This window comes from Corylus avellana, chromosome 2, assembly GCF_965113065.1.
Source record: "Corylus avellana chromosome 2, dhCorAvel1.hap1.2, whole genome shotgun sequence".
NCBI classification, from domain to species: Eukaryota; Viridiplantae; Streptophyta; class Magnoliopsida; order Fagales; family Betulaceae; genus Corylus; species Corylus avellana.
Window position 1 is genome coordinate 33,839,478 of NC_142491.1, and position 72,089 is coordinate 33,911,566.

The 72,089-nt window shown below is 36.9% G+C and overlaps 4 protein-coding genes across 6 annotated transcripts in view; 1 reads left to right on the forward strand and 3 right to left on the reverse strand.

Moving 5' to 3' along the window:
• Window positions 1–969, reverse strand: part of LOC132168161 (selenoprotein family protein) — a 5,002-nt gene extending 4,033 nt beyond the window's left edge. Inside the window, exon 1 of the mRNA XM_059579259.2 lies at window positions 734–969. Coding sequence (XP_059435242.1) covers window positions 734–899 — 166 coding nt within the window. The 5' untranslated portion in view covers window positions 900–969. The remainder of the gene's footprint in view (window positions 1–733) is intronic.
• Window positions 970–4,129: 3,160 nt separating this feature from the next.
• Window positions 4,130–7,150, reverse strand: LOC132182805 (protein NRT1/ PTR FAMILY 3.1). Its single transcript, XM_059596155.2, has 4 exons — window positions 6,975–7,150; window positions 6,571–6,788; window positions 5,608–6,167; window positions 4,130–5,099 (listed from the first exon to the last, which is right to left on the reverse strand). The coding sequence occupies exons 1-4, from the start codon at window positions 7,093–7,095 to the stop codon at window positions 4,199–4,201; spliced, it is 1,800 nt and encodes a 599-aa protein (XP_059452138.2). The 5' UTR covers window positions 7,096–7,150; the 3' UTR covers window positions 4,130–4,198.
• Window positions 7,151–12,674: 5,524 nt separating this feature from the next.
• LOC132178146 (C2 domain-containing protein / GRAM domain-containing protein) lies at window positions 12,675–50,076 on the reverse strand. Of its 3 annotated transcripts, XM_059590603.2 has the most exons (19): window positions 49,915–50,076; window positions 49,516–49,699; window positions 47,910–47,960; window positions 47,659–47,756; window positions 41,125–41,200; window positions 38,515–38,643; window positions 38,374–38,420; window positions 37,333–37,456; window positions 37,070–37,186; window positions 36,405–36,434; window positions 36,194–36,293; window positions 27,678–27,784; window positions 26,523–26,666; window positions 26,334–26,438; window positions 21,063–21,209; window positions 20,784–20,837; window positions 18,531–18,594; window positions 13,228–13,289; window positions 12,675–13,065 (listed from the first exon to the last, which is right to left on the reverse strand). In XM_059590603.2, exons 2-19 carry the CDS (start codon window positions 49,690–49,692, stop codon window positions 12,946–12,948), a joined length of 1,752 nt encoding a protein of 583 aa, XP_059446586.2. In that variant the 5' UTR covers window positions 49,693–49,699; window positions 49,915–50,076; the 3' UTR covers window positions 12,675–12,945. The 3 variants fall into 3 exon arrangements, with proteins under 3 accessions (XP_059446586.2, XP_059446592.2, XP_088369297.1); XM_059590609.2 differs by lacking the exon at window positions 49,915–50,076 and having other exon boundaries at window positions 47,910–47,979; window positions 49,516–49,605; XM_088513171.1 differs by lacking the exons at window positions 12,675–13,065; window positions 13,228–13,289; window positions 18,531–18,594; window positions 49,915–50,076 and adding an exon at window positions 18,604–20,690 and having other exon boundaries at window positions 49,516–49,897.
• Window positions 50,077–70,432: 20,356 nt separating this feature from the next.
• Window positions 70,433–71,933, forward strand: LOC132192169 (uncharacterized). Its single transcript, XM_059607460.2, has 3 exons — window positions 70,433–70,742; window positions 70,828–71,822; window positions 71,910–71,933. The coding sequence occupies exons 1-3, from the start codon at window positions 70,433–70,435 to the stop codon at window positions 71,931–71,933; spliced, it is 1,329 nt and encodes a 442-aa protein (XP_059463443.2).
• Window positions 71,934–72,089: the final 156 nt, after the last annotated feature.

Consider the following 72,089-nt stretch of genomic DNA (forward strand, 5'->3'; position numbering starts at 1 on the left):
CGAGCTAATCGATATATCAATAAAAGTCAGTAGTCCCTAATGCAAGGCATTCACATCCCATCATCATTTATCCAGTCAACTTATATGTTCAATTCCAACCACCCTGCGCATAGACAGTAGAATTGCTAGTTCTAATTGTAATAAATTTTATTACAATGCTTTCAGTACATGTCTCTAGACTTTGATCAAATTCAAAATTTTCACTTGAAATATATATCTTATTGTTGAGCATACACGTGGTGAACAACAATTGCAAACATGTCATAAGTGATGGTGGTTAATATAACCATTTGACTTAAACCCATTAGCTTAAGCTTTTGGGTGTTTCGCTGAAAAACTCCCCTCAAGGGAGCCAATCTCCCCAAGAGAAAGAATTACCCGTTCAAAGAAACAGAGCCTTGAGATCTTTGTATTATATCTATATGACTCCATACGCATTTCTTACTATGAAATCCTTCCACATCTTCAACTTAAATCCAACAAACCCAACACACAGGTGATGATTATTAGCCAACACTCACACCGTAATGCCTGGAAAACGAATGACACAAACACCTAATACATAAATCCATCAATCAAATGAAATAATTTGTAACTGAAAATTTTAATTCTAAAGATCAGACAAAACACTTAAAACACCAGAGAATTCAAGACCCACCAAAAATCTGGGAACAAAATTCAATTTTTTTTATTGAATTGTGCGTTACCCAAAGGATTTATATACAATAAATACCTGGGTCCTTGACATACTCAGCGAAGGTGTTGCAATCAGAGCAAAGAGCAAGGCCCGTAAAACCCAGATCCTCGCACTCCCTCGAGCTCAATTGCTCTTTTGCGGTTCCCAAAGGTACTGCAGCCAATAGGAGAGCTACAGAACAAATATAGATCAACAAGCCCATCTCTCTCTCTCTCTCTCTCTCAAACTCTCTTTTTCAGTCTTCTCTTCCAGCACCAAGTATCCAGCGGCCGAGAACCTATTAATCGCTGAAAGAGTCAACGACGGTGCCGTTTCCGAAGCGGAGAACCTGCGAAACGAGCCTGCGTTTTATGATTCACGTGCGGTGTCGTTGAGTGTGATACGGTGTACGGTGTTTTTTAATGACGTGGCTACCGTGGCCCACGGTATACGGCTGTAATTACTTGATTGGATTAGGTGACTCTTTGTCTTTGATTTCATTAATTGGCAGCAATTTGCTATGCCGTAGATAGCTTCATTTATATTTGCTATGATGTTTTATTATTTTTGCAATCGTTTTTAAAAATTTTAAAAAGTTTTAATATCATGTCTTCATATTTTAAAGGTGTGCAATTATACCATTAAGATATACGATTAAATCAAACAGTGAATATGTGAAATGTCTCTTATATTCCTATAAAATTTATACTGTTACAAAATTATCTTAATTAAATAATTAAAAATTAAAATAATAGCACGACCCACAGCTAGCTTGGTTATGTGTCATCCAAGGAAAATTTTTAATTTTTTAAAATATGGGTATTTTTGGTATTTTGGCAGCGTTAGAATTTAACAAAAAGTACTCTTAACGGTGAATGGGTGATATTGCAAAATTTTAAAACATATTATCTTTCTTAACGTATTGTTTTGTAGTTTGAGGTCCTTCCTGAAAGTCAACCAAGGTCACTGTTGGTTTTGAGCACTAGGGGTGTCAATACGGTTACGGTTAGCGGTTATTAGCAATAACTGCTAACCGTAACCGCCTTAGCGGTTAGTAGATTTCACTAACCGCAACCACAGCGGTTAGCTACTAACCACCGGTTAGCGGTTAGTAAAATAGGTAACCGCCCGTTAACCCATTTTTCAAAATTACGCTTTTTTTTTTTTGCTTTTAGTTTTTTTGCCTTTTTTATTACTGTAGCATTTTTTACCCTCATTTGTTTTTTGTATTTTTAGTGTCTTCTTAGGCCCAATTGCTATAAAAAGAGCCCATATAGAAAAATCAAAAATATTTGACCCCAAATTTACATTTACTTGTACTTAAAAAAAAAAAAAAAAAACTCTTAAATATTAAATCATAACCGGTTAACTTTAAAAAATAATAATAAAAAAAATAATAAAAAATTCAACACTACATATAAAAAAAAGTTCAACACAAGTTATAAAACAAGTTCAAATAAAACATATGATATATATGATTATATGTCATATTATGTATGATTATATGTATTATTTGTTATTATATAATCATATCAATTATAATGATAATATTACTAAAATTAGAATGATAAAGCATTAATACTTCAATTGTGTTTATAAGTAACACATTGTTTAATCCAATGTCAATTACTTAATTTGATATTATACGAATCACATTATCATTGTATATTAATAATATGATTCATTTGAATAAAATATTTGAATTATTATTGAATCATATGATTAAGTATTGATATTATACATTTATATTATTCATATGCATATATGTATAATTATAATTTATAACATATATAGACTTATAAGTTTATAACATACATTGGAACTAAGTCTCTAGGTACTTACTTATTGTATTAGTATGAATTGGTATACTAATGATTTATATCATATTATATATGTATAATTTGTTATTATATAATCATATAAATTAGAATGATAATGCATTAATACTTCAATTGTGGTTATAAGTAACACATTATTGAATCTAATGTCAATTACTTAATTTGATATTATACGAATCACATTATCATTGTACATTAATAATATGATTAACTTGAATAAAGTATTTGAATTGTCATTGAATCATATGATTAAGTATTGATCTTATACATTTATATTATTCATATGCATATATGTATAATTATAATTTATAACATATATAAACTTATAAATTTATAACATACATTGAAACTAAGTCTTTAGATACTTAATTGTTGTATTAGTATGAATTGGTATACTTATGAATTATGTCATATTATATATGTATAATTTGTTATTATATAATCAAATGATTTAATTGATCATTTGATATAATCATATATATTATAGTGATAATATATTAATACTCAAATTGTGATTTAATTATCTAAAAAAAAAAATGGTGATTTAATTATCATGTTATATGTATAAATATTATTATAATTATAATTATAAAAATATATTATATAAAAATATGGTTAACGGTTACAGTTAGTAAACCCAATAACCTCTAATGCTAACCGCTAGGCGGTTATAGCGGTTAGACAGTTAGCGATTAATATGGTTAAGCGGTTAAGTAGTTATAGCAGTTAGCGGTTAGCGGGCGGTTTAGCACCAATTGAGTACCAACATATCACTTCTAATGCAATTTCTATCCTCTTGTTGTACTTGTGTGTAATCGTGATGTATCATATAAAATCAAGGGCGGAATCAGAATTTTGAGTGAGGGGGATGAGAAAAATAAAATAAAAAATAAAAAACTTGAGGTAGAGAAAATTAATTTTTGAAGGTCATAAAAAATATATTTTTTGATGAAAGTTTTAAATTTTTGGAGACTCAAGCCCTTATGCTAGCTAGGTCCACCCCTTAGAGAAACTTCTTTCATACAGAGTAACACAGAGAAAAAAGAGGCTTGATTCATATAAAGTAACAAATGATAAAAGAACTCACAGTGATCGATCGACTAATGCCTGAGTGAGTCAATGGGCTAAAAATGTGTTCATTGTTCGTCGGCGCAAGAGGCACACCATTCTTTCGTTGTTTTGTATCCGCTTTGTTGGTTTTCTTGGAAATTGATTTTTTTTTTTTTTTTTTTTCAATAAAACTTGTGGAGTGTGAAAGAGAAGTGTTTATCTCTTAATTAGCCATTTTTATTCATAAGTCATTTTACTAATACGCAGTAACGCATAGACAAAAAAAAAAAAAAAACCCCTTGTTAAGAGCACTTCTAGTTAGTGAGTTCCTCAAACTTTAGTAAAAATTTTCCTATTTTGGGTAGCCACTGTTTGAACACAGCTCTGTAAATATTTTTTTACTTAAAAAGAAATAATTCTTTATTAGTTTGGAAAATTTAGTTGGTTGATTACCGTTGGTGATGAATTACAAGATCGAGTGATTAATGATTAGGAATCATTTTTCAAGATAAATGGGCTGTGGGTTAATTTATTCCTGATTTATTCTGCTCTATCAGAATACACAAATAACAATGAGACATTTTTATATAGTAATATTTGACAACAATCCTAACTTGTCTCATTTTTAGCAGTCTTAATTTGCCTCTTCACCCCTTTTCTTATCCACAATCACAGATGGGATTTTATCATTGTTGCATATCTGGCTTTCCTCTTCCAATGGCTTATATGTGTAAAACCAAGCACACACCACATAATAGAAGAGATTAATGACTTGGACTCCACTAACAAGCAAATAATAGTACTCCAATCTACCCCTGTTTAGATTCCTATCAGGCAGCCAGTTGCTTTTCATGCCAGAATACTTATGAACAAGTGACACCATCAGCGTGCCTGCATAATTCCCCATTGATATTGCTATCCAGTAAAGTGCCACGGCCGTGCTTCTCATGCTTTCAGGTGATTGATCGTAGAGAAACTCCATGTGCCCAACAGACATGAAAACTTCGGCTACCCCATGAAGGCAAAACTGAGGCACCAACCAGAAAACACTTATTGGGATAATTGCTTTTGGATCATCCAACAAGTTGTGATTGCCGGCAACTGCTTTTCTCTTGATCTCAACAAATGATGCAACAATTGTGGCAACGATGTTTACCACAAAGCCTACACCCATTCTTTGCAGGCATGTGATGCCGGACGGATTTCCAGTGAACCGGCGAGCAAAGGGTACGAAAAGACGTTCGTATAGAACAAGGCCACTGAGCATGGTTAGGACGCCAAAGATGGATAAAGTGGCCGGAGGGATTTGGAAGGATTTGGACAAGTGGCGATCCATGCTACGAGCTTGTTGGATGGTGAAGCTATGCTGGTGAGAAGATGAGGCAACAAGTAAAATTCCGGCAGCCCATATGGGAAGCATTCGGATAATGGATTTTAACTCCTCCACGCGATGGACAGTGGCAAGCCTCCATAGATTTGGTGTCTTTGAATCTGTTGTGTCGCCTTCTGTTACTATTGCAGCTTTATCTAACCACCTGCAGGCAGTTAAGTGAAAGCAGTTTAACCATTCAATTTATATGATACTACTAGGGGTGGTAATTTGTCGATGTTTGCGTGTTGGGTTTGGGTCGTGGCAATAGACCCTTGAACTATTGCGCGTTTTGAGAATGTCCCCCTAAATTAAAAAAACTCTTAATTTAACTCTCTAAACTTTTAATTTGATTCAATTGACCTCTTCCGTCAGATTTTAAACGTTAAAAATGAGAAAATGACATTTATACCCATGAACGTTTTTATAAAATTTTAAATTTACCCATAATTTTAAATTTAAAAAAAAATAAAAAATTGAAGGATAATTTGGTCGTTTTAGGCATTTTCGTTAGAAGTTAACGGATAAAACTAACGAAGGGGGTAAATTGATTGAAATTGAAAGTTTATGGGTGTAAATTGAGAATTTTTGAATTTTGAAAAGTTTTTTCAAAACGCGCAGTAATTCAAGAATTTAAAGTGAAGTTTTTCCAAGGCATTGTTAAAATTGCTTACTTGAATTGATTGGAGTGTAGAAGCCTTCCATGCACAGAAATATCAGCATCGAGTTCTCTATTTTCATACAAGAGCCCTGCATCTTCTGGTACAACTTGTTTCTTCTTTTTCAGGGCTGCAACAACCACCTGAGTCAATCTAACCAAGGGGCTACCCCCTGGTTTTAATCTATTGTAAAGAGGGAAACCAAACAAAAAGGCTAAGATTGACAAGGACATGGCTATGGTTGGGACTCCAAGACCCCAGCCCCAACCCACATTATCTTGGATGTAAACCACTACAGTTAGGGCAGTTAATGTTGCCATTCCCATGCTAAAGTAATACCAATTAAACAAATTCCAGCTTCGGCCAGCTACACTTGATTTGGTCATGTCAAATTGGTCTGCAGCAAAGGTAACTACACAAGGCTTGATGCCACCTGAGCCAATAGATGTAAGGAGGAGAGAGATGTAGAGGACCCAAAGCTGCATTGCTGAAGCTTCCTTGCAGTTCTCTTGAGTTGCACATGGTGGAGGGTGAAGCTTTGGCAATACTGCTGATATGGTGATGCTAACCAATCCCTGCAAGAAGAAGATAAAATTCTCTTATTGGTTATATAAATAATGTTAGATTCTTTTCACTTATCTTGTTCCGTTTCGACACTTTTGCAATCATACCCTTTAAGTTTAAGAAGTTATAATGTCGAATTCCCATATATGATTTATAGTTAAATCAAATGGTAAATAGGTGAAATATCTCTTACACTCTTGTAAAATATCTCTTAATTAAATAAGTAATAAATTTTTTAAATAAAGGTATTTTGGCCTCCTTTATTAAAATTTAATAAAAAATCCTAACGGAAGGTTAATATTATAAAATTTTTAAACATGAAAATCTGACATTAAGTATTTTTTAAACCTTAAAAAAATAATTGCAAAAGTATCGAAACATAAAAATAAGTGAATTTTTATGACATATATATACCAGTTCATAGATAATAGAACCAGCCATGATGGTCCAAAAGCGGCCTGCAAAGGAGTCAGCAATCAAAGCACCAATCAATGGCGTGAAACTGGCAGTCCCACTGAAGTTGGTGAGGGTGTTGGAGGCCGCCACCAGCGGCATGTTAAGCTCTTGTGTCAGGTACGTTATCATGTTTGCATGGAACCCAGTTGTCGCAAATCTGTCGCATATTTCATTTCCTGTCAAACAAAAGACTAATTATTATTGGGCAACTCCATGACTGCATGTTTTTTGTTTTTTTTTTTTCTTTTCTTAAGCACAAAGGTGTTGAGATTTATTCAACTCCAAAAGTGAAAAAAAAATTGAAAAGCAAACACACACACACACACACATATATATATATATATATATATATATATATATACCAAGGATGAATGGCATTGTTCTGAACCCTCCAAGCTTCTTCTTCTTCCTTTGAAAATCCTCCATATTCTCCTGCTTCTCATCTTTAGCCATGTTGTTGTTGTTTGCTCTCTCCAACTCCATTTGTGGTTGGTTCCTCTAATTTACAGCCAAAGGGAAGTTCCAAGAGGACTACATATATAATTGTGGATCAGGATTTTGGACAAAAAAATTAGAAGAGTGGTGCGTGGGACCCAAACATTGGCACCCTTGGCCTGTGATATGGTGGTGTCTTATCACTTGTGTCGTACCATTTGGTCCATCAATTGAGCTTTGTATTCATTCATATCATTTTCCCAAGTGGGCATACTCTTCATCATCAGCTTCATATGCATTATACACAAAAATATCAAACAGGAATCTTCATATAAATATTGCAAGAGTAACAAGACAAAAGCATTGCTGTCAATCTCACCCACAATTTCACTTTTGGCCTTTCGGGTTAATTGGTAATCCTCCTGATCTTTCAGTGCTTGAGAAGCAATAGGGGGTTAATTTGATATTGCCCTTCCAATTTCTTTAAAAGTCTCTCATTGTCATCCATACATCCTCTATTTTCAATATTAATATCATGTGTCATGAACAATTAAGTGTATGGTTCTAAGACACATGAATCTTAAAGGCCTTTTCAATTTTTAACTCAACATTACCCTAATAACTGAAATGCCTTGGTTTTCTTTTTCTTTTCTTTCATTATTAAAAAACTGTCATTAAAAGCACAGGAACCGACCCACCTATATATAAGGGCCATGACCCCTCGACTTAAATCACCCGTTATTACAAAAGTTTAAGCCAATAAAAAAAAAATTTAAAAAAAAAAGATAAATTTTTCATAGACTATTTTGATTGAAATGAAGGAGAAATAACGGAAAAAATCTCAATTCTATCAGTGAGTACTAAGCAATGTGAGGATAATTGTCATCCCTAGCTAGCTACCTTCAATGAGGTGTAGGTTTCGATCTCTTTCAGGATCGATTATACAAATTACTCCATGCAAGTTACAACTTACACAAGAGATTATGTAATTGTCCTAAAAAAATAAGTGAAATTCATATAAAGTCATTGGGGTCAATTTCTTTTTTAGTTTGGTGATTAGGATATATGACAAAAGGTGATGTAGTACGAGATTAATTCAAAGAGGTCATTGTTAGAAAATAACCACAACTTTGGATTATTAACAGTGATTTGGATTAAGTGTTTATCATTTCTCGACACGAAATTTGGATCGAGTGTAATGATCAAGAACGAGTATCCATTATCAAGAATTGATTATTACCACAATCTTCACGCCTGAAATACGTCAAAATTGCCCCGTCAAGAGGATTTACTGACGTGTCAGACCACCTGACACGTCAGAAAATCTATGTCAATAAAAAATCCTTTTTTTTTTATTTTTGTAGTGTTTGTCTGATTATTATAAAAAAATAAATTATAAGTTACATTTATATGTTTTAAATGATAATTAAATTTTATTGAATTTCTTATTTATTTCGTTTGTTTTTTTTTTTTTTTAATATTTTTAATTAATTGTTGTTCGACTCTGCCTTTTTAATCTTGTCACTCGTCCTGTTCAGTGATAATTAGATGGGTGAGCAATGATAGCTTACAATGGAGGGTCAAATGATAATTTTTGAGCAAAACCATCATGAATGTTTGAGAAAAATCACAAGTGTGTGAATAGATTTATCTATATATATATATATATATATATATATATATATAAGTAGATTTATATACTTTTAGTTTCTCACGTTCATAACAGTACAACACAAGTGAAAATCTCAAACAACTATAATTAAATATCATGGGAAACTTCACTTAACGTTTATGAACTTTCATTATTTTTACAATTAATTTCTCAGAGTTCCGACCACCTACTCAAAAAAAAAAAAGGTTTTATATAAACTCTTTTACATAATTTAATTCAAATATTAGTATTTCAGACAAATTAATTACGGTGGATCCTTACCCACCAAAAAAAAAACACATGCATTCGATTCGATGATCACCAAAGGTATAACTTTTATAATTGTCATGGTACGTAAATGACAAATTAATAAGCAAGTTTAATAGGAATCCATGGTTTTTGGTAGATATGGCTTTTAGGGTTGATGATGATAGTTGGTAAAAAGAAAAAGAAATGCATAGGATGACGTCCCCTCTTACGTAAACTAAATCAGAATGCAAACAAAATTTGACTTGTTAGGCAGCTACGATACAAAAATAAAGAAAAGCAGAGACCAAAAAAGCTGAAAAATGCCAACTTCTTCCCTATAATTATCAAGGTCCGTGATATTCAAAACCTTCTAGTCTTTTTCTTTCACATGTTCATGTTTCAATTGATGTGATAATTTGCACTCAAATTCCTTCTATCAATGAATCTTGTGATTTTTCCTACGTGATAATGATCAGTTGTTCACTAGAATGGCAATGATTGAAAAAAAAAAATTATTTTCTGTGTAAAGCTCAATTTGTTTTGAAGTTATTTATTATTATTTTTTTAAAAATATTTTTCAGTGTTTGTATCATACCGAAAATGAGTAATGGTGGAAAATGGCCGGTGACTCCCGGCAACCACTGGCGAAGGTTTGGCGATTTGAAAACGAAGATGTTTTCATTTTGACTATTATTTCCCATCATACTAAACACAAAATATATATATATATATATATATATATATATATATATATAATATTTTTAAAAATCATTTTACTCTGAAACAAACGGATCCTAACATATCACTTCTAATATTACAGTTTCTATCCCCTTGTTGTGCTTGTGTGTGCTCGTGCTATATCATATAAAAGGGAAAATGCTGGAAACTTGTTTGTTTAATTCACTTAAAACAAGGATCGAAATACTAAAAAAGCTTCACTGTGGTACATTTTTATATAGTAATTAATATTCCTTGGCGTAGCTAGATATTCGTTATTGTAGGGGTCATTCTAAAAACATAATAAATACAATTTAAAATTGAAATTAAGTAATTTTTTGCACGATATGTATATCTCAAAAATTATATCTACCAAAATTCATAAATATGGGCCAAAATTGATTTAAAAAAGTGATATGAATGGCAGAAGGTGCAAAAGCAACCTTTAAAAAAAAAAAAAAAAAAATCATAGAGAAAGAGTGACCAAAAAAAGCTAAAGTTCATGCCTTTAGGGAAAGAGATTGGTAAAATAAGTTCAAAGCACAATGCTTATAATTATTATTATATTATTATTATTGTCAAATATATGAGGGAAGCGTCAAGATGTTTGTATTGAGATGCAAGTCAGAAGATATGATAGAAGAAATCACATGTAAAATTTAATTGAGTATAACTAGACAATCGTTAGCAATGCACAAATGTTTTTAATAAGGTCGTTTGTTATTGACGGTTATTGTTTATGCTTCGGAGAATGTGGGGCCTTACAAGGACAATGTTGAAGAAGAGTGAGTATAGCACTCACTAATTTCCAAACATAAAGATTATTTTTTTTCAAAACACTCATAGTTTGACAATCTTCTATTTATCATCAGAATTGAAGCCGCTAGCCTACCGATTACAATATTACGGCATGGTAGTACCACCACCAAGCCCTCAAAATGTAAGTTTGTATAAATTATGATTGTAATGTATTATGTCTTTCTATACCTTTCATACTAACTCATATTTATATTAATTAGGGTGTATCAGTAGACATGCTGACAAAATATAACAAGCCTGTTTTGCCGGAGCAAGAGATTGAAGTTCTTAAGGGTTTAACTACAATGGAACCTCATTATCTAGAGGTAATTATTGTTTTGCCATTATGATCCGTTAATCATAATGAAATATGACTTTGCAAAAAACAAGTCTCTTGAACACAAGACATTCTGGGATGTCCAGCAAAAAGAGGATGTTGACATGGTTAACTTGCTACAAAAATCCATGATATTGGAAAATAGTATTCAAAGGGTTTTGAAAAAATTGCTCCTACAAGATCTACTTCTCAAAGTCGACTTTTATGTCTGGTTATTACCAGCTCAAAGTGCGAGAAGAAGATGTGTCGAAAACAACTATCCGCACTCGGTATAGCTATTATGAATTGTAAGTTATGCCATTTGGATAAATCAACGCACCATCGGCACATGAACTTGTCAAACAATTACAACCGTCAATTTGAAAAGGTAAGCATGATTTTCGAGCCCCTAAACAAACTTGTCAAGGTAATTATACAAGAACCATGTCCATGCATGCCTTCTTAGTGCTTAACAATCAAAATACGGAACTAGATCCTCTCAATTTCAAGTTAGTGGAAATTTGAGGGGGCAAAAGTGTCATTTTATTCATAGAAAACAAATCAAACATATACAATATTTATATGTGAGAGAGTTTATATGGAATTGATTCGTCCAAATAAATGTTGGATTGTCCGATAACGTATTTGAACAAGTGTTCCATATGAACTCTTTCACATAATCAAGCCAAATTATTAGTACTTCAGACAACTAATTGCCGTGGATCCTTATTCATAGAAAACGCATGCATTTGATTTGATCATCACCAAAATGTAAAACTTCTATAATTGTCATGGTATGAAAATGACAAATTAGTAAGCAAATTTAAGAGGAATCCATGGTTTGTGGTGGATATGGCTTTGGGGTGATGATAATTGGAAAAAAGAAATGCATAGGATGAGTTGTTAGACCAAATCAAGTAGAGATATCGTTGAAGATGAAGACAAGGAAGATAAACATCAAGTGTCAATAAAAAAACACTCATGATAGAAATCTAGTGTCAAGTGTAAAGAGAAGAACACTTATGATAGGACTTTAGTATTCATCTAGGGTTTAACTTGTATTGTTATTAGAGAGTTTAAGTTAGAGTTGATATGCAACTCAAGTTTGTCATTGCCATTCGAAACCCTAGTTTTTTCTTTCACATGTTCATGTTTCATTTGCCACAGTATCTAAGGGAAAAAGGTTTGCCAAACGAACCCTAAATACAGTCCTTCACATAAATTGCTTTGAAGGGTTAAATCAATCTTTTCGTCCTCGTGGATCCTACAAAACTTTGTGTAGCATTCTCTCTCCCGGCTTATGCTCTTCTTTCACGTATTTTTATTTTATTATAAAATTATAAATGCGATTTCCCTATTCTAAAATCCATACATCCCAAACAGATTTTGAACTTTTTCATTCAGGTAAATCCCAAACGCATGTTAAATGTTTGGGATGAGCATTTGCAGTGGAGGATTGAGGCCCCGGCTGTTCAAATTTTCATATATAAGCTCGTAATTGAAGACACTCCAATGGGAAAAAAGTTACTAACCATTTGATTTGGCACGTCACTACAAATGCCTTTTCCAGCTAAAAATCTGCTTAGTCTGCTCCCTGTGAATTGCAGAAGAGTTGAGTTGAGGAAGTCATCAGCAGCACTAGACATCAACTTCACCAGTGAAAAATGGATTTTTAGGTAAGAGAAATGACTGGCAATGATATCTATGTACAAAAATAAGTAAAACCAATTTGACCAACTCAATGGATTGAGTTCAGTTAGCAAATTCTAATCCAAGGCAGGATACGACGGATGGGTCAGGCTCTGTCCTCATCTCAAACTACCTGGCTATTTCAGCAATTGTTGCTCAGCAATTTACTAACAAATTCAAGACCAAACGATTTATTTAAAACACAAATTACAGCCCCAACACAGAAATTTACCATTATGTTTCAGAAAACTGAGATCTGTCATTACACGAAGAAGGACAAAACAAATACACACACTGCCAGTTCTCTCTTACGTAGCCAGGGTGAGATTAATTTAAAAATACAGAAGATAAACACCTATTGCCATCACAAGGAACCTCGGTGGCCCCACAGTTACAATTGAGATTTATAGCCAAGAAAGCCCTACAAAAACATTGGACAAATATATAGGCAAAACCCAATCGGAGGTCGCTGAAAATATTAGTTGCTGTCTTGAGCTACAGGGGGAGAGGAAGGGGCCTTGTCAGTCTCCCCAGAAGAAGTATATGACTTTATATATGAACGGGCCATCTTCAACATCAATTCCACCTCTTTCTTGCACTACATTAAGTGAATGTAAAAGTTTAGGTAAGTTAACTTGTCATCAGGTGAAGCTAGAGTCAAAATCCATTCACTTCTTCAAGGACAGTATTGCTGCTATTGCACAATTATGAACAATGAGGACAAATCATGCGGGCACATTTCAATCAGATATATACTAACCTCATCGATAGCCCCTGACCTAATTTTGGATTGCATCAAACACCATTTCTTAAAATGTGCACCTGTAAAAGTTATCACCAAGTCAGTTAAAAACTAACTTCCTGGATAGGGGAAAGAACTTAATGTTAAACTATGCCATATTAGACTAGAAAGAAGAAATCTTGCTGCAGAGCACTAATAGATTGACAAATTCAGGTAAAACCCATACGTGGAACTATATATTGATCTATACGTACATCTTACAAAGAAGACCTACGAAGAAAAATATTCGATAGGTTAATAGACTGTGCATTGAGTGAGCTGGTTGACAAAACAAAAGGAAGGAAAAAAAAAAAAAAAAAACAGCAGAGATGCCTAAAAATCTGATGATGATGATGCAGCATGTGTTAGTTATCAATAAAAATATATGTGCTCAACTTTTGAGAAAAATCAAGGACAGAGAGTGAACTAGCTTGCAAACCAAGAGATACAGGACAGATCTTTGGCACATTTGAATGGACATACAGACCGACACTAAAAAGGAGGTAATCTCCCAAATACAGAACTTAGCAATTTGTCCAGTGTTATTAAAACAGATTGCTCCAATGCAAAGCCAGTTGAGAGAAGTCTGCCTAGAAAAAAAAAAAAAAAAAATACAACCATTTTCTCTACATAAGTGACAATCAAGTAAAATTAAACAGAGATATTGCTTAAAGCTGCTTTCTCTTAGCATACAAGGTCCAATCACCAAGGACATCATATTAAGGCTCAGTGTTATTAAAAAAGAGGCCTACAGAAAAAGGCGCAGAATGCACTTTTTTTTTGGGTTGTGGGGGGAGGAGAAAAGAAAAGAAAGAACTTCTTACCCCTAAAGTGAAGCTCTTGGATTAAGTGCACCTAAAGCACAAAAACGCATTTTTTTTTTTATAAGTAATAATGATATAAAAAGCGCAGAGGGGCGCAACCCACAAAAACGCTTTGAGTTTTTCCTTTTTTTAAAAAAATCTAATAATAGATTGGATCTTAAACCAAGTTAATTTTACTAATGATTAGTAAAACTACATTTATTCTTATGCTATGTTTTCCTTCATATGTCAAAATTGAGGGAGAACAAATTAGAAGAAGACACTATGGCCAGGTTTGGTACGCAAAAATGGACCTAAGAATGGAATAGCTATACCGGTATTTGGTTGTGCCCACATTACTTAAGAATAGATATTCCTCTAAAATGAGCAATAGCTATTCTTCTTAAAAAATGTGGGAATAGGTATTCCCCCGGGAGAGAAATAGCTCTAAAAATAATATCCTTCAAAACTATTTTTTAATACATCTTTTTTACTTATCAAAAAAAATATATATATCCTTCAAAACTATTTCATCATTTTCATTTTGACCTCCCCTATGGGTGGCCGACCACCCCAAATGAAACTCTGGGAGCGATCGTGCTCACAACCAGCCACCACTTGACCTCACCGATCCAGCCCACCGGTTGCCACAGTCAGCCCTAGCGGTAGGCTGGAAACCATATCCAGCGGTTCTCCACTGTCTTCAGCCACCTTCTGCCGCAATCCCCAGCGGCCCTATGACGTCTTCCTCCACCACCGCGGGCAACCATCCGCCTTAGCCCACTGCAGACCAGCGCTTGGCCCAAACCACCAGCAACCACCGATTGGTCCGGCTCATTGCTTGCCACCCTGGTGGTGGGCTGGTGGGGCAGTGGGTTGGAGCGGACACAGGCCGGATACGGTAGAGGACTACATGATATGGTTGCAGGCGGTGGGCTGGGCTGGGGGCTAGCCGGTGGTGAGCTGGGTTGGGTGGTGACTGACAGTGGGAGAGGTCAGGCAGTGCCGACAATGAGCTCTGATTTAATGGCCGTGAAACACCAAATCGGGTGGTCTTGACCAAGCCGAAAAGGATGCTATTCATGTGTTATTTTTATAAGGGTATGTTATGAAATTTGGTTGAAATTTGATTCAGTTCCAAGTAGGAAATTTGGCCATTCATATGTTGTCACCAATTGAATTAATATGAATGGAATTCCATTTCTGTGTACTCATTCTTATTCACAAGTAATAATCATTCCAGTGTATCAAAGGTATCCTAGAAGTTCAAGGGACCACATCACCTGCCCTCCCTTTTTTTTTTTCTTTTTTTTTTTTTTTAAATTTTTTTTAGGAAATGTTTCTTTAAGATAAAAACAAAACACAAAGTACGTAGCACTTCAAATAAAAGCTATATGAAAATAGAAAAGACGTTCAAAACAAAGCATTGACTTTGTTTGGTCTATGTTTCACTGAAAGCAAAACATTGATTTAGTTTTTGATTTTATTCTCTCTTTATTATTTTTTTTTAGGGGGGGGGGGGGGGGGGGAGGGGGGGGGGGGGGGGGGGGTGGTGTGGTGTGGTGTTAAATTGCTAAAGTTGCCCTTGGAAACGATCATTTCTAAGTCACAAAATGCATTCATCTGAGGTAGGCAAATTTTAGATCCTATTCTTATTGCTAATGAATGCCTTGATAGTAGATTGAGATTTGGTGATCTGGGGGTTATTTGTAAAATGGACTTAGAAACAACTTATGATCATGTTAATTGGGAGTTTCATGTACGGGAGAAGATGTGGGTTTGGGAGGAAGTAGTGCTCTTGGAGAGCTCATCGTATTTCCTCAGTGCGGTTTTCGGTTTTGGTAAATGGCTCTTCTACAGGCTTCTTTAACAGCTCTTGAGGCTTGAGGCAAGGGAATCCTCTGTCTTCTTTGTTGCTTGTCCTAGTGATAGAGGTGTTAGGTAGGATGATTTCAGCTGCTGTGAGTGGAGGTTTGTTGGCTGGTTTCTTTGTGGGGACATGGGTTGATATCTCTCATTTTTTGTTTGCTGGTGAAACTTTGATATTTTGTGGGGCTTATCAAAATCAACTTTGCATTATATGGAGCTTGTTCTTATTATTTGAAGTTGTTTCGAGCTTGAAGACAAACTTAGCTAGTCAAAATTGGTTCCAATGGAAAATGTTGATAATGTGGTGGGGTTGGCTCAGATTTTGGGTTGTGGGGTGTCGTCCTTGTTGATGAAGTATCTCGGTTTTCCTTTAAAGCCAAACAAATTTGGACAGTGTTATCAAGAAGATAGAACGCTGGCTGGCTAGTTGGAAATGATTGTATTTGTCTAAGAGTGGGAGGATTACCCTTATCAAGAGCACCCTATCCAATTTACCAATGTATTTTATGTCCCTCTTTCCTCTCTCTTTGAGTATTGCTATTCATATTGAGAAGCTCCAACATGATATATTATGGGGTGGGAGAAGCAAAGAGATCAAATATCACTTGGGGAGTTGGTCAAAGGTGTGTATGTTGATCTCTAAGGGAGGATTGGGAATTAGGAACCTTTTGAGGTTCAATCAGGCTCTCTTGGGTAAATGGTTGTGGAGGTATGGGCTAGAGAGAGACGCTTGGTGGAGAGTGATGGTGGACTCTAAATATGAAAGTTCATGGGGAGAGTGGTGTTCTAGAGAACCTGTTAGGGCTTATGGAGTAGGTTTATGGAAGAGTATTAGGTTTATGGAGCAAGTAAATGCCAGTTCAGGAGATGGAAGCCTTTGCCTCATTCTACATGTTGTTGTATTTACTTAGATTGAGAAGGTAAGGGTAAGACAGGTTGTAGTGGATCCCTTCCAAAAAATGGTTGTTCAATGTCAAAACCTTTTACAGTATCATGGATTGTCATGATGATTTATGGTTACCTTGGAAAAGTGTTTGGAGGACTAAGGCTCCATTGATGGTGGCTTTTTTTGTGTGGTCAGTGACACTAGGGAAGATCCTTACCTTAGACAATCTCCGGAACCAGCATGTCATTGTGGTTGATTGGTGTGTTATGTGCAAAAAGAATGAAAAGTCATTGGACCACCTTCTTCTTCATTATGAGGTTGCTTATGCCACCTAGAATGAATTCTTTAATAGGTTCAGGTTGTTTTGGGTTATGCCTAGATGGGTAGTCGATTTATTTACTTCTTGGTGGATTATCGGCAACACACAGAGTGCTGCTATATGGAAGATAGTGCCTTTGTGCCTTTTGTGGTGTTTTTAGAAGGAAAGAAATGATAGATATTTTAAGGACCGCGAGAGGCCGTTGGAGGAGTTGAAATCTTCTTTCTTCAACACTTTGTATCTCTAAACAGCTGCTTATGTTTTTCCTTTAGTGATTAGTTATCTTGAATTTCTTGTTCTTTTCGCCACTAATTCCTAGGTGGCTTGTCTTGTATACTCCATGTGTACGTGGAAACGCCTCACACTTCCAATGATATTTAGATAATTTATCAACAAAAAAAAAAACAGCACTACCAGGCCCGCACCGCGAGAGTAGTAACTGCAAGAATTACCTATGGAACCAACTCAAACAATATAAATTACGATATAACCTAAAAAATATATATGGTTGCTAAAAGAACATGAGACTACATGAGAACCAAAAGAAAAACAAAGCAGCAAAGTTTACAACCAAGTGGTTGCCTAGATGGTATCTGCAGTGACTCCCAAGGAGATCTCACCTTGACATGTTAAATTTCAAGCTCAGCAAGGTAATGTAGGATCCAGATGTTCTATTTCGAAACAAATAATGATGCTATGCATACCCCAAAAAAGAAAGCCAAGAAAAAATGAGGAGAGGAGTGAAAATCTTGAATAGAAAATTCATGTCCCTAGAAGTCCTACTTGCATGGACCAAGCAATTTCCACCTCAGTCTAACAATTGTACAACATATAAAGTTGCACTCCATGCCCAGTAGAGGCTAAGTGATATTCTCACTAGTCAATAATTGAAGTGGAACTACTTTGAACCATGATAAATTCTAAATATTCCCACTTCATCTGCACTTACAAATATGCGACCCAGAATATAGATCATGGTCTGCTACATGAAATGGGAATGAGTGCGTGGTACATCTCTTATTTTTATCAGCAAGTCCACGTCCACATACATCAAAATGGGGAACTATGTAGGTCAGGCTTGCATATGATAAAAGATTGTCCAATAAGAAATTAGAATGTGATAAGGTAGCTTCAGTTAAAATATTTGTAAATGAGCCAGTAAAGCCCAAGAATTTTGAAAGCTATGCAAGATTTTAATATTATCTTTCCATATTACTGAATTGAAAGTATACCAAGTTTTGGTACTGGATTTTGGATCCCGGGTCGCAGTTGAGTAGGGTAGCAATCAATTATGATAACACTGATCCCATGATACAAAATTTTAGCAGCAATATAATTACAAGCATGAAGTGCATGCAGATAAATGGCAGTGAAAGAACAAAATGGGGTACAAGCCAATACTTACCCACTTTTATGTCTATGGTAATTGAGTTTTCAGCATTTGTCTCTAAACGCCATCTACAGTGGACCTGTATGCAACATCAACAACTTCATGTCACCTATAAAGTAGACAAATCATGATAGAACACATAAATCAATCAATTGTTTCTTTTGCAAGTCATATCTCTATTAAGCAAACAAATAAATGATATTCACTTGTTCTTAAAAATTCTTATACCGTCTACTGTGGAATAATTACCACAGAACAAATCTAAACAATCAATGGATACCAAGTCTCCTATCTAGCTCTGTGTCAAATTTCGAGTTTGTCAGGAACAAGTTATAAATGGCCGACATATTAATTTCAACCTACACAACTGAACCTGCTGTTGAAACAAATATTTTCCATTGCTACAGCACACTCAAACATGCCCTTCCATAGTCGATATTCCCATTCTCCATCCCTCTACCCTAATTTCACAAGCAAAGAATGCTAGGCCACCAACCAGAGTAGCAGCAAATGAATAATCAGCATGAATTTGGTGCAAGTATGAATTTATAGTAGTACCTCATGGGAAAAAAAAGACTTATTTTGCAGAATTAACTATTCCCTCTCGTATATTTTATAAAGAAATGAAATCATGTTCAAATATGCAGTCGACATAAACAAATGAAATGTAAAATTCTCGAGTACTCTACTTCCCATTATATGATAATACCCTAAATTGGCTTAATTTTTAACTAAAGATGATATCGGATGAACCATTTAAAATGGAATAAATGCAAACTATTTGTCAATTTGACCGTTATCAAAGAGCTCCCTCAGCAGCCTGGCAGAGCAACAGACTGGGAGGACAGATATCAGTTGCAGTTGCCATGACTTCCGGTCAGCAATTCCAATAAACTTTTACAGCAAATACCGAGATATGACAATATGGGGAAACAATAATCTGAAAAAGATTTGCGTAGATGCCACCCAGCAAATTCAATACAAATTAGCATGTGGAAACTGAAAAGAGGATAGCCAACTAAAGAACAAAAAATCATTTATTTCAAAAGCACAAGGCGGTAAAAAATTATATAAAAAATTGAAAGGAAAAAGAAAAGAAAAGAAAAGAAAAGAAAAATCAACAACTGAATAATGACAACATCTCAGAAAAATTGTGATCTCTCACACAGTACAGAGAATTTGACTTGAACTCTTATAAGGCAGTGGGAGAGGCATGAAGCAAAGCGCTAAAGTTCAAGGCAATCAGACCAGTTGATTGGAAGAAAATGGGTAAAAAAATTACAACTGCAGTTACAAATATTCATCCTCAAAAGAAAAAAGAACATATCTCTCCATATATTCAACAGTAGCAAGAGTGTTATGCCAAGGTTAGAAGTTAGAACAGCCAAGACCAATTTGAGTATCAAATTTAACAGAAAATGGACGCCTAATGATGTAGCGTGACGTAAGGGGTAGCAAAGACAAACAACAAATAATTCACAACTATTCTCAAAAACCAAGATTCACGTAACAAAGGAGATAAAAAGTTAGTCTGAGCACTACTACGACCACTGGAAAATTTTGAGTATGGTCAATACTCATGGGCTCAGACAGACTTCATGGATAAACTCTTCATGAAAAGCCCAATAAATCTTGTGAGTTAGAAAACTTCACAAGCTGCAGCAACACTCCCATGAGATTCCAATGAGAAACTAGTAAGGTTATTGACTAAACGATTAAAACTAGACTGTCGTAGAAATGCAGAAATTTTCAATTATGGCAATAAAGAACGTATTCAAGCACATCAATAACACAAATCCAAAGCAATAATAATGAACAGGGAAGGATCTAATGGTTTATCAAATAACTAATTATCAGATGCTGACAACCAGCTTCTAGTTTTAGCATGCCTTATGAGGAGATTCCAACAAGAAACTAGTAAGATTATTGACTAAACGATTAAAATTAGACTGTCGTAGAAATGCAGTAATTTTCAACTATGGAAACAAGAACGTATTTAAGCACATGAATACCACAAATCCAAAGCAACTGTAATGAACAGGGAAGGATCTAATGGTTTATCAAAATAACTACTTATCAGATGCTGACAACTAGCTTCTAGATTTAGCATGCCTTGGCTTCAAAAATATTGTTCTCCATCAATTGTTTATCAGGTTGAGTTGGGAACTGTTCCTCCTATATATATATATCAGATTGAGACATACAGCACACAACCCAATCATATGCAAATGTTACAGTATAAAACAAGATATGCAAAATATTGAATACCTCAAAGTAGGACCCAAATGGAACATCATGTGCCTGTTGCACCGTCTCAAACACCTAAAAGAATCGAAAACTCATTATATTGATTTATTAAATAAAAATAAGAAGCCCAAGAAGATGTGAAAAAAGAAAAGAAAGACGCCAGCACCTTTACAAGCAACGAAAGATATGTGCTTCATAAAAGAGCGAGGAAGTCACATATCCTTTTTTGATAAGCAAACACAGCTCACACACTTACACATAATTGACGCCACAATACAAGGAAGATATATGCATTCATACCAGCATTTTCTTGTCTGGCGATAGAACAGCATGCTGGTACTCTGTCATGGCTGTGTCTGGAGGGCACATTGGACTGTTACAAAGGGATCTGAATGTTATCTCTCTGACTTGACCATCATATTCGTTTGCAGCATGCCACTGTCCTATCTGGAGAAGGCATAAGAAGAAGCATGAAATCTCAAGTTGATACAGCCACCAAACAAACAATTGAAGATATAATTCTCCTAGGGTCGAAAAATTCCACATCAAGACTTAAAAATTACTTAGACTAGCTTAACCTTTAGTATCCTAGAGGATGGGGAAATATTGTCAGAGCAACATGGTTTCCTGAGGCCTCCATGCCTCTGGCCACCAAAGCTCCTTGTCAACCCTTCAGCTCAAAAATGCAACGGAGCTTGCAATCCAGGCCATAGATGTAAAGAGAGCATGGAATTTCTCCTCATTCACTAATATGCATATATGAATATCGGAGACAAGTGTAATAGCCCAAGGAAAAGTGCTAGCCACATCTACACTATCACTCCAAAAGGACTAGCCAATTTGGGGTAATAGCGCAGATGTGGTTAGTGGTTTTCCTAGTTTGTTACAAATAGTATCAAAGCCAAGTTGTCATGTCATGTGGTATTGTTAGCATTGCATGACGTGACCCTAATGAGGACGTCAGGGGTTTAAGGGAGGAATGTTTGTAACACCCTGGTCCCATATTAGGAAGAAGAGTTGCCCACATAGAGAGGGCAGTTTATTGAAAGACACTCGTGATGCTAAGTCCTACATTGCTTACTAGTTGAAACTATGCTTTATAAGTGATTCTAGGGAAGCTCCAAATTGACTAGTCTTTTGAGGGTAATAACTCAAGTGTGGCTAGCGGTTTCCCTGGGTCGTTACAACAAGCAATAACATTAACTATTATCAATTGCATGGAACTATAAAAGAAAATGGGCCACCTGGCATCCATTCAAGGGACTAAAGTCTTAGTCTTTTAGGTTAAGATGCACAAAGCATTCTAGTTGTGACAAAACCAACATGAAGAATAGCGTATGGTGCAAAATAAATCTACATCAGCAACTCTAGCAGTATGGTGCAGAATAATGAAAAATAGTGTCACCAAGCAAGTCAGCTTTTTAAGACAAATATATGGCTGCCTCCACCTTTGGAGAAGAATATTAGGCAATTAAGTTTCATTGAATTACTGTAAAAGAAGAGAGAATTAAGACTGATAAGTGCAATATAAGAAAGGCTAAAATAAGAAATGAAGACCTTCTAAAGAGAACATCGGTGTGGGCAATGAGAAAACTGCATGATTACCAAAGAGTCAGGAAAAATTATGGATTTTCATAAAGTCGAATAGCATAAAAGAATTTACATGCTCAACCTCAAGTGTTTAACAGTAAGTCTGTCAAATTCAGTTAATTATCTTTTTTTTGATAAGTAATAATGCATTAAAGAGCGCAGAGGGGCGCAGCCCAAGTACACAGGGAGTATACAAGAGAGCGGCTAAGTGAGGGAGAAAGAAGAAGATAACATAAAGAGAAAATCAAGAAAATTAATCACTAAAGGAGCAAGCCAGCCTGCAGTCCATGTGAAAAGCGTGTACAAAAAGAAATGAACAAGGTCCTCAAGGTTCCTCGACAAATCCTCGAAGCATCTCGCATTCATTTCCTTCCAAAGGCACCATAAAAGACACAGGGGAACCATCTTCCAAACCACGGCACTACGGGTTCGACCGCCCGACCACCAACTAGCAAACATCTCCTTAACACTTCTAGGCATAACCCAACACAAATTGAAGTGGGAGAAAATAATATCCCACAACTTGCGCGCAACCCCACAATGAAGAAAGAGATGATCCACAGACTCCCCATCCGATTCACACATATAGCAACGATTAATCACTACAATACCTCTTTTCCGAACATTATCCAGGATGAGTGACTTCCCAAGGGCGGCCGACCACACAAAAAACGACACTCTCGAAGGAGCCTTGGTGCGCCAAATACTTTTCCAAGGGAAGTGGTTGGATTCTTTGGAGGCAAGCTTCCTATAAAAAGAGCGAACCTCAAACTTCCCTTTTCTCGAAGGGATTCCACCACATCCGGTCCTCCCCAACCCCACGAATCGATAACGAATACAAGAAAGAGAAGAAAGAGGCTAAAACCATCTCCTCCCAATCATGAATTCTGCAAGTAAAAGTAACATTCCAGTGAACCATCCCATTTATGCACTCCTGAATATCCGCAATGGAAGCATCCTTATTGCTAGCAATATTAAAAAAGCCTGGAAAAGCATCCTTGAGAGGCATCTCGCCACACCATAAGTCCTCCCAAAATTTGACTTTCCCCCCCGAGCCAGGATCCAATCTGAAATGGAACTGAAACGACCTCCAACCCCTACAAATGTGTTTCCATAACCCCACCCCATGCGATCTACGAAAAGAAATGTAAAGCAATAACTTTGTTAAATAACTCAGTTGATTATCTTGTCCTATGCTTACAATAACTTTGTTCGCACCTAGACAGAATGCATCAACATGCCCCCAAAAATCAATTGTGCTTTACAGTATAAAGAAAAGCTTTTGTGTCTCACATAAGACATGCACCTAAGGTAAAAGAAAATATTTGTACTTGTTTACTCACCTAACACGGAAAAATTTGGAAACAGATGTAGAGATAGAAAAAAGGCAGCATATTGTGCGTGCGCGTGTGTGTATTGTTAAAAGAGCTATTAGGGTTTCTGAGTCATTAGCGTGTGGGGGTATTTTGATCATTGTGATATTTCTCTAACTCGACATAATAAGATGTGTGGTAGCTACGAAACAAGAAAGTAACATGCCTCCACCTTTTTGTGTCGAAATGGTTCATACAAACTACAACATGGTATCAGAGCCTTAGGGTTTAGATTGATTTTGGTCCCTTTGTTTGTAATAGTTTTCTTCTCTTTTCCTTTTGGTTACCTCACGCTTGCTGTTGGTGAGTCTCCTTCTGATGGCAGCAAGGCTCATGTGGGCATAGTGCCCACACAAGCAGTGCCTTGATTAAGCTTTAGAGTTGTTCTTGGAGACCTAGAGAGAAAAAAAAAAAAAAAAAAAAAAAAAATCTCCCAAAAAAAAAGTGAAGATATTTGTTTTTGGTGTTTTGTGATGATTTCGGTGCTTGGGTGGTGTTCTTCTAAGTAGTTCTCGTGTTAGTCGAAGGTTCTGTGGTGCTTGCTGGTGATGTTTGGCCATTAATGGTGGTTTTCGTGGTTCCCAGCCTCTGTTGTGGTGTTTTCCGGCGAGTTCCTGGCGCATTTGAGGCATTTAATGGTTTTTTTTTTTTTTTTTTTAAATTTTATTTATCCAATGACTTATGTGGTGTTTTGAGGTGTTTCCGGCAAGTTTTGGTGGTCTCTGGCAATTTTCTGATGAGTTCTAGTTGTCGAGGCAGGTTTCCGGCGAGTTGGTTGGAGGTCAAGATGATCTTCGTTTGGCTGCTGGTGTTTGCTATTCCTATCATTGGATAAGGATAGCTGGAGTTGTATTTGGATCTTCCCTATCCTGGATAAGTATAACTGGGTTTGCTGTTTCATAGCGGTTCAGTGTGTTTTTATTCGGGTTCAGTGGCTTCCAGGTCTGGTTCATTGGTTTTCTTACCCGTTTAGTGTGTTTTTAGACGGGTTCAACGTGGTTTCGGACGGGTTCATTGGTTTTCTGTCCGGTTCAAGTTGTTTTAGAACCGGTTCAGTAGTTTTCTTTCCAGTTCAGATGGTTTGGATACAGGTTCAGTCTCTTTTACAGCTGGTTCAGTTGGTTTTTGACTGGTTCAATGGGTTTCATGACCTCTTTAGTGGTGTGTTAGCCTGGTTCATGTTGGTTTGGGCTTCATGAAGCTTCCATCCGGTCTGTTGCTTAGGGGAAGAAGTTCCCGTTCAAGTTTGCCTTGGTGTTTTACGGTGATATCCAACCTGTTAGTTGTTTTCCGGTGAAATTCTACCAGCCTTGTTGTTTTCCGGCAAGATCCTATAGGCCTTGGTGTTTTTCAGCGAGATCCAACCACTCGTTGCAGTTTCGGGCGAGTTTTCGACCGATATTGAAGTTTTTAGTGAATTTTCTTGTTATTTTATTCAGTCTTTGTATTGTGTGCTTTCCAGCTTGAGGTGAAGTGTTAGAATATGTTTTTCTAGGTGTTTTTCTTTTGCTTGTTTCTTCCAAGCTAGATTTGTATGATATATATACTCAAGCTTGAGGGGGAGTGTTAGAAGAGCTATTAGAATTTGTGAGTCATTAGGGTTTGGGGGTATTTGGTCATTGTGATATTTCTCTAACTTTATATAATAAGATATGTGGTAAGTTACGAAACAAGTAGAGAGTAACGTGCCTCCACCTTTTTGTGTCAAAACAGTTCATACAAATGACAACATGTATATATATATATATATATCATAAAATTTGTAGAAGAAAAATCAGAGAACAACTGATTTACATTGCAATAGCCAATAAGGTATCAACTCTAAAACCATTTAGACTTAACATTCTGTACAATTCCGAAGAGGTTCTGCCCAAGTATGTTACACAGATAACAGGTGCACACAACTGATATTTATATCCTGTTTTACTGTATAGAATAAGTTCATTTGATTCTTTATTTCATATTAAAAGCAAGAAATAAAATAAAGCATCAAAATTTTTGTCACAATAGATTTCGTTTGCCTCACACTTTCACCTCTAAAAGCACAGTTTATGTGTTGACTCTTACCTAAAGGCAAGGCCAACTTCATTCCCTAGAGGTTCATGTCCAAGTATATCAGGTAAAAGCTAAAAACTCTAGCCACACAAGTTGACCTCTTCAATCATTGTTAATGCCCTGAGCCACACCCCATGACAAAGCATGTTTAATTACCCCGAGGGATCATGCCCAGGTAAATCATGCAGATGAAAGTTGCACATTGCAGGCCTTAGCACTCACATACACTCATAATTCAGATAAGTTAACTTCTCTGAAATATTTCTGGATGGGAAATTAAATGAATAAATATTTGACAAACTTAATTCAGTGATTCCTAAAGATTCAAGCACATGATGACAAAAGGAAACTTCATTGCTGCACCTTACCTGTCTAAATGGCAGAAAGGTAGCAATGTAATAAGAACTGAGTGTCCTCTAAAGCAACAGATTGATTCTTAAGATTTTTACAAGCATAAATGCATAGTTATGTGAATAGCAAATGTAATTAGCCAATATATGTACTTCCGGAAAAATGAAAAAGGATGATGACCTTAAGCTAGCTTATTACTTACAACAAGATTAGTATCTTTCCGTGCTGATCGATACTCATTTGTGAAATTTGAACCATCATTCAACAATATATTAAAGAACTGCTCAGCTGTGCAAGCGAAAACATCCTGCACAGAAGATAAATTATAGCATGCTTATAATATGAAGATGAAAACTAAATCTAAGATGTAAAAGAAAAGAACAATGCATACATTGTTTATGCCAACTAGAACGTCTTCCTTGATAAAAGCTGGAAGCTTCCCAGTTTTTGGCACACTATCTTCAGGAATCTTAGGCTCAGTTTTACTTCCTTTAACAGAGCTGCTATGAGCACGCAGAGCTGACTCTGCCCTCTCCTGAATACCAGTAACAACAGATCACATGTAAATTCAAGCAGTAGAAAGTTAATAGATTGGAAAATTTGGAGCAAACAAAACGAAAGCCAGCCCCAGGAAAATAAAAAATAAAAGCATAGGCAATTAAAAAAAAAAAAAAAATAGAACTGTAATACTAGCAGCATATGTTTTCCGAATAATCAATTAATTTTTTGTCAATAAACAAAAAGAAATGTAGCCCCAGAAAAATCAAGAATAAAAGCAAAGGAAATTCACCTAAAATAAATAAATTTGAACTGCAGTATTGGTAGCGAATGCAACAAAACATATAATTAGTCTTAACATTACTAAATAATTAATAGGGTTAATTATCTTTTTAGTACCTAGATTTTCACGTTTTTATTTTTTCTCACCAAGGTTTCAATTTGTATCACCAATGGTACCTGACTTATAAATAAATACCAATTTAGTACCTCTATCACCTTTATGTCAGCTAAACTAACGAACAGCCCTGAGAGTGGTTTCAACCACCCCCTTCGGCCCGTCTGGGGGTGGCCTAACCACTCCTAAGGCCCTTGGGGGTGGTTCGGCCACCCCCAATGGCAAAAAAGCAGGTGACTGAAACCACCCTCAAAGGCTTTGGGGGTGGTGGCCGAGCCAACCCCTAGAGGCCATGGAGGTGGTCAAACCACCCCCAGACCGACTGGATGGAGTGGCCTAAACCACCCCCATTGCAATCTATTAGTTTGGCTAACGAAATGGTGACTGAAATACTAAACTGGTATTTAACCATAAGCCAAGTACCATCTATGATACGAATTGGAACTTAGGTGGAAAAAAATAAAAACGTAAAAACCTAGGTACTAAAAAGGTAATTAACCCTAATTAATATTCAGTCTCTTCTTCAAAGTTCCAAATCAGGCTCCGTCTATTTTGCAGTTGATAAGCATGACTAAGCTATATATGCAAATTTTTTTAACAAAAGATTTAAAAAAAAAAGAAAAAAAGAATTGTTGAGCACAAGAGATGAACCTTTTTCTCAGCTTCCAACATTGCATGCAAGTTCTTTGTTGCACGCTGCAAAGCTCGTAATGCGTGATTCCTGTTCCAAAACGATGCAAATTTATATCTGACTCTACCTGAAAATGGCAAAGCAAATAAAGGCCATATAAACACATCTTGACAAATCAACTGATCGCAAGAAGAATAGAAACCCTTCAACGTTGGGTGTTTCCTAACAAAATCAATTTAGGTGCAGAATGAAAGTACAAGTCTTGAATTGAGCATCTCTCACCTCTCCATGGGACAGAGTTTTCCTCCAACCCAATCTATTAAATTGTCATGTCTCCTTTAAGCATGTAAGAAACACATACTTTTTTATTAGCATTAAAAAGAGTGGGGAGCTATTTTATCATAAAAGCATAAACTTTTCACATGCTATTTAAAAAACATATGTTTCTCACATGCTAAGGGACACATGTAAATTTTATAAATGAAAACTCCCCCCCCCCCCCCCCCCCCCCCCAACCGACAAAAAACCCAAACAAAAGAACATATAAGTTAAATTGTTTTCTTCATAATAATAATAGAGAAATGCTACATGTACTTCTTCTTACCTGATGTGGCAGTGAAAATCACCATTGAATTTTGAAGTTTATAATATATATATATATATACACACACACACACACAAAAACTTCAAGGACCCATAATATCTATTTCATGATAGTAGTAAGTTTGAAAAAAGTCATAATGCCACTTTGATTGCTCTCATTCCAAACAAATCTAGGGCCATTGATCTCAAGGACTTTTGTCCAATTAGTCTTGTGAGTGGAGTTTACAAGATTATTGCCAAAGGTTGTGGAGAAGATCATTTGAAGCCCCATAATGCTTTTGTTAGAGATAGGCAAATCCTTAACTCTGTGCTCATAGCAAATGAATGTCTAGATAGTAAGATCAGATCTAGTGAGCCAGGTGTAGCGCCCCACCCCAATGATACAATATTGTCCGCTTTTGGCTCCCCCGAACCAAACTTCGTAGGAGGTTACCCATCCTGGTATTACTCTCGCATAAGCATATTTAACTTGGAAATTCTGATAGGTTCATAGCCATCACGACTTTAAAATGCGTTATTATCAAGAAGGGTGCGAGTATACATATAAGCACATTTTCATCCCCAGACGATGTGGGACGCCACAATCACACCCTCTTAGGATCCAACATCCTCGCTGACGACTTTTATGGGCTTGTGCAAACTTCCCCCATCTTAGATTGGGCAACGACTCTGATACCATTTGTTGCGCCCCACCCCAATGACACAATATTATCCGCTTTTGACTACCCCGTACCAGACTTCCCAGGAGGTCACCCATCATGATACTACTCTCGCATTGGCATGCTTAACTGCGGAGTTTTGATACATAGTCATCACAGCTTTAAAACGCGTTATTATTAAGAAGGATGCAAGTATACATATAAGTGCATTTACATCCCCAGACGATGTGGAACACCACAATGGGTGCTTTCCAAACTAAATATTAAGGTGCCATATGATCATGTCAATTGGGAATCCTTACTTTATTTGTTGAGGAGGTGCAATTTTAGGGATAAATGGCACTCTTGGATAGCTTATTGTATTTCTTTGGTGCATTTTTCCATTTTGGTGAATGGCAATCCATCTGGTTTCTTTAGTAGCTCTCATGGATTGAGAAAAGGAGATCTTTGTCACCTTTTCTTTTTATTATCACTATAGAGGGTTTAAGTGAAATGTTTTCTGCATATGTTAATTGAGGTTTTCTCTGAGGCTTTTTTGTGGAATCTAAGCACTCTGGTGTGGTTAACATATCACACATGTTTGCAGATGATACTTTGGTTTTTTGTGGGGTCAATTTTGACCACCTACACTATCTACGGGCCTTATTTTTATGTTTCAAAGTTGCTTCCAGTTTGAAGATTAATATGAATAAGTCAAAAATGGGTCTTGTGGGTAATGTCAATAATGTGGATGGGTTGGCTGGCATTCTGAGCTACGCGGTTTCTTCTTTGGAATCTGCTCATAGGGAAAGAGACTTTTTTTATCTTTCAATGCCTCTGTCTATCCTGTTAGGTTGAAAATCATAAACTGCTGCATAGGGCTTTCCATTTCTGTAGAGATAGGCAAAAATGCTGAAATCTTTAGACTCTCCATATCCTACATTCTCTTAATGACCTTCCTGTCACATATATTGGCTTTTCCAAACCCAAATGGAATTCATTGCCCTATCATATTCTGGTGTTTGGAGTACCTTGGTTTTGCATTGGGAACCTCTTATAAGACCAAGTCTATTTGGGACGGTATTATTAAGAAGAAAGTGTGTCAATTGACTAGTTGGAAAATAATGTACTTGTCTAAGGACAGTAGAGTTACCCTTATCAAGGGTATCCTTTCCAATTTGCCTAAGTATTTCATGTCTCTTTTCTCTCTCCCTATTGGTGTTGCAAACCACATAGATAAGCTTCATCGAGATTTCTTATGGGGTGAGCTAGGTGAAAGGTTCAAATTTCACCTGATAAGTTGGTCCAAGTTTTGTTCTCTGATCTCTAAGGGAGGGTTGGGTTCGGAACTTGTTAATGTTCAATTGTGCCCTTTTAGAAAAATGGCTATGTCATGCATGAAAGAGAAGCTTGGCAGAGAGTTGTGGTGGATTCTTAATTTGACAGTTCATGGTGTTCTAATGCGCCTCTTGGTCTTATAGCGTGGGTTTATGGAAGAATATTAATAAGGGTTGGGAAATGGTTTCTAATCATACCAAATTTGAGGTGAGCAATAGCTCCAAGACTAGATTTTTGGCATGACCTATGGTGTAAGCATAAGGCTATTAAGGAAGCTTTTCTGGATTTATCTAGTAATGCTTGCATGAAAGATGCTTCCATAGCAGTTCAATTGGAGCTTCCTAGTAACTCCCATCAGTGGATCATAAGCTTTATTAGAGCGGCTCATGATTAATAGGTCAATGTCTTTGCTTCGTTTTTCAATTAGCTGTACTCCCTTAGAGTAAGACAAGGAGGTGAAGATAAGCTTTGTTGGGCCCCCTCCAAAAGAGGGTTGCTCGATGTTAGATCCTTCTTCTTTTTTCGATGTTAGATCCTTCCACAATGTCCTTATTCGTAATGATGGCGCTCCCTTCCCTTGGAAGAGTATTTAGTGAATTAAAGTTCCTTTGAGGGCGGCTTTCTTTGCTTGGTCGGCCGCCTTAAGGAAGATCCTTACCATAAATAACCTTTTTTTTTTGATAAGTAATCATGATAAAAAAAGCGCAGAGGGGCGCAACCCATATACACGGGAAGTGTAAAACAGAGAGCGCCTAGGAGGGGGGAATAACCTTAGAAAGTGATATGTCATTGTGGTCAATTGCTATTGTATGTGAAAGAGAAAATGAGAGTATGTGGATCTTCTTCTCCATTATGAGGTTGCTTGTGCCTTATGGAATGCTATATTCAATCATGTTGGTCTGTCTTGAGTTATGCATAGACAAGTAGTAGACTTATTTGCTTGTTGAATGGGGTTATTTTGTAGCACTCAGACTATGTGAAAGATGATGCCTTCATGCCTTTTATGATGTCTTTGAAGGAAAAGAAATAATACAAGTTTTGATGACCATGAGAGGACAGTGGCGGAGCTTAAATCTTTTTTCTTCAATACTCTTACCTTTGGACAACTACGTTTGTCTTTCCTAATTTGCTTAGTTTCTCATGATTTTCTTCTTCTATTTCTCCTTCTAACTAGATATTTCTCTTGTCCATTTCTTATGTACTTAAGTTGCACTTTTCACTTATTAATAGGGTTGTAAATGCAAGTGGATATTAACTGTCACTATCTGCTATCTGCAACTATCCGTTATCCACATATGCAGATGCGAAAAGCGGTTTCAAGGTATGCGGATACTCGTCCATTTCTTATGTACTTAAGTTGCACTTTTCACTTATTAATAGGGTTGAAAATGCAAGTGGATATTAACTGTCACTATCTGCTATCTGCAACTATCCGTTATCCACATATGCAGATGCGAAAAGCGGTTTCAAGGTATGCGGATGCAGTTAATAACCACATCCACGTTCCCTTTATATATATTATATATATTATTTTTTCTTTTTCTTTTTTTTTTTTTTTTCGATAAACCCATAATGGGGTGTTTGTATTTTGTTCGTTATTTTTAACTTGGCATGTGAAATAGATATGGATTTCATCTAAAACACTAGGGCTTAAAAAAATATTAAAACATGCCCAAAACATTAAAAATAGGTTCAAACTGTTGACATGGGCGACTTTCACCCATCAACACTTGTGGGCCCCACAACCTCTATTATGTTGGCTTTTGTTGTGTGGTAGCCGACTACCTTCTTTTACCTATCGGGTTTTGGATTTTATTTCTCCAAGTTCTCCTTGTATTAGGAGAGTCAACCAACTTTGGTCCTTTATAAAAGGACATGTGGTGGTTCCCTTGAGCATAGTGAATTAGAAGACATCAGTGGAGTGTTGCACGTCTTTTTTGAGCAAAGGAGTGCTGGGTAGAGTTACAGTCAGAGCAAAAGCATCGAATATGTTTTCTTCTTGGTTTTGGATGAGCTAAAACAAGAGAGAAAAAGAAAAAGGTGCAACTTTCAGTGAGAGAAAAATAAAGAGACTAGTCGTCATCTGTTCCAACAGAAGATAAGTTTTTTTTTTAATCTTGTCTTTTGTATTCTCCTTTAAGGAATAATCTCTATTGTGTAATGGTGAGATTTGGGTGTATTGAGGCTTTAGGTTCTAAGTGTTTTTTCTCTACTCATACTCCATCTTTTGATAGTGAATTTTCTACTAGTCATCTACACTTATTGTCATGTGTGATTGACTTTTTTGCTTTCTTCTTATTTTTCGCGTCTCACGAGTCTTAGAAAATAGGATAAATTTCCTAACACAAACTATTTTCAAAATCGTTTAAAATAGGCCTTAATAGAGACCTAAAGAATGCCCAAAATGTACATTACCTCATGCAGGTAGTGGATAATAACCACGCGAATGCGAATTGTAATCGCATAATGCATATACGGATACCTAAAAGTGATAACCGCATTATGTGAATGCGTATATTGCCAATAACAGCATCTGCTTCCACATTTACAGCCCTATTTATTAATGATATTTCGATTACATACTAAAAAAATATAATTGATTTTAATAAACCTGATCATAGTAAATTAAACACACTTTAGCCAGCAGCAAAAACAGCTTACTTACACGTCACAAAACATAATTCAACCACAACCATGTTAAAATCCAATGCCCACAACTACCATGTAACACATTTTTGCATATTAAATCAACTACTGTAACAAGCAAAAAAAAGCATTAGCCACATCTGCGCTATCACTCTAAAAGGACTAGTTAATTTACAATTTTCCTAAAATCCCTTATAAAACTCAGTGTCACATAGAAAGTAAGCAATATGGGACTTAGTACCTATGAATGTTTTTATAAACCCCCTACTCTACATGGGTTACTCATCTCATCTTCCCAATATGAGACCGGGTGTCATTTATAAAACTCTGTGTCACATAGAAAGTAAGCAATGTGGGACTTAGTACCTATGAATGTTTTTATAAGCCCCCTACTCTACATGGGTTACTCATCTCATCTTCCCAATATGAGACCGGGTGTTACAATCTCACCACCCCCCCCCCCCCTCCCCCCTCCCCTTAAACCCTTGAAGTTACGTCATGTAGTGCTCCAATACCACATAGCGTTACTAGGCGGCTCTGATACCATTTGTAACAACCTAAGGAAAAGCACTAGCCACATTTACACTATCACTCCAATATAACTAGTCAATTTTGGAATTTCCCTAAAATTACTTATACAGCCCAATTTCACCTAGGAAGTAAGCAATATGGGACTTAACACCGATATGTCTTTAACCTACTCATCTTCTCAATATAGGATTGGGATGTTACAACTATCATATCTGTTATAGTTTGTATGAATGGTTTACACACAAAAGGTGGAGGCTATTGTATTATTCAACTTATTAAACTTATGTTAACCTTATACAAGCATCCTATTATATAGGATTAGGAAAATACCATAAAGACTAAACTACCCCCAAAACCCTAATGACTCAAACCCTAACTCTTCTAACACTCCTCCTCAAGCTGGAATAGCTTGGAGCATACAATACAAAAACTCATACAAATAACAAGATAATTTAATAAAACTTTAACGCGGGTCGAAAACTTGTCGGAAATTGCAACAACCAAGATTTGATCGGATCTCGCCACAAAACACCAAGGCCGGTCGGATACAACGATCACTAACAACAGATGTGATCGGGTCTCACCACAAAACACCATGGCCGGTCGGATACATCGATCACCAACAACCAAGATTTGATCAGATCTCGCCGCAAAACACCAAGACCGGTCGAATACAATGATCACCAAGAAGTTTTGCCAGAAAACAATTACTGAATTTAAAAAAAAAAAAAAAAAAAAAAAAAAAAAAAAAAAGAGAGTTGCCGGAGCTTCGTTGGAGCATTGCCAGAAAATGCCGAAACTTGATAGAGAAGACAGAATATTCCAGCCACCTCAAAAACAGCAACTACAGAAGCAAACAATGACCATAGATCAACATTTCAACAACACAAACATCCACGCCGGCAACTTCTTTTTTCTTTTATTTTTTGATGGCTACTACGCCTTTTCCGACCACCAGAGAATATGCCGGCTATCACACCCAGCAACAAGAACTAGCACCCTAGCAACAACTACAGTGCTGGTTTTTTTTTGTTTTTTTTTTCTCGATGGCTGCAGCACCACGCCGGCCACCTTACACCAACCACTACAGACGACGCCGGCAACCACAAAACAGGCGGGCCAACATCACAGAACACCAAAACACAAACGATATATATATATATATATAACTCACTGGAAAAGTGTTCCGATCACCATGAAACAAGAAAAAAAACTGCTCTAGAGAGCTCTTTGAAGGTACTGCCCATATGCCCACATGAGTGGTACTGCCACCAGAAAAACCCTCAACAAAACAACACAAATAGAGCGGAAAAAAAAAAAAAAAAAAAATCACTACTACAAAGGATTCAAACCCTAAGGCTTTGATACCATATTATAGTTTGTATGAACGGATTTACACATAAAAGGTGGAGGCTATTGTATTATTCAACTTATTAAACTTATGTTAACCTAATACAAGCATCCTATTATATAGGATTAGGGAAATACCATAAAGACTAAACTACCCCCCAAAACCCAAATGACTCAAACCCTAACTCGGCTTATAACACTTCTAACAATGTCAAAAAATCTTCTTCTGTAATATATACAAAACCTTAATAGCACCCTTACAAAACTAACAATGTGGACAACTAGGAAGGGAAGGACAGAAGTAACAAGGGAGGGACAAAGGTAAAACTTTGTGAACGAAAAAAGCACCTCTATGGTAGGTAACACAAAGAAAGGAAAAAAAAAAAAAAAGGGCAATAATTCTTCTTACTCTAGGATAAATTTTTCATTAAACTTCTGATAATTCGGGAAGAAAGAGGCATCACATGATTAATCCACATGAAATTTTGAGAAACATTCATTAATTAATTTACTTCCCACTAGGATAACCCTAAGAAACCCAATATGAAGAAGAGAGAAGCAATTCAAGAGAATCAAAAGAAAACCACTTCATCAACACCTTCAAACCCTATCCTCCAGAAGTCAATACCCATTCTCAAAAAAGCAAACACAAAACATCCTTTCCTATTTTTGTGAAAAGATCTTGTTTAATTCTCCATAGAAACAAAAAATTAAGTTCTATGTATAATCTTTTCCTACCCTTTTCCAATTTCAACAAGCAAATTCTTATTGAAATACATGTTTTAAGCTCAAGCAGAAGACTGCAACCAGCTGAAACATAGACCGCAAAAAAATTACACAGGTACAAGTATTCACAAAGACTTCAGGAATGGAGATCATATCCTTATCATTGATATAACTTATTTAGAACTTGTTCAAATTAGGGCTTTTGGTGGCTTTGTTGGGGTTGCTCATGTTAATGGTATTATCCACACAAATGAACCCCAAAGGGTTGGCTCGAGTGTAAGTCACTTGGTCCTAATGCTTCATAGGTCTAAGATTCGACCCCCCTTGAGTGCAAATAATTCTTTGGGGCTACGCCCGCAAGAAAAAGCCCAAGCCATCCCCGACCCATGTGGAAGGGGCACTTTGAACGATGTCCCAAAAATCTAGTCTGCAACAGATACCCCAGTTATCAAAAAAAAAGTTATAGCAATGATTACTCTCTATTTCAACTTGAAATATCAGGTCAACTAATAACATCCAGTATTGCCATATTCAATGGATGCACCACTCCAGCACCATATTCTAGTCTGATAAACCACCAACATAATACCTAACCCATTGCACCACCAAAAAACATATATATATAAATAAGAACAGCAGCTAACTTTGAGAAAATATAAATAATAATTAAAAAAATTCTTCTGGCTTCAGAACCAATCACTAACCATCAGGACTTCCCAAAGGAGGTACACCATGCCCACCAGCACCCATGCGAAGAATAATTGTAATAGCAGGATTAATGAATGCATGTTGACTTCTTCGTACCTTCACAAAAAAAAAAAAAAAAAAAAAAAGATTCCACAACGAATCAGCAAAATGTGTGGTCAAGGGAAGACTAGAGAGAGAGAGAGTGTGCGAGTGAGTGAAAGAGCATACCTCATCTATATCTTCAAATGGTATAACTACCTGTCAAATGTAAATTTAAAAATTAAAAAATAATAATAATAATAATAATAATTAAAATAAATAAAAATAATAATAAATAAAAATAAAAATAAAAAACCTGTTACAATGAATAATGTATTTGTCTAAAATGAGAATACCAACAGTGTTAGAACTTTTTTTTTTTTTTTTTTTTTTGACAAGTACAACAGTGTTAGAACATTGTTGCTACTTGAAGAGTGAACGTGGCTTCTTGTGGGTATCTACAATCCAGGGTGCTTATTGGTTGGGGTTTAGGTAGCCTTCACTGGTAATTAAGTTTGATTTGTTTTCTTCGAGTTTTTGCACAAACTTCCTCAGGTTTCAGCACTAATACATTAATGTTATAGTTGTGGTAAGAGTGTTTTACAGAATGGCAGGGAATGAGCCATTTGATGTTGTTCGAGCTGCTTTATATGTAAAGGATTGAGTATATTCAAAGTGATGAGAAAATTTAGTATCAGAGCTCCTTAAACTGAATCGCATCAATGACACCTCCCTAATGTCCTCAATTTACTAGTAAAATATTGACTTATGCATTACTTCATTAAAAAAAATAAAAAAAAATAAAACTAGTATAATATTGACTCAACCTTAGGAAAGAAGAATGACAGGCTCACCTTCATTTGCTTAGAAAAAACATTTGAATGAAAGCAAATGTGCCATGTGGAGACATACATACGACCATGATATAAGAATGACCTCTCAAGTGCACAAGAATAACTATGTTCAGCAACCTGAAATAGATACTCTGTTTGTTAGGTATGCAACTAAAATCACCGGGAAGGACAGTATAAAGACCCATACATGGTTATAGTTACGTATGTGCTATTTGAAAGTTCAGGAGATAAACATTACCACAAAAAGAGTTTATGCAACTCACCTCATCTGGAAGGAGATCAAATATTGTTTGAAGAGGCCCTGGCTTTTGATGAACCACTGTCAGTCCTGGTTTATCTGAAGAAATCCTTCTCCGAGGATTAGCTCCAGGATAGCCATTCGGTATCCTAATAGTTTTTTTTTTTTGATAAGTAATAGTCAATCTTATTGAAAGCGTTAAGGCGCCCCCAAGTATACTGGGAGTATACAAAAGACAAACTATCATTATTATTGATAAGTAAAAAAAAAATTAATTGATACGTGACAAACTATAATTATTAGGAAAAGAAATATGATTATAATAACAATAACACCAACAATATAGGAGTAGGGGTCCATCCTAGCAATTCAACATGACGCCCATTTAAAAGGGAACTATAATCTAGACCAGTGCAAGCATATTTAGTGTTAACATAAAGCAGCTCTAGTCGCATTAGATGCAACAGCAAGAAATGAAAACATATCAAGCAGACAGAAAATGAAATGAGAAGCACAAAAATTTGTTATGTCCAAGAATAATGAAAGAAGTATTCAGATCAAATACACAAAATCAATTCTAAAGGTAAGTAAAAAGTCAAGTAAAATGCAATAACTGCAAATACAGATACGCATGCATGTGATCAACTCATTCATGTATTAGGGCTTACACGTCCCATAACACAAAAAACAAAAACAAAATCTTATTCATGTGGCTTACTGTCTACCAGGATTGCATCATCTGAGTGCTTTCTTTAATGCAGAAAAGGAAACTTTCATGTAGATTCAGAGAATTTAAATCAGTGGACATTCTAAGCATAAGTATAAAGCCATGTTCCCAAATACAGTAGTAAATATTTATTCAGTAGATCCATTCATATTAGCAACTATAAGATAAACATGTGTGTGTGTGTGTGTGTGTGTGAGTGTGTTTTAGGTATTGTATATATAGATAGATATATGCACAGTGAGGGAAAGATCGATGGGCTAACCAATATAGCTTTTTTTTTTGATAAGTAAAAGGATAAAGCTAAAAGTTAAAACTAAAAAGATGTAACAAAAAAGCTACCTGGAAGAATTTACGGGCAGTTTTATTGTTTTTATATGGAGACAGACCTGAAAAGGAAATACCAGATTTGTATTGATCTCTAGAAGGAATAATGAATGATATTTAAAAGCCATCAAATAAAACCAACAAAAAGGAATATACCTGCCCTGGTGTGGTCTCCAATGGGTACCAAACTGCACCAGTTTGACCTTCACTTTCAACTCGAACAGCCGTGGAACCAAGAACAGCACTTTTCCAAATTATATCCCAGTCATATATTGTCACGTTAATCTGCTATGCAGTAAGGGGAAAAATCAGTTTCATACACCAGACCAACTTAAAGAAGCCAGTAATGCCAACAAAGAGATCTGCATTAAAATAAACAAAAGACAAATATACATTTATCTTTCTTTCGTCACATCATATATTTATATGTGCATGTCCAACATAGAAGGATGAAATATCAACTTTGATCAGTTCTAAGTCCAAAAAGTACAGACATAGAGATGGAACCGTTAAACTCAAGTTCCATCTGCATCTTGGACAATAATATGAAAATAGTATTGGTAGAAAGGCCTTAGGTACTTCTTGTGTACTTGGGTTGTGCCTTTCGCTTTTTATAAAATTTTGATTACTTATCCAAAAATTAATAAATAAAAAGGTCTTAGGAACTTAGCCTCATACCAGAGACCTGATCAACTCCCTGCCTTCATCCAGATTATGGAGTTAATAGATAGAAGGAGGGCGACCCCATTTGAGTAGCCCTGCCTTTTGACCAAAAAAAGATAGAAAGAAAAAGGGTCTAAGGATACTGCTTACTCAATTATTGAGAAAAAAGCTTCCAAAGGCAATGAAGAAAATTAAATGATACTTTTTACAACTAAAAATTTTGATGAAAGTGCATAGGGATAGAACCAGGGGCGGAGCTAGGATTTTAGTTCAAAGGGGTCAAGATTTTTTTTTAATAAATGAAAAAAAAAAAAAACACCCTAGAGTTAAATAAAAACTAAAGTACACACTTAATTAAAATATTAATTATTAATTAGTTATTATTTAAAACATATAAATGTAACTTACAATGTATTTTGTCACACCTAGTGTGTTAATTTATTCAATTACCCTTGACAGGTCCTCATACTTTGAAATCCCTCCATGATGTTTTCATTCTTTATAGTCATGAATATATCTTTCTCAATGGTTAACTGGTTAACAAGGTCTTTTTGTATATATGCTCTTCGGATTTGATCTCTATCACTAGGATGATAATTCGAATTTTTTTTCTTAAGCAAGTATCTGCTAGCAAATTTGCTAAATCTATCTTGACACGAGCTTGTTTATAATTTGATTGTAGCTAAATAGAATTATTGTTTTTCTCCATAATCTCAAGTAGCTACAATTATTAAAATGTACAACAAAACAATATATATTCATAAATAATTAATTTAAAAGAATAATATAAATATAAAAGCTTAATCAATGTAAAAATTTGATTGGATATTTGAAACTTATTAATACATTGATTGCAAATCGCACTCGGACAAGTCACACCTCAATTTTATTGTTTGGCAAATCAAACTAGAGTTATATTATATATATATAGCAGTTAGCACTTGGCCTTTTTTTTTTTTCTTTTTTTTTTTTTCTTTTTTTTTGGTGAAATCCATTCTCAGGTTTAGTTTAAAGTGGTGCTCTAAAAAGAAAAAAAAAAGAAAGAAAGTAAAATACTAAATCTTGTTTAAAGTGGCGCCACAACTTAGCCCTTAGTATTTTTTGTTTTTTTTTTGTAAAGCTAGTCCTTAGATAAAGTTTCAGGCTTGAATCAGTGCTAATTAACAAAAGAAGAAGAAAAAAATAAAATTCAAGTTTTATGACGGCCCCGCAATCCTCAATTTAAGTGTTTGTCTTGTTTCAAGACTTAAAACGACAAGTTTCGTGTTTTATTTAAACGTTGCGTTTTTTGCGAAAAAGTTAAGAGTCAATCGTCCTCTTCCCTCTTTATTCTGCTTCCTTTTGTTTGACCTAATCTTTAACCTGAAAGGCTGAGATAGAAGCAGACTGACTGAAGAAAAAAATAACGAAAAAAAACGTTGGGATAATTTTTTGGGAGGTTGGGGGGGGGGGGGGGGGGGGGGGGGGGGGCATTTGACCCCTCTCGAACACCCCTCCCTCCGCACCTGGATAGAACCCAAGTACACAGAAACAACTAACTAATTAACTTGTACAAAGCATGCGACTAAGATGTCAATAAAGGTATCTGGCTCAAACGTCGGATCAGAAAAGCCCTACAAATATGTATTTTGAAACCATACCATCTCACTATGATACTACTACATAAGAATAACTAGTGCTATGCATAACTTCAATAAAAAACAATGGACAAGTGGGCTGTCAGTGTTTCATCAACAGCAGCAGCCTACTTTGAAAGAAAATGGACTTGCATATTAGTGCAAAAACGAAAATGAATAATTTGTGAAAGAATAACTATTTAAATGTGAAACCATTTCTTAAGAATACCTTCAATAAAAAAAAATTAAAAAAAAAAACAACAGAGAAGTGTGTTGTCAGTTTTTCATTCCACAGCATGCCAACTTTGAAAGGAAATGAACATGCATGTTAATGAAAAAAACAAAAAGAATAAGAGATGATGATGATGAATAGAAAAAAGGTCGATTTAAAAGGTCAAGACTCTTCTTTTCCCAATATTGTCCCACAACTAAGTCTTCTAAATCTACATCTATAAGAATCATAAGGATGATAAATCATGATAACAACCTGAACAGGAAGCTCATCAACAGAAAAATTAAACTCCTCTCCCCACATGGGATTTCTTGAACCAGGAACCATTGAGCTGCAAGAGCAATAGCATTTAATATTAGATAAAAGTAGTTATGATAAAGCTATGGCGATACCACATAAGATCTAGCAATAAATCTTGCTAATGAAATGAAAGAAAGAATATGAAAAGAGCATACCATTTAAAACTTCTAACAACTTGTTCAACTTGATAGCCAGATTTAAGTACAAAACTTTATAGTGTTCTTTACGAAATATATTATAAGCCAGCTCAATTTTGCATACAGTTCTGCAAACAGTATTTCTATCTCTTTAATATTATTACTTATCAGGACTAAATACGTACTCAATATGCAGCTTCCCCTTAACTCTACATCAAAGTCCAACATATGGTTACATATACCTGATAATATTGAAGAAAAGAAAGAGGATAGGCAAAATCTACCAGACATGAAGTGTGTGACACCAAGATGCCACCTAAATACTGTCCTTAAAGTTTGCCAACCACAAACTCCATACGTGCACTATGAGAAACTATTGGCAACACTTAATAATCCAAATTCATCAGCATTAAAAGAATAACCACAAACCTTAAGAAACCTAACCCTACCCAAGTAATAAACTCTAATCCTAAAAGTTTATTTAAGATTACTCTCAACAATAATTCACATGGTCTAAAATTGATAGATTCTTATTATCTCTGGAGTGGGAAGAACATTTTCCAAAGGTGACACAGAGGCGACTGCCAAGACTTTTGTCAAACCACTTTCCTACGTTGTTGGACTCTGGGGCGCCCAGAGGAGGGAGCAGGTATCTTAAATTTGAAAATATGTGGTTGAAGTCTAAAGGTTATGTTGATCATGTTAAAACTTGGTGGATGTCCTACGGTTTTCATGGATTACCAATTTATGTTTTGGCAAGTAAGTTGAAAGCATTGAAGGCGGATTTGAAGAAATGGAATGAGAAGGTATTTGGAGATGTAGGGAAGAAAAAGAAGGAAATGTTGGAGGGAATTCAAGATCTGGATATTATTGCAGAGGGTCGTTGTTTAGTGGAGGAGGAATGGGTGAGGAAGCTGGATATGTCTAAGGAGCTGGAGAAAACTCGTCTTTTAGAGGAAGTGAACTAGAGACAAAAATCACGAGCTTTGTGGTTGAAGGAGGGGGGGATAGAAACACAAAATTCTTTCACAAGGTGGCCAACTCACATCGAAGGTATAATCACATGGATTCCTTGAGTATAAATGATTCTATGTCCAATAATCCTATGGAAATAAAGGAGCATGTAGTACATTTTTACAAAAAAAAAAACTGTATACCGAACAGTGTGCTTGGCAGCCAAGCGTGGATGATCTATCATTCTTGTCCATTGATGCGGCTAAGAGTAATTGGGTAGAAAGAGAGTTTGAGGAGCAGGAGATGTGAGAAGAGTTTTAATGCAACTTTTGTCTCTCTAATTCCAAAGAAGCCAGGTGCTATGGATGTGAAGGATTTCCGGCCTATTAGTTTGGTGGGTGGGGTGTATAAAATCATATCCACGGTTCTCGCTAACAGATTTAAGTCAGTATTGGGCAAGATTATTTCCAATTCACAAAATTCCTTCATTTGTGGTCGACAAACTTTAGATTCAGTACTTATTGCCAATGAATGCTTGGATGGTAGACTTAGATCGGGAGAATCTGAGGTGTTGTGCAAATTGGATTTGGAAAAGGCGTATAATCATGTTAATTGGGATTTCTTGCTCTATTTGCTTAAGTGATGTGGCTTTGGGGACAAGTGACAGTCTTGGATAGAATTATGTATTTCTAGGGTGAGATTTTCCATCCTTGTGAATGGAAATCCGGCTGGTTTTTTTCCTAGCTCTCTTGGGCTGCAGCAGGGGGATCCACTCTCTCCATTATTGTTCATGGTGGTTATGGAGGTTTTGAGCCAGATGTTGACTACAACAATGGATCAAGGTCTCTTGACAGGTTTCTCAGTGGGGTCTGGGGACAACAAAGCTTTGGTGTGAATCATTTATTGTTTGCTGATGACATGCTGACTTTTTGTGGTGCGCAATCATAACAAATTCAAAATCTGAGATGTATCTTCTTATGCTTCAAGGCAACTTCAGGGTTGAGGATCAATTTAGGAAAATCAGAGCTGGTTCCTATTGGCAAGGTGAAAGAAGTTGAAGATCTGGTTCATCTTCTTGGGTGTCGAGTCGGTTCATTGCCAATGAAATATTTGAATTTGCCTTTGGGTGCTTCATATAAGACCACTTCTATTTGGAATGGAGTTATTGAGAATATGGAATGTCGGTTAGCTGGATCAGTTGACTTTGATTAAAAGTACGCTTTCCAACCTACCTACTTATATCTATCATTGTTCCCTATTCCAGTGGGTATGGTTATTGGGGATGAGGTAAATTTAAATTTAGTGAATTGGAAGAGGATTTGTACTCCGATAGAGTTAGGTGGGTTAGGAGTTCAAAATTTGATTCAATTTAATCGAGCCCATTTGGAAAAATGGTCGTGGCGGTATGCTACAGAGAGAAAGGCTTTATGGAAATTGGTGATTGCAGCTGAATATGAGCATACAAGGGGTGGTTGGAGTTCAAAAGGGGTATTGGGAACTTATGGAGTGGGCGTGCGGAAACATATTAGAAGGGGGTGGGATAAGTTTTCCAATTTTGTTCGCTTTGAGGTGGGGGTTGGGTCCAAAGTAAATTTCTGGCATTACATTTGGTGTGGGGATAGCCCGCTGAAGCTATGTTATCCAGCTATGTTTAGTATTGCTCAGCATAAAGACGCGTGGGTGGTGGATAAAATGCACCTTCAAGATGGAGTTATCCAGTGGAACGTCATCTTTACGTGTTTAGTCCAAGATTGGGAGATGGAGATGATACTCTCCTTCTTTGAGAGGTTGTATTCTTTCCAAGTTCGACATGGCAAGGAGGACAAGCTAATTTGGAGTCCTTCCAAGAGGGGTCATGTTGTCAATTGTACTGAATACTCTCATTGTGAGGGTTCCTCATATTATATAGAAATTACAAGGCTGAATCTCAGCAATTATATCAATCAAGGAGAGACTAAATAAGGAAACTATAATCTCCCTACTAATTACAAGATATCTACAACTGTAATACAAAATCCTGCCATAACTAGAGAGACTAATTATGGCTAAATATATATGTTGTATCTGACTGACATCCCTCCTCAAATTGATGCTGGTCGATCAAGAAGCATCAATTTGCCCACAAGGAATAGATGGCGATGTCGTGTCATGGCCTTCATAAACACGTCAGCTATCTAGAGATCAGTGGAAACATGAGGAAGAAATATAACACGAGTGTCCAAGGCTTCCCGAATAGAATGACAGTCCACCTGTTTCTTACAGTAGTTGCAAGATTTCTTAGCACAGTTGGCGGCAATATTACCATACTCCTTGCAGCTGAAACACTAGACCTTGTGCATATCCTTACCCTTCCCTTTCCCATAGGTAGCATAGGTTACTAGATTCGGGTTGGAATCTTGCTGGAACGTAGCTTGTGTGAGAAGACGTTGCTCCTCGCGAAGTAATTCTCCAAAGCAAACATCCAAGGATGGAGAAGGATCCCGGTTCATTAAATTTGAGCGAGTAACCTCAAATTCAGGGCGCAATTTCATCAGGAATTGATCTCTCTTGCTCTACTCATGAACAGCTTGAACAGCAGAGAGAGATGCAGCAGGTACCTTCGAATAAACCATCTCAGAAAATTCTCCTCACAAATTCTGAAAACCAGAAAAATACTGTTGAATGGAGAGATTGCCTTGAGTGTAACTAGCAATCTCATATTCCAACTGAAAACGGCATGCGGTAGTATCCTAGTGATAAACCTTCAGCAAATACTCCCACATGGTCTTCGCAGTCTTATAGGGCCTCAGATTGAGCACAATAAAAGGATTGACAAACCCTAAGATCCAGGACACCACACGTGCATCCTTGACCTTCCACTTAGCCAACTCCTTAGGCTCCGTAGGGGTTGGATCACTACCGTCAATATGGCCCCACAACTCTTTCCCCGTAACAAACAATTGAAACTGGAATTCCCAAGCAGAATAATTTTTTCCAGTAAAACAGACCCCGAAAGACTCACTAGAAGACATGATGAAACCAAAATAAACACCTGAAACCACTAGGATCAGAAATTGCAGAACCTAATAAAGGAGTAACAGACCCAAACCCACCAGATCTGTTGGACAGCAAGCCCAAGCCCACCAAACAGGACTCAAGAAGCCCACAGCCACCAAACAGCAACCTTATCTATTGGACAGCAAGCCCAAGCCCACCAAACAGCACCCAAGAAGCCCAAAGCCACCAAAAAGCAACCAAATCCGTTGAACAGCAAGCCCAAGCCCACCAAACAGCACCCAAGAAGCCCACAGTTACCAGTCAGCAACCCAAACAGCACCAAACAACCACGCCGACAGCAACCAGAATCAGCCGACAGCCCCAAATCCTCCAGAAATCGCCGGGAACACTCAGACTGCTCTGGCAAGGAACAGCAGCCACAGAACCTGCCGACAACCACCACAGACTTCACAGACCTTGCCGACAGCCACCACAGATTCTCCACAACAGAGTAGTTTCAGCAAGAAAGAAATTCCCTACCCTCAACAAAAACTGCCGAATAGCAGTTTAGAACCCACCAGAATTATCGACAACTTCCCCTGAAGTTACCGATAGCCAAAGAGACCAACAGCCCAGTCCCGACCCAACTCAGAAAACTCGAATCACAACCCGACAATTCCTATGCCCCTCAACATATAACTGAAATCTAGAACAACCCTAATTTAGATGATTTTGGCTCTGATACCATGTCAATTGTACTGAATACCTCTCATTGTGAGGGTTCCTTGTATTATATAGAAATTACAAGGCTGAATCTCAGCAATTACATCAATCAAAGAGAGACTAAATAAGGAAACTATAATCATCCTACTAATTACAAGATATCTATAGCTGTAATACAAAATCCTGCCATAACAAGAGAGACTAATTATGGCTAAATATATATGATGTATCTAACTGACACATGTAACACCCCGTTCCAAGTGGTATGGTGGTATGGTATTGTCCGCTTTGGACCAAGCCGCACGGTTTTATTATTGGGCTTACCCCCAAAAGGCTTCATACCATTTGCTCTATATAAACATATCCCCTTTCTCACACCCAAGCAATGTGGAACGCCACAATCACCCCCTCTTATGACCCAGCGTCCTCACTGGCGACCCTCATGGGCTTGTGCACGTTCCCCCCATCTTAGGCTAGGCTTCAGCTCTTATACCATATATAATACCCTACTCCAAATAGCATGATATTGTTCGCTTTAGGCCAAGCCCGCACGGCTTTATTATTGGGTTTACCACCGAAAGGCCTCATACCATTTAAAGAGACTATGCTCTATATAAGCACATCCAATTTCTCATACTCAGGCAATGTGGGACGCCACAGGTCAATTTGAAGTAAAGTCGTTTTATAAAGCGTTAAATAGCCAGGTTGGACATTCATTTCCATTGAAGAGTATATGGCGTGTAAAGGCTCCGTCGAGGGTGGCATTTTTTGTGTGGACAGCAGGCTTAGGGAAAATTTTGACACACGATAATCTGCGTAAAAGGAATATTGTGGTGGTTGAATGGTGTTGTATGTGTAAAAGGAATGAGGAATCCATTGACCACCTTTTACTTCATTGCAAAGTCGCACAAGAATTATGGAGTTACGTTCTTTCTTTGTTTGGGGTAGACTGGGTTATGCTGAGACGGGTGCTGGATTTGTTGACTAGCTGGGGGTCTGTGCGTGGAGGTGGTCCAGCCAAGAAAGTATGGAGGATGGTTCCGTTGTGTATAATGTGGTGTATTTGGCGTGAGATGAATGCTCGGCACTTTGAAGACATAAAAACTTCGATGTTCAAATTGCGAAAGCTTCTGCTTAACACAATATATATATAGCAGCTCATCATAGCTTGATTGTTCTTACTTGTGCACATTTTCTGAATTTATGTATTTCTTTTTCTTCCTATTAGGAGTTCTCTTGTATACTCCCTATGTACTAGGGTTGTGCCCCTCTGTACTTTATTAATGATATGAAATTACTTATAAAAAATAAAAATAAATAAATAAATAAATTTTTAAAAAAAAAAAAAAAAATCACATATTTCACAACCAGCAACTGGCTTTTTCCAAGTCCTAACAGTTAAATATTAAATTACAAAACACTAAAATTCCTAAACTTAAATTGTAATCATAAGTACATTAGTGCCTTTAACATAAAGCTACAGAATTAGATGAGTATCTTCTATTTTGTTAATTACTAAAAATAAAAACTGCTATAATGCTGTTAAACATAAATGTTAGAGTTCTGCTATTAACAAAATCTGTCCCAAACTTCATATCCAGCCACAGATGAAAAGTTTGATATATGTCATTATATATTTTTTTCCTAAACTCTCAACCATTCAGACAAGTGCAAAGTAGGGGAAAAAGATCAAAGTAACCTGAACCGCTTTTCTGAATTGCAAGTGATTATAGCATAAGGATCTGATGTGCCATTTAAGTTTGCACCAATGAGATTCTTAGCCGCCAACAATTCCAACTGAAAAATAGAGCACACACCATCTCATTGTCAACAAGCAAGAGAAGATTCCATTACATCATGCCAATATCAAATACAAAATAAACACTTGATGCCTGTATTCATAATGGAAACAAACACCAGAACCAAACATGATTTCAAGGTCTTATATACCTTGATTAAGTATGCTGAATTTGTTTGAGGATCTCCTTTCGAGTGGCCCATCTACAAAATAAGGGCAGGACTGCACGTCAAAGAAGTTAAAAATTACTCCATGAAGCAGGTACATGCAGACTGTGTCGGGCAGGATAAATGCATTTCCAATATATGTCGAGATGGCATAAACTTTAAACAGCTTTAGCACGACTTTACAAAACCAAAAAGAAACAAATATATATATATATATATATATATATATATATATATATATATATATATATATTATAAGAATAACAACAACAACAATGATGAAAATAATAGAGAAACATAACGAAAATGTACACACAAAAGGAGACAACAATCAGATTCTGAATCAAAATTCTACCCTTACAACTGTTTGGCAAACTTTTGCAAACACTTTTCGCTTTTTAAACACTGAAAACCACTTTTCAGACGATAGTTATCTAGACGAGTTTTCAGATGTAGCTTCCACCACTAATCCTCTTTTCAAAACAAAACACATAATATTTTTCTGAAAACAAAATACAAAACATTTTTTAGAAAACTTCCCCCACATTCAAAGAAGTTTTTGTTTTAAGAACTCATGCTCACTTTTTCTAGATGTGGAGGCTGACATTTTTATTTACAAAAAAAATTAAATAAAAAATAAAAGTGAAGTTTGCCCCCTTTCACTAGAGTTGAGTCGCACTTCACTAGAGGTTGGTCTCCATTACACACCTCCAGTGGAGACCATCCCCTTCACACTGCACAGGGGGTGGTGGCAGCTGCCAACCATGGAACCCAACCTCTAGTAAGCCCAAATTTTTCGCTCTATTCCATGGCTGCTTTGCTCAGATGGAGCAAGTTCCATGTGAAACCCAGCGCCAGCGCCAGCGCCAGCAGCAGCAACACTTCCAGACCGAGTGCTACATTGACAACTTAAACGCTCAAGAACCCACTCAAAGGTTCGAGTCTGAGGCCGGTGTCACCGAATACTGGGACCAGAATGATCAACAGTTCCAGTGTGCTGGAGTGGCTCTGGTCCGCCACTTTATCCAACGTAGAGGCCTACTGTTGCCTTCATTCTCCAATGCGCCTCAGCTCATCTATTGAGATAAAGATTTAGATAAACACTACAATGCAGCAAGTCAATGCAGCCACCCAACACACGGTATTCAAGCTTCAAGTAAAAATCAGCACTGCCGTAATGCATTTGGAAATGCCAATTACACGTAGGAAAAATCTGTAATTGATTAACTCAAAATTGGAGGTTTCGTTTCCTACATAATAAAGAATTCAACTCAATTTTCTAATCTCCAACCCCTTTTAGGCACCCAAGCAAAGCTGGTCAGAGGTCAGAGTCCAAAACTAAACCGTTTATCATCTACATAAAACACAACTCATATATTTGCTGTAACCAATGAGAGAATCACACCAAATATTGCTAAACTCATATGACCCAACCAAATTTTCACCCTCAAAACCATCACTTCTCAAACACCCACATAAATTTACACCAAAAATTGCAAAAAAGTCCAAAACAAACTAAAAAAATTGAACTTATCCTCATTTCCAAGGGAAAACCCCCACACCAAAATTCTCAAAAGAACAAAAAGCTCACCGTAACCCCAGGATTCGACGGATTACCGTCGAGGTGTTGTCGATCAACGTCGACATCTCCGCTCCGGAAGGTGAAGAACCAGTAGGCGACGATCACAAAGAGCGAGGCAGCCACCGTAACCTTGATCTCCCACCACGAGGGGACCAGAATATCCAGCGCCGTCTCGATCATGATCATGTCGAGCCTGAGAACCGAACGAAATCCCAGAGTCAAAGAGAGGACACAAGAAATCGATCAGAAATTGAATGGCCCTAGGACTTGTTTTAGGGAATGGTTAGGGTCTTGAGGGTTTTGGAAGGCCATGGCCACGTTGAATTTTCAAGCAGAGGAGCAATTCAGAGTCAAGCTTGGACCGTTGGAAGGGCATGCCGCATGGAGGTTGGAAATTGATTATTGTACCTTAATGACCGATATGCCCTTGAGCTCCGAGCGTAATACCGGTGATGCCCTGTTGTGCGTGTGGAAGTTTCGGCAGATTGTGAAGGGCGGTTTCGGGAGGGTATTTTTTAGAATCATTCATGAGTTGAATGTGAGTAGAGTAACGCGTGCCAAGATCTGACTCATTCAACTCCCTGTTGATTGTGGAAATTAATCAAATTATATTAGTGAGTGTGAGTCTAGGGAAGAAAAGTAATCGTTGGAAGTGGTTTTATGACTGGATTGCCCCTATCATTGATGTAAAAACAAGAATTCAGCCAAGTGTATACAATATCCAAATAAAATTAAACAAATTATAGAGCTTTTGAGAAACGTAGAGGGCTAGGTAGATTTGTAGGCTTTTTTTTTTTTTTTATCAAAAAAAAAAAAAAGGTACCAAGGCTAGAGAGGAAGTCAAGACTGGCTACTCTACTTATAATAGTACTTATTTGTTAAAAATTATTGAAACAGAAATTTAAACAGTAAAAATCGCAGACGTTCCTTCGAACTTGATTCAACCAAATTTGTAGTGATGTTGAAGGACATTTTATAGGGGTTTTGAGATCAGGCGTGCAGAAAGAATAGTGAAAGAAACAAAGCATTCTAAAACGCAGATTCCTAAGAATTTGGGTGAGGAATATACTACTATCCTTGTCCTAAAATTCCCATCAAAGTTTCAGTCAAGTGCCAATGCCAATGCAAACTTGCTGAGGATATTTTAAGGAAGGAATCAATGGGGGGTTTGGCTCAAGTGACAATGACAAAGGGGGAGAATAAGTTTAGTAGAAGATTTCAAATGTTTAGTGAAAATTGTGAAATTATATTCATTACATGATACTCTTTATTGTATGTATCTTCTACAAAGATTTACTTTTTGTCCTTTATGTATTAGTTGGTAAAACAATGTTCATCGAGTCTTTAAACGTCCATTGGTACCTATTAGAAATATATGGTGGGAAAAATAAAAGACAAAAAAGAGAGGAAGTGGAGACAACGTGATGGGCTACATCTTGTATATTGCATTATATTATATTGAAGTATTAGAAAGACTTCTATTTATAGAGAGTTTATGAGTGATGAACAAGTAAATCTAGTAACCTAAGAAAAGAAAATAAACGCTAGAATGAAAAAGGTAATAAACCTAACAAGTAAAGAAATAAATTTAGAGAATAATATAAAATATTTTTAACATCTCCCTTCAAACGCAAGGTGTAAGTTTGACTTTAGAAAATGAAATAGATTTTTTTTATGCTACAGAAAAGCTGCAAGAAGATTTGCTCGAGTGACGCCTAAAACGTCGAAGGACCGCCAGAGACTGTGGCCTGAGGAGTGGCGATGGCGACAGCCTTTGATGGCCGGAGGAGCACACCAACGTAGGTTGTCAAAGGAACGCATGAAGATGGTGCCTTGAGGAGGCTAACAACTCCTTGGCAAAAAGGGGTCGGTTGAACGTGTTGGAAATTGGGCCATGTGACTTGGACCCATTGGACCGAGTCTAATGTCAAGCTGGCTGAGTCGTTGACAATTGTTTGTCCTGAATTCAGGGGAACCAAGTTTAACCCACTGAAACAAATTGACTTCATGGGTCGAACCTAACTCAAAAATGATGTGATGTCCCAAAATTTCCAAATATTTATTTATCCAAAAATCAATCATTATACTTGCACCTAGAAAACCTTTTGTAAACCCCAAGGGAGTGTCTTAACCCTTAACCAAGCCCTCACTTGAAATTAGCCATAAAAATCCAACCTTAACTCTTTGGCCAAATGTTCGGTAAAGGACCAGAGCGAACATTCTAATAAGCGCCAAATGTTGCACATTCAAGCCCCTTAACTTGCATATGTTAATTCCTTAGCATCGTTATCTTTTTTTATTTTGTGTTGTCTTCGTGTTTTCAGGTTCTTAGGGAGAATGCAAGAAATTTCATTGATTTCAGGCTTAAAACTTGATTTTTTTGAGATGCTAAAGAAGTGGGATTGATCTCACTTCTCTTGATTTTTTTGAGATGCTGAAGAAGTGGGCTCGAGATCACTTCTGATGGGATCAAGCACAACACAGCTGACGTGCATTAGTGGGATCAATCTCACTTCTGATGGGATCGAGCACAAAACAGCCCACATGCATAAGTGCGCTCGAGCACACCGAAAGTGAGCTTGAGTGCACTAATGCTGAAAAGTCCGAAAGATGCTGAAATTAATAAAGATTAGGTCTCCAAATTCGACTAGGAGACTGAATTACGGTTTTTCTTCAATTCCTAGGGCTTCTAGGGTTTTTTTACACCTTATAAATAGGCATCTAAACCTTGAAGAGGGATGTGCTTAGTTTTAAACAAAAAATATCTTCTTGAAGAGTTGAAGAGAAGATGAACATGGCAGGAGACCATTCTAGCACCACCATGAGCGGCTAAATTTGTAATAGGGTGTTGATGTAGCCCTTTCGAAGTAACAATGGTTTAATTATATTTTTAATTTATGGATTTTCTATATACAAGATGGTTGTATAGCTTAGAGATTTAGTTTGGACCGGATTGACAACCGATTGGCCTCTTTGGCTAAGCCAAGTTGAAATCCACCCAGTTGGCCTATTCAACTGTACCTGGCAAAGCGCTTGAGTCGTGAAGAGATTGGTGGGCCGATTTAATGGGTTGATATGGCGGAAAACCCGTTGAATGTGTCGGTCTGGCCCGAGAGCAATAGACTAAATTGCTGAGAATGGGCCCAAATGACAAGGAACCAATTTTGGGTTGGGCTGAACTGCTTTGAAATGGCCTAAACTCGAGTAAACTAGATGTTAATACTTTGGACAGAGACAAACAAGCCAAGAATGCACTGGAACCAGACTGAACCGATTTCGCATGTTCAAGAAGTAGACTAAGCTGGTCGAAAATGCTTTTGAACCGTTATGTAATTCATGAAAAATAAATAAATAAATAAAACGAATGGACTAGTTAAGAGGAACTGAAATCAGATGAACTGAGTTGAACTTGGTTTGGATCAGGTCAGGCACTCATGCAACCTGTGTGGGACTTGCTAGGGCATGAAAATACACGCCCAAGAGGCAGTAAGCACATACAGGCGGGTGGGAGGAGCTGGCGATGCGTTACAGAACGTGGAAAGATTGAACAATCAAGCGCTAATTAAAAATAAAGTTGATTGAGCATAGGTTTGATTGAAGATTTGATTTTAATGATATGTTAAAAGAGATTAAGCATTCACTATAATTTCAAATTATAACAAATCAAACAAATTAAGCATTTGATATAAAAGAAAATTCATAATGAATCACAAACTTCTTAACAGGAAATATTTCTCAAATCAAAATCATTCCCACCATTGAATCATTAATCTATAAAGAACATCTCAATAATACATAATACAAATGCTAAGCTTCACCCATAGCCCTAGCTGAAATCATTTCCACCATTCAATCACTAATCTATACATTATCTTTTTTGTATATATGCTCTTCAGACTTAGTCTCTATCACTAGGATGGTAATCATAATATATATATATATATAGAGAGAGAGAGAGAGAGAGATTAAGCATTCACTATAATTTCAAATTATAACAAATCAAACAAATTAAGCATTTGATATAAAAGAAAATTCATAATGAATCACAAACTTCTTAACAGGAAATATTTCTCAAATTAAAATCATTCCCACCATTGAATCATTAATCTATAAAAAACATCTCAATAATACATAATACAAATGCTAAGCTTCACCCATAGCCCTAGCTGAAATCATTTCCACCATTCAATCACTAATCTATACATTATTTTTTTTGTATATATGCTCTTCAGACTTAGTCTCTATCACGTTTTGAGCCTAATCATTTGTGTGATGACCCGCTTGATTAAAACGTGACTAATTTTTTTTTTTTTTTTTAAAAGCATTACCCACAACAAAACGGATTGTCACAGTGGCATGGCGATACCGCAGTATGCCATGAACCCATGCATTAACCTGATTGACAATATCATATGCCACACAGAGCTACATGCATCATCAATTATTCATCAGAGTTCATATCTTTACAGTGGAATATAAATAACATAAGACATAATATAACACATCAGAGCTGATTAATACATCTAAGTGATTAAAGCTTACATACAAAAGAATGGCTATACAAAAGTGTCACATGCGACACGAGCCATATACAAAAATAACATAGTCTAATCATATACATGTAAGCTCTACAAAAAGGGGACTATTATCTAGTCCAACTAAATAACGTCTGATGCATCTATGCCTCAAACGTTGTAATAACCCAGATACATAGCTATTGAGTCATCCTCAAGGGTTCCCGCACCTGCATCAACATTAACAACATTGTCTGCACCACGGGAATCACCACCACCCATGATGCAGGCGGATTTATGAGCCCGCCGTCTCCATAAAATAGAGACGCTCAATAGTATAGAACTTACTAGGCTATCTAAAAGAGTTATCATTTGAAAACATACTTACAATTTAATTAGCTTAACAATAAAACATATTGAAAGTCATTATATATCATCTTATGCAACCATTCATATCAATATATGTTATGCGCAGTTGCATCTCCTGCACATAGGCATACTGATACACCTGGTAAGAGCTCATATAAAACCAATCATCATTATCATAAAATCATATGCTATGCATGCTCATGCAACATCATCTCTTCATATCATCCATACATGTACATATATAACATCATCTCCTTCATATCATCCGTCATACGTATATACAAAATATAACATCATCTCCTCATAACATCCACATACATATACATATATAACATCATCTCCTCATAACATCCACCATACATATATACATAATATAACATTATCTCCTTCATATCATCCGTCATGCATATATACATAATATAACATCATCTCCTCATAACATCCACATACATATACATATATAACATCATCTCCTCATAACATCCACCATACATATATACATAATATAACATCATCCCTTTCATATCATCCGCCATGCATATATACATAATTTAACATCATCTCCTCATAACATCCACATACATATGCATATATAACATCATCTCCTCATAACATCCAACATACGTATATACATAATATAACATTATCTCCTCATAACATCCATGTTCATGCTCATGCCATAAATGCTCATATGCTATTTTATAAATCATTTAATAAAATCATACTCATGACATAAACATCATTTTATCTCGTAAATTCATAAAAGCTCATAGAAACATCACATCAAACATTCATCCAACACATCTCATGGAACATCATTAAATAGTCAATATAATCACAAAACACCTTGTATCAATCATTCATCCAAAACATCTTTTATATTTTAAAACATATTATCTTTTTGCCTAGTAAGTAAAATACTTACCTTGTTTAGTTGAGTACCCTCCGGTGAACTCTTGACTCAATCGCGATACACCTAAGCATTTACAATATAAACACATAATTAAGCTCTATTCTTAGCTTAACAACTCATACTCTATAAAGATACTTGAGTACTACAAGTATCATGCTCCATTAGTTAACCCAATAGTTATTATTCTACGACCCTATCATCCTTATCTATTTACTACTTATCACATTAAATACTTATTTACTCCCTTATATATATATATATATATATATATATATATATATATATATATCCATTCCCATTGTCAATTACCCAAATTTATAATACTCATAAACACTTACAATGTCATATTAGAGCATAAATCCCATAGGTATCAATTTCCATGGAGTCCCATAAAAACCTAATATTAATTAACACTTTAAATGTAATTAAACTATTTAAATAGCATCCCTAGTGTTCACATATCAAAAGCCCCAAATTAATTCAAACTACATAAAATTAGGTTTTATGTTCATACGTTACCAATACGTAAGATTAGAGTTTCAACCCATTAATTTAACAAACCCGGAGTTTGAATCATGCATGGCAATCTACCACACATAAAAGCCCCACATTAATTTTAGGAATTAGGTTTCTTATTAAAATTCCCCAATTTTTGGACCTAATTAAAAATCCCATAAATCATTATGATTTCAAGCTTGATATCCAATGGGTAGAACAAAACTTTAAAGAGAAACTAGAGATTTCAACAACATATCAAAATCCCCTTTCAAGAACCACAGTTTTTGGACCTAAAGAAATTCCTAATGATTCATGTAATTTTCATTTTCTATAATCAATGGGTATGATAAAATCACAAAGGAAAGCTTTAGCCCTTACCCTATAAGTTTCTATGGCCGAAATCGCCTCCAAGATTTCTTCTTTTTTTTTTCTTTTTTTTTTTTTCTCTTCTTACACGGCAGCAACTCCCTCTCTCCCACTCAGGTTCATTCTCTCTCCCACTAAGCCGTGTGTATGTGTGTGTGGGAGAAGAAGGAGTGAGACAAAGGAGGAGAAAATGGGCGTGAGATGGGGTGAGGGAGAAAAGAAAGAAAAGAGAAAAGAAAGAAAGAATGGGGCTGCATGTGGACCACCAAGGCTTTGCCCTTTTTGCCCCTTTTGTTTTTTTTTTTAAAAAAAAAAAAAAACTAACGAGATAAGGTATCTCCAATGGCCAATGACAATTTGACATGTGGCATGGGATAAGATTCTTTTTCTATTTTAAAGCCCAAACTATTTAGAATTGCAAGATTTACCCCCACTACTATAAATTCATCTTTCTTAATTTCATATTTCACCCTTACCATTTATTTCAACTACAATTTACCCATACATATAATAATTTACCACACTAGGACTTATTATCACACTAACATTATTATTAGTTAATCTTTTTATCACTTAAAACTTATATTACATAAATACATCATCATTAAATAATATTTCTATTATATTTATTATTCTAAATTATTCCATGCATTATTTATTCTACTAATTAATTCAAATTACTCTGAGGTTACTAGTAATAAACTTAATTATTTTCTCAGGTCTTACAATTTGGTCCTTATCTCCTTTATTGGTGTCACTGATGTACGGTCTAAACACATCAAGACAAGCCTAGATCCTTCTCGCAAACAAATACGCTGCCCAATCTCGTTCAAATACCTCCACCTCAAGCGTCAATTGCAAAGCTTGCAGCAAGGAGGTAAATCTTGTACTGAATATTTAACTATGGCCAAGAATTGGGCAAATCAATTTGCAGGTGTGGGTAAGCCAGTTGAGGAAGATGACCTCATCTCATTTATTATCAGTGCATTAAATCTAATGTTTAATTCATTTATCATTGCCTTTTCATTTGCTGTTTGTGATCGTGAGATGTCATTCAATGATTTTCGCTCTGAATTGTTGAGCCACGAAATACTACTTCAGAACCAACAACATCAAGCTATCACACCCGAGGCTGGTTCATTTGCTTTACACATCAATCAATCCAATCAACCCAACTTTCCTCACTCAACCAGAAGGCCATGGTTTCCTGTAAGATATTCTCCAAGACAAAATGCACATGGGCCACCTTTCTCTCCTAGACACAATAATACTCCAAATTACAATAGCCAAGGTCATTCACGTGGGCAAGACACACTCAACAAGCCAAGGTAATTTTCCATCCAACATAAACCAATCTCCTCGATCCCCATGCCAAATCTGTGGCAAAAATAATCACAGGGCCTTAGATTGCTACCATCGAATGGATTATGCTTATCAAGGTAGGCATCCGCCAACACAATTGGCTGCAATGGTTGCTCACAATCACTCAGCTCTTAAGAATCAAGATTGGTTGGCTGATTCAGGAGCAAATGCTGATGTCATTGCTGATCCTTCCAACATCTCTAATCCACAGGCCTTTGATGGTGTAGACACCGTGGGTGTAGGCAATGGAGCAGGTTTGGTTATACAAAACACTGGATCATCACTTGTTAAATCTCCTACATCACACACTCACAATTTCCTTCTCAAAAACATTTTGCATTGCCCATCTGCACCTGCCAACTTACTTTCAATAAATAAATTTTGTTAAGATAACCATTGTTGCTTTCCCTTAACTAAATCTGATTTCACTATGAAGGACACATTGACAAGTGTCGTACTACTGCAGGGACCGCGTGAGAATGGGCTGTATTCCATTCCTTGGCACCGAATATCCAAAAACAAAATTAAAGGGTTTGCTGCTCTCATTGGTGTTAAAACCACAGACATGGTTAGGCACCAACGATTGGGACACCCTTCAGAATCTACTTTTCAACATCTTCTACGTCACCAACACCTTCTCCTTGCTAGACCCATTAATTCGTCTACAGTCTGTAAGTCTTGTCAGCTTGGCAAGTCCAAGCAGTTATCTTTTCCCGAGTCCATTAGGAGTTCAACTAGTCCTTTAGAAACCATTCACTCAGATGTATGGACATCCCCTGTACCATCTCTAAGTGGATGCAAATTTTATGTCTTATTTATTAATGAGTTCAGTCGGTTTACTTGGCTATATCCCATAATGAATAAAAGTGATATTTTCGCATGCTTCATTAAATTCAAATTACTTGTCGAAAATATTTTCTCTACCAAAATAAAATATTTTCAATCTGACAATGGTGGAGAATACACATCCAATCAATTCAAAACCTTTTTAAACCAACATGAAAGATTTCACAGACTGACATGTCCCCATACATCTCAGCAAAATTGAATTGCTGAGCGGAAGCATAGACATATCATGGAAATAGGACTGACACTCCTAGCTCAATCGGGCTTGCCACCTAAATACTGGGTTGACTATTTTTTTACCTCCATTTATCTCATCAATAGGTTGCCAACTCCAGTGTTACAAAATAAATCTCCATTTTTTAAACCATTCAAAAAGGAGCCCGATTACACCATTTTACGGTCTTTTGGTTGTCTTTGTTACCCTCTCCTTCGTCCCTATACAGCCCATAAACTTGCATTTAGAAGCAAACCTTGCATTTTTATAGGATATGGTGCTAATCAAAAGGGTTATAGGTGGTTTGAACCACACTTTCAAAAAGTATATCTTTCCCGCAATGTGGTTTTTGATGAAAGTAAATTTCCAGCGAAAGGTATAGCTTTCTCTCACGGCACCTGGACTGTCACAGCTCCCCCAAGTACTGCAGCTCCTTTTCAACCAGCCCATCTGTCAAGCATATCACTTATGCCTCCTATACAACCTGATTTACCTCTCTCTTCTCATGACAACTCACACCATGACAAGTCTACCACATTCCTCCCTGCACCTAACACTCACCATTTACCATTCAAAGCCACGATCCCACCTTCTTTACCATCCAAAGACATGGTCCCACCTTCTTTTCCATTAAACCATACGGTTCCCTTTTCTCCTCTCTTACCCATTACTCATACCAACTCCCTTCCATCTCAAACATCATCTACTCATACCAACTCCCTTCAATCTTAGACATCATCACGTGCTTTCTCAGATATTGACGCCTTGTCCTCCCCTCTTCATGAGACATCACTTTCCTTACCCACTGCCTAAGACAACTCTCATGCCTCATCCTCTCCTTTTCATGTGACACCCCCTTTATCTCATACATTAGAACCGTCTCTTATTGAGCCCCCTATGCCCCTAGCTCCTGCCGTGGCCGTCTTCAGTCCTAGGTTCCCATCTGAAGCGCCTATTAACCCCTCTAACCACACTCTGTCTCTCCCAACCTCTGTTGCCCCTCCCACCCACATTATCACACACTCCCAAACTGAAATTTTTAAACCCAAAACCTTCCATGATTTCAAGCTTTTTCATGCCACAAAACATCCTCTTGTAGCCTACCCAAGTATTGCTCTCCCATCTAAACCATCCACCTATAGGTAGGCAGCCAATAAACTCGAATGGGTTGCTGTTATGCCATTGGAATTTCAAGCCTTGTTATCCAACAATACTTGGTCCTTATGCCCCAGGCCCATGCACCACAATGTGGTTCGCAATAAGTGGGTGTTCAAAATAAAGCAAAAACTAGATGGCAATGTAGAACAGTTCAAGGCTCACCTCGTCACCAAAGGGATTTGATCAATTGTATGGTGTTGACTATCATGACACCTTTAGTCCAATTATCAAACCTGCTACCATATGCTTGGTTTTGGCTCTTGCAACTCACTTCAACTGGACACTTAAGCAATTGGATATTTCCCACGCCTTCTTGCATGCTGTGCTTGATGAAGAGGTCTACATGGAACAACCCCAAGGATTTGTAGATCCTGTCCATCCAGATTATATGTGCAAATTGCACAAATCCATCTATGGCTTCAAGCAGGCTCCCCGTGCAAGGTTTACTCGTCTCTCTCATGCATTATTTGATATTGGGTTTTGTGGTTCTCAAGTTGATCATTCTCTTTTTATTTATCACACTAACCACATTCATGTATTTCTTTTAGTCTATGTGGATGATTGCCACGATGCAGTCTCTCATTGATAAACTCAAGTCCGATTTTGCACGCAAGGACCTGGGCTCCCTCAGCTACTTCCTTGGCATCCAAACCCTCCGCGATACTTCTGGCCTGCACCTCCGGCAATCCAAATATGTGATGGACCTTCTCCAGCGAGCTGGCATGACGGAATCTAAACCCTATCATGCTCCCTACATTTTCGGCTCCAAAATGTCGAAATTTGAGATGTTCTGCCCAACCCTGCTGAATTTTGCCATGTTGTAGGAGCTCTCCAATACGTCACCCTCACACGGCCTGATATCGCCTACTCCATCAATCAACTCTGCCAACATATGCACAACCCGACATTTGTTCACTGGACCGCGGCCAAGCGGGTGCTCCGTTATTTAAAAGGTATTGTCGACTTGGGCCTTCACTACACCAAAGGTTCTATCACCCTCACTGCATTCTGTGACTCTGATTGGGCAGGGAATCCAGATGACCGCCACTCCACGACTAGTTTTGGTATCTTCTTTGGCCACAACCTGATTTTGTGGTCAGCCAAGAAACAACATATGGTCTCTCGTTCTAGTACGAAAGCCGAGTATCGCTCCGAGGCCCTTACCACTGCCGAGATGTATTGGCTTCGCATGCTTCTCAAGGAACTGCAGGTTTCCCTACCATCTCCTCCCACCTTATGGTGCGATAATTCTGGTGCCTTGGCCTTAGCCTCCAATCCAGTATTTCATGCTTGCACCAAACATATTGAGGTGGGCTTTCATTTTATTCGGGAAAAAGTCGCTAACCGGGACATCCAACTCGACTACCTATCCACCCTTGACCAAGTTGCAGATCTTTTTACCAAGGGACTCCCCACATATCGTTTCTGGATACTACATGCCAAACTGCTAGTCATTCTCCCTGTCAGTTTGAGGGGGGGTGTTAAAGATATTTGGGGAAACTTCACTAAGGACCCCCAAACTTCCACCCGTTTTGAAATACCCCCCCTAAACTTCAAAATCTCTCAATTTAGTCCCTTGAACTTTCAATTACTCTCAATTTGGACCCCTCCGTCTAAATCAATCGTTAACCCCAAACGGAAAACAAAACACGTGACCTGCACATGACTTTTTTGACCTGAACTACCCATTATACCCTCATACTCCCTAAGTTAAATGTCCAAAATTACCCTCCTCGAAAAAATCCCAAATTAAACCTAAAAATGAGATCTCATTCGATATTTCCAACGTGAAGGGAAAAGTCATCTTTCGAACCCATCCACCTCCGTGTCAGCGAACCAGAGTAGACCCTTGAACTTTTGGTGTCGATTTAGTCAGAAATCGTGTCCAACTCAGTTCGTTACTACTATAATCAAGTACGATTTACGTTTTGTGTATCTTGACGTTTCGTTATTGTATTTTAGGGTTTGTAGTTGACGTTTATTGTTTTTTATCATTAATTTGTATTTGATATTTGGGGTTTTTGCATGTAACACTTCTAGAATGCATTTTGTTGAGGTTTTAGTGTGGCTATTTTTGTTGATTTGCAGTGGGTCATCCGTCGGATTCGTCCTTGTCGTTTTTTTCGCATTGACTTGTTGTTGGTTGCTGATTCATCCTTGTCGTTTTTTTGGTATTGAAAGTTATTGGTTTCTAATAATGTTGTGGGAAAGTTGTCATATTGTTTGGTAATCTTGTCTTCTGAGACTGAAGTGTGGCCCCCAAATACCATTTTCTTTGTCTGATCTAAAGTGTGGTCCCCTAGTTGGTGCTTGTGTTGGACACGTGATTGGCACTACGAATGCAATACATTAAATATAAACGTGGTCTCCTTCCATTACTTTTGCATTATTTGGTTGCTGAGTTTAGGCAAATGCTGGCTTCGTTTGATAACCGTGTTTGGGCAGATGGCATGGGCAAGTTACTGTACATTCTAGAAGTGTATGCCCTGCCAACAGGAATGAAAGTCAAAAAGCTTCTGAGCTTTGAACAGTTGCAAAACTTGAAAAAATGCGCCAACACACTTAATCTCTTTTCTGCCTAAAATGCCCTTGCAAGACTAAGGCATATTTCTTCTTATTTTTCCTATAGCTCATTTGTCCCTCAGTGAACGTGAGTCCTTCTTCAGTGTCCATCGTTTGTCTGAGCTGCTTCTTCCTCCGTCACCCAGCGACTGCGAAGGCCCTCCACCACGGCTCCACTTACTAGAGTCCGAACTTAGGTAATTTTCTTGAGACATAACAGATTTTAGATTCAGACCCATGAGCGTTTGTTTTTCCCATACTTATGTCTTTTTTTTAACTGTGTTTTATGCCTCTCAAGCAAAAATAGAGGATGATTCATAAGCATTTGTCTGGACAACAACCAAAACACTACCCAAAAATGAATAAAGCTCATAAGCTTTTTGTCCTTTTTTTTTTTTTTTTTTCATAAGAATAAAGCTCAAAACTTGATCACACAAGACAATATTACTTGAACAATGTATAACAACATAGCATAATTAACAATTTTTTACTTTCTGATTTTTTTTTTTTTTTTTTATGTCTCCTTTGCATGTATTTATTTTGACTTGTAATCAAAGTTTAAAGGGCATCTGCAATGTGATATAATTTCCAAAAATTGCACTTGTCTGGCTTAAGCTGTGTCTGCATGAGTAGTAGTTTCAACTGTGGCAAAATTCTCAGAAAGCTTGATAATAATTTCCTTCAATTGGTCTTTTTTTACTTCGGCTTACAAATGAAGCGTATTTAATATAAAACAACCTCTTCATTTGTTAATACGAAATTAATTATAAAAGTCCCACTAGCTAATTTCAATAGATAACATTTAGTTGAACCATACATAATAAACAACCTTTAATTGAAAACCCATACATTTTGTCATACCTGTGGTTCTGTGATTGTAAATGTCAGACCGTTCATCAACTGCCTTCGGCTATAGTCACCAGGAGACGTGTGTATGCTTCTATGGACTGCCATGTATGCTTCGGACCTCATCGAGTAAAGATAACCCGGGTCGGCGCTACTTTGGGTGCCTTGAATTTAAAGATGGATCTGGAACACATTGCAAGTTTTTTGACTGGGTTGACGACCCTATCAATGATCGTACCCGCGTGATGATATCTGAGCTGAAGACAAAGAATAAGTTGCTGGAGAACCAAATTCGCCATAAAGAAGCTGTTGAGAGTCGACTCCATTTTCTACTTATTGCACTATGCGGTCTATGTTTGGCTCTAGCTTCAATGCTCATGTATTTCATTTTTGGAATACCTCAGGATATTGCTCGGCGTAGGCTGCCCTTGTAGGAAAATGTTTATGGCTATAAGACAATCCTATGTGTAATAACATAGTGTTACGAAATCGGCCTATTTTCATTGACTCACTATAGACGGTCTATGTTTGGCTCTACACTTCAACGCTAATGTATTTTAATTATTGTATTCAAGTGTTTCCCTTAGTTTTTCTTCTTCTGTTCCTTTTTGTTTTTATCTAATTAGTACAACCCTCTCTTTTATTATAAGTACTTAAATAAAAGAGTATTGCAGATATTCGTGACTATAAAAAATAAAAAAAACAAAGCAATACTAAAATAATAGAGAAAGACAATATTTTCTGTAGATTGTTTTTCACAACCACCATTTGCATATATAACATAAAAGAAATTGTTTTTATAATAGGCAAACAACTAAACAAAACACGAGAAGATGAAAGGAGCCGTAAATTAGCCCGAATTTACGGTTTGCCACATGTGACTTGTCACTGCATCCCGATATATTACCATGAATTCTTTACTTTGGCGAGATCAGTCCGGTGGTACATTACGTGCAACGTATGAAACAAGTGGCATGGTTGCCACCTGCGACACATCAATCTATTCTTCCCCGTATATCTTCTTTAAAGCGTTAACAAATAACGGATCCGTGAGACCGCAATCTTTTCGAATGAAGTTGTGCACGGTGCAACACGTGATCACAAAATATCGCTGATATCGCATGGAAAACGGAGGCATACACTTCAAGATTTTAAAACGTTTCTTCAGAATTCCGAACGTTCTTTCAACAATTGAACATAGGGAAGAGTGTCTGTAGTTAAAAAGTTCCATAGCATTCTTAGGCGGTATCCGAGATTGACGAAATGTCTCCTGATGGTATCTTTCATTGCGATGCGGGGTAAGGAACCCCTTGTAGCAGCCATAGCCTGAGTCAACCAGGTAAAAATACTCTACAAAAATTCATTGAAAACTAGCACGTTAGACTCAATGCCAATAATGGATTAACCAACACAAAACCTACGTTGCAAACTAGTACCTTCAGTTGGGGTGGGGAAGCAGACTTTTGGATCGTGTATGCACTCCCAAAAAACTCGGGAGTCATGTGTGCTGCCCTCCCAACCAGCATAGTCGTAGGTGAAGCATATATCAAAGTCAACTATACACAACACACTCTGCGATACGTTCGACTTGTAATCCCGATAGGGTACCTTGTTCTCCCCCGTCACGTTTGCGTCGACGTGGGTGCCATCTATGGCCCCAATGCATTTCTGGGAGAAAAACAAAAAATCATGAAATCAATAAATGGTACCAATTAACGTAAATGCTATATATTTCAGGAACAAACTTTTTCAACTAAACACTACATTGGTTTTAATATGATTTACCCCAAACCACGGATAATAGCGGCTATCTGTCGTGACATACAGGTGAGGCATCTACATTGCGGATGGTCGTATGATGGTTTTCCCAAGCCTGCAAATCGCTTTTGAAACTAGGTGACAATATCGGTTTATTGTTTCTAAAGATTGTTGTATTCTATCCGACACATCCCTATGCGTGTGACTGTGTGTGGCAATTAAGAGAAATGTCGCAACTTGCTCTGTAATCTTAACATAACGACTGCTCTTTAAGAAACCATTTTGTTTCAATGTATTACACAGTTTCAAGAATGTACTTGGCCCCATTCGAAATCGCTCGTAGCATGTAGTTTTGTTGTCATCGGTAAGTACCCAATGTACCCACATGGCGCCGGTCAACATTGACGTCCTTTGAGGAATTGGAATGCGGCTTATTGATGGATGCATTAAATGGACGTAACATTCTTGCACTAACTCAAACATGCGCAAAAGAAGGATCTCCAATTCATCCCTTAGTGATGAATCCAAATTTGGCTCGTCATCGTCATCATCCGATTCCTCAATATCGGAATCTGTAAGATCGTCACAGTTTGGGAAATCACTGTTGTCAACTGCATCCATGTTGAAAAACCTACAATTTTATGTAATGCATAATGTCATGTAGGTCTACATCATATTTAAATATGCGTCATTGGATATTAAAGCCACAAAGATAACATAACACGATAATGAAGTACAGTGAATAACATAACATGATAATGAAGATAACATAACACGTAGGTCTACATCATATTGAAATATGCGTCACTTTAAAACCCGCATACATGTTAGGAAATAGGCATCCATACAGTGCTAAAGTTTAGTAATACACACGATCATAATAAGATAATAATGTCTTACAAGTGACGCATAATAGTAAGATAACATCTGGCAATAATTGATTATATCAATTATTGCTAGAGGGCATGAAAGTTGTGACCCAATAACGCTGTCCATCGGCATTCATGTTCAACACAACCTCCGTCCAGTGTGGGTCCTTGAGGGTATTACACATATCCACATATGCAGTAGGAGGCATTGACATCTCAGCAGCAAGAGCATTAACTATCTTCATAACCCCTCCAGCAAGACCTTTAGATGAAATGGCCCGGGCAGAGTTAGCGTCCCCAATTGACGGAGAACTGTTGGATATTTTCAGGTTCCGGATGACTGTATCCTTAATGGAATTGAACTCGTTGGTAATCCGAGTGAAAACCTCCTCACCCTTTGTGGAACGCTTGCTAGAATGGGAGGACTGCAAATCTATGTCACATTTCCTCTTTCCCTTTGATTTGCATTTCGGCTTCCGTATAGGACAGCTACGGCCCTTAGTTAGGTCAACGATGGCCGGAGTGAGATTGAGATCTACGTGATTCTCACCATCACAGTCGGAGTCTGAAGGGGATTGGGTGCTAGCATGTTTGTAATTTCCAGTAGCGGTGGACCCCGTAAAGACGTAGCACATTTTCTCAAAGTTTCGGGGTGGGCCAGTACGAAATTTGTAGTACTTTTTCATTTTCGCATCCTGTTAAAAGAAAAAAAAAATTGCAAAAAAATAGTTAAGGTAGCACAACCTTTCTAAGTGTCAAAAGATATAACAATAAATAAACCCTATCAATAAAGGTAAAGGTATACCGTCCTGATCTGTTCCCATTGCTCTGGAGTTGCATTGATCGTCCCAAGGTCATTATCCCATCCAAACCCAGTACCATTGTTGTCTCGCTTAAGTTGCAAGTAATTGGCATGTTTTTCTCTTAGGCGACAAATTTTCTCACCAACTTGGTAATCTGTGTACTGAGTGCCATCCCCCACTTGGTTGTTCACCCTTTGGGTAATGCAAGGAATTATTTTTTTCCCATATGGTGGTCGTGTACCTTCTTCAAGGAATTCTTTCAAAATGTCGAGCAGAAAGTCCTCGTGTTCTTTTTCCCATTTCATGTAAAGGTTGACCCGGCTAACGGGTGGGGAGGGTGAGTGGGTGGAAACGTGCTTGCGAGGGGACTTGCGTGGCATGGAAAAAAACATCTATGATTTGGGAGAATCATGTGTGACAATTTGATAGTTGGCATATATGCATAAATATATGAAGCATATAGATCCCAACAATAAAATATCGTATATGAATGCAGTTGATAGTTAATGTGGACAAAGAGATCAGACAACGAAAGATAACAAGAAAAACACATTAACAAAATTGTAAACAAGAACAAATGTAATGAAAGGATGAGTTTGATTTAACTAGAATAATCAATGAACCTTTTTGGGCAGGATGTCACGTGGTCTTAAGGCGTATCCACCGTACTGAGAAATAAATGATAACCAAATTAGTCACAACACAAATAATTACTTTATGTCTTCATGCACAAAAATTATACAAAAAGAGAGTACGACTGCATTATGTTAAAAAAGATATTATTGAAACCGCAATGTCCACAATAACGTGAATCCAAATAGCAGCGTTACCCAAACAATAGCAAAATATATCTTCATCAAAAATTAATTTTTAAAAAGTAATCCAAATATAAAAATCCACATAGATGGTTTTAGTAATAAATATTACATATCTAAATATGTCAATGTAAAATTGTAGTTACATACCTCCTAATACTTAAGTGAAACAGAAAACATAGAGAAAACAATCCAAAGAGACAATAAAAATGTAAGAACTTTACACATAAAAGATATTAGGGGACATGGACAACGGTTTGATTCCAAAATGACGTGGCAATTTATTCATAATGTAACAGCACATAGACCATTAGATCTATAAAATTTAATCTGGACCATGAAATAAACTAATCACGTGATTTTAAAATTTTCATCCAAATTGAGTTAGAGGAAATCAGTCTATGAAACTCTAAAAACACATATCAGTTTAAGTTTAATAGATTAATCAATTTATAATAAAAAAAATCCAATAAAAAATGTGATTAAAGACTCCTATTATAAGTAGATGTGTATTAGCAAAATTTTTATAGTTTAATTGCTGGGTTGACAGCTCATGTGAAATCAATTAATTAATTAAGTTAAAAATATGGTTTGATTTGCTGCAAAACCCAGCCAATATTTGCTACGGCTTTGGAGACATAAAAAAATAAAAAAATAAAAAATAAAATCGGAAAGTAAAAAATTGTTAATTATGCTATGTTGTTATACATTGTTCAAGTAATATTGTCTTGTGTGATCAAGTTTTGAGCTTTATTCTTAGCCAAAAAAAAAAAAAAGGACAAAAAACTTATGAGCTTTATTCATTTTTGGGTAGTGTTTTGGTTGTTGCTCAGACAAATGCTTATGAATCATCCTCTATTTTTGCTTGAAAGGCATAAAACACAGTTAAAAAAAGACATAAGTAAGAGAAAAACAAATGCTTATGGGTCTGAATCTAAAATCTGTTATGTCTCAAGAAAATTACCTGAGTTCGGGCTCTATTAAGTGGAGCCGTGGTGGAGGGCCTTCGCAGTCGCTGGGTGACGGAGGAAGAAGCAGCTCAGACAAACGTTGGACACTGAAGAAGGACTCACGTCCACTGAGGGACAAATGAGCTATAGGAAAAATAAGAAGAAATATGCCTTAGTCTTGCAAGGGCATTTTAGGCAGAATAAAGATTAAATGTGTTGGCGCATTTTTTCAAGTTTCGCTACTGTTCAAAGCTCAGAAGCTTTTTGACTTTCATTCCTGTTGGCAGGGCATACACTTCTAGAATGTACAGTAACTTGCCCATGCCATCTGCCCAAACACGGTTATCAAACGAAGCCGCTATTGTCATTCCCCTCTAACTTTTTTTTTTCTTTTCCAACTATAAGTGAATGTACTAACCGGTTTATATTATGAATGAGTTTGTGAAAAAATGTTTCATGTGATTAAGCAACAAAGTTTAAGAAATAAGAATAAGTTATTTAATAAGTGACATTATAAAGACCAACTAAACTACCATATTAGATTATGAAAAAGGAGTTGGTTTGGTCATTCTTTTTGAATGGTTCTTTTTGCTTTTTGGTTGTGATGTGAGCCAAACAATTGAAAGTTGCTTTACCTTTTTTCCTTTTCCAACTATAAGTGAATGTACTAACCGGTTTATATTATGAATGAGTTTGTGTTGGTATTGTATTATATATTTAGAACTTTGTCCTTCTATTAGTGTTTACTGTTGGTACATTTAAACTTGTCAATGTAATGAATGTGGCAGGACACATGATGGGGCCACACACTATGATGTTTAAGGTGCACCATGGGGGTACTTTTAACAGGCAATATAGGGTTCATTATGTTGGGGGTGATGTTAGTAATTACCCAGAGCCATATGATAGTTCTAAATTGAAATTTTCTGACATAGAGGATATATGTAAGACATATGGGTATAGGTCAGGGGACCTTGTTTATTATTGTGTACCAGCATATCCTTTAGAACAAGGGTTAAGACTTATGTCCTCTGACCACGATGTAACTGAAATGGTGGCAAACCATGTAGGTCATGATCTTGTTGTGTTGTATACAGTAATGTATGGTGTAGTAGATGTTGTTGTAGAAGGCGATGATGAAGAGGATTCGAAGTTTGAGAGGACAGTTGTGTTTAGGAAGGATGCTTTCTGGGATTCAGTCCTTAGTGATGATACTGACTGTCTTGACTCGGATGAGGATAGTGCTCCTGCTTATAGGGACATTGATGAGGGGGTTGGAATTGATGAAGGTGCAGAGGTTGATTGGGATGACAATGATGAGCTTGGGGGAAATGATCAGGATGACAATGAGGATGATGATGAGGATCATGATGAGGAAGATGATGCTGGAGAGAGTGATGCAGGTGGAAGTCATGGACAACATAGAGGTGGAGAAGAGATGGAAGAGAGGGAAGAGAGTGATGATAGTTCACACAGGGATGATAGTGATTAGCTTAGGTCACCACATGATAGTGGTGATGATAGTGCAGTGCCCTCCCGGAGGGATGTAACCAAAAGGGTACAGTTTGATTCTACTGATTTAAATAATCCTACATTGATAAAAGGGAATACATTTCACAATGCTTCTGAATTTAGAAAAGCAGTGAAACAGTACAACATTATAAGAGGGAAGGATTTGAGATTCAAGAGAAATGAGCTTAAAAGGATTGTCATAGTTTGCAAAGACCCAAGGTGCAAGTATAGGGTATATGGGAGGCAGTTGAAAAATGAGATGACATTCCTTTTAGTGTCCATAAGGCCCAAACACACTTGCACTAGGAAGTACCAAAATCATATGGTCACTTCAACTTGGATTGCTGAGTGGTGTATGGATTCTTTTAGGGAGCAGCCAAACATGCCCATAGATGTGTTGCATAAAAAGGTGAAAAACAAATGGAATGTGGATGTCCATGTGAGTTCCCTGTATAGGGCAAGGAAAAAAGCAAGAGAAGCAATATATAGGAGATTGGATCAGTAGTACCATCGTTTGTGGGATTATTGCTCCATGGTTAGGAGCACTAATATGGGCAGTTGTATGATTTTGATGGTTGAGAGACCAATGGCTGAGGTACCTTACAGATTTCAAAGGCTTTATGTTTCATTAGCAGCCATGAAGAATGGCTTTAAGGAAGGGTGTAGGCCCGTTATTGGTGTTGATGCATGTTTTCTAAAGGGTATGTATAAGGGGCAGCTAATGGCTGCTGTTGGCAGGGATGCCAACAACAACATGTACCCAATTGCAATGGCTGTGGTAGAAGCTGAGACAAAAGATAGCTGGACATGGTTCCTTGAGGCGCTTGTTACAGATCTTGGTCCAACTCGACATGGATGGACTTTTATTTCAGACCGACAAAAGGTAAATTAAGAATAAGTTATTATTCATATAAATTCAGAGTTTAGTGTAGTGCATGCAACTAATTATGTTTTCAAATATTGTGCAAGGCCTCGTTCAAAGCCTAGAGCAAGTATGTCCGCAATCCGAGCATCGCACATGTGTTAGGCACTTGTACGCGAATTTCAGAAGTGAAGGTCATCGGGGTGTGCTAGTGAAAGACCTTCTATGGCAAGCTGCTGCAGCATACACAAAGCAAGAGTTCTACATAGTGATGGATGAGATAAAGAGAACTAGCAAGGATGCCCATGCATACCTGGAGAAAGTTGACCCCAACACATGGTGTAGGGGTTGGTTCAATACCAATGTCAAGTCTGGCCTCTTACACAATAATACATGTGAGAGCTTCAATTCTTGGATCAAAAAGTTTCATGACCAGACTATCTTGTCCATGTTGGAAGGAATTAGATACAAGTTAATGAGAACGTACGTGAGGAAGAAGGAGATGATCAATTCAATGGAGGAGGCCATAGGGCCAAAGATTAGAAAAAAACTTGAAAAGGAAGAGGATGAAGCCAGTTCTTGTTGTTGTACATATGCTGGACAGGGTATGTTTGAAGTTGAGTGCCTCGGGAGGAGGTTTGTTGTAGATGTGGATGCTAGAACTTGTGGCTGCAGGAAATGGGATGTAACTGGTATCCCATGTTCTCATGCCATTTCAGCCATTTTACACCAAGATGGAGACCCTAATGATTATCTCAGTCCATACTACAGCAAGGAGATGGACTTGAAGTGCTATGACTACATTATCTACCCTGTGCCAAGTGAAGAGCAATGGCCTAGAAGTGGCCAACCTAACATTGAGCCACCCAAATCGAGAGTAACTCCTGGCAGACCAAAAAAACTTAGAAATATAGGTGTTGAAGAACCAAGAAACCCTAGTGCAATCAGGAAGGGGGGAAATAAGAATCAATGTGGGCACTGTCGGAAGTTTGGTCACAATAAGAGATCATGCGAAGCTAAGCTGCGACATGATGAAAGAAGGGACCGTGCGAGACAATTTTACAGAGAGAATGCATCAATTGACTGGAGTTTGGACATGGTAAGTCACTTGTGTAGTTTACTGTATTTATGGTTTGTTGATTAGTGTTTAATTGACTATATTTGTCAACAATTGTGTTGGGTTTAGTTTGCTGTATTTACTATTTGTTGATTATTGTTTAATTGACTATATTTGTCAACAATTGTGTTGGGTTCAATTTACTGTATTTACTATATTGTTGTAGTTGAATGGATCTTCAATTGCCACCTTAGCAACCACCACCACAAGATCAAGATCAAGAGTGAACACACCATTTAGAGGTGCAAA

Bases quoted from the DNA above. Each gene is read 5' to 3' on its own strand.
- LOC132192169 (XM_059607460.2), top strand. From the start codon at position 70,433: ATGGTTGAGAGACCAATGGCTGAGGTACCTTACAGATTTCAAAGGCTT. The intron at 70,743-70,827 runs AGGTAAATTAAG...CAAATATTGTGC, and splicing joins TTTTATTTCAGACCGACAAA to AAGGCCTCGTTCAAAGCCTA. The intron at 71,823-71,909 runs GTAAGTCACTTG...TGTTGGGTTTAG, and splicing joins TTGACTGGAGTTTGGACATG to TTTGCTGTATTTACTATTTG.
- LOC132178146 (XM_059590603.2), bottom strand. From the start codon at position 49,692: ATGATCATGATCGAGACGGCGCTGGATATTCTGGTCCCCTCGTGGTGG. The intron at 47,961-49,515 runs GTGAGCTTTTTG...CTTATTTTGTAG, and splicing joins CGTCGAATCCTGGGGTTACG to ATGGGCCACTCGAAAGGAGA. The intron at 36,435-37,069 runs GTGAGCCTGTCA...TACATTTGACAG, and splicing joins TTTTTTCTAAGCAAATGAAG to GTAGTTATACCATTTGAAGA.
- LOC132182805 (XM_059596155.2), bottom strand. From the start codon at position 7,095: ATGGAGTTGGAGAGAGCAAACAACAACAACATGGCTAAAGATGAGAAG. The intron at 6,168-6,570 runs GTATATATATGT...TTCTTCTTGCAG, and splicing joins GTTCTATTATCTATGAACTG to GGATTGGTTAGCATCACCAT. The intron at 5,100-5,607 runs GTAAGCAATTTT...AACTGCCTGCAG, and splicing joins CTACACTCCAATCAATTCAA to GTGGTTAGATAAAGCTGCAA.